The sequence below is a fragment of the Thamnophis sirtalis genome, unplaced genomic scaffold, assembly GCF_051295495.1.
Source record: "Thamnophis sirtalis isolate CommonGarterSnake01/CBP01778 unplaced genomic scaffold, rThaSir2_p1.2 scaffold_13, whole genome shotgun sequence".
NCBI lineage: Eukaryota > Metazoa > Chordata > Lepidosauria > Squamata > Natricidae > Thamnophis > Thamnophis sirtalis.
In genome coordinates, this window is record NW_028261393.1 from 9057780 (window position 1) to 9129452 (window position 71673).

General features: G+C 41.8%; 3 protein-coding genes and 2 long non-coding RNA genes across 6 annotated transcripts in view; all 5 read left to right on the forward strand.

Moving 5' to 3' along the window:
* Positions 1-6260: 6260 nt before the first annotated feature.
* On the forward strand, positions 6261-10142 carry LOC148043005 (uncharacterized). The gene is made up of 3 exons (XM_087727484.1): positions 6261-6584; positions 9069-9110; positions 9910-10142. The coding sequence occupies exons 1-3, from the start codon at positions 6295-6297 to the stop codon at positions 9929-9931; spliced, it is 354 nt and encodes a 117-aa protein (XP_087583610.1). The 5' UTR covers positions 6261-6294; the 3' UTR covers positions 9932-10142.
* A 6594-nt stretch (positions 10143-16736) lies between these two features.
* LOC148043006 (uncharacterized) lies at positions 16737-23141 on the forward strand. The gene is made up of 4 exons (XR_015698325.1): positions 16737-16785; positions 21417-21446; positions 22244-22270; positions 23118-23141. It is a non-coding gene; the product is annotated as an uncharacterized LOC148043006 (long non-coding RNA).
* A 1868-nt stretch (positions 23142-25009) lies between these two features.
* Positions 25010-30914, forward strand: LOC148043007 (uncharacterized). The gene is made up of 5 exons (XM_087727707.1): positions 25010-25048; positions 26592-27110; positions 28322-28489; positions 30104-30144; positions 30681-30914. The coding sequence occupies exons 1-5, from the start codon at positions 25044-25046 to the stop codon at positions 30752-30754; spliced, it is 807 nt and encodes a 268-aa protein (XP_087583833.1). The 5' UTR covers positions 25010-25043; the 3' UTR covers positions 30755-30914.
* Positions 30915-34062: 3148 nt separating this feature from the next.
* LOC148043008 (uncharacterized) lies at positions 34063-50495 on the forward strand. Of its 2 annotated transcripts, XM_087727143.1 has the most exons (11): positions 34063-34171; positions 35182-35238; positions 36651-36701; positions 37074-37136; positions 39274-39312; positions 40338-40418; positions 42201-42251; positions 42938-42982; positions 46478-46537; positions 48991-49017; positions 49860-50495. In XM_087727143.1, the coding sequence occupies exons 1-11, from the start codon at positions 34112-34114 to the stop codon at positions 49932-49934; spliced, it is 609 nt and encodes a 202-aa protein (XP_087583269.1). In that variant the 5' UTR covers positions 34063-34111; the 3' UTR covers positions 49935-50495. The 2 variants fall into 2 exon arrangements, with proteins under 2 accessions (XP_087583269.1, XP_087583270.1); XM_087727144.1 differs by lacking the exons at positions 42201-42251; positions 49860-50495 and having other exon boundaries at positions 48991-49372.
* A 20328-nt stretch (positions 50496-70823) lies between these two features.
* The window catches only part of LOC148043009 (uncharacterized), a 7772-nt gene continuing 6922 nt past the window's right edge, over positions 70824-71673 (forward strand). Inside the window, exon 1 of the long non-coding RNA XR_015698302.1 lies at positions 70824-70891. This is a non-coding gene — a long non-coding RNA (uncharacterized LOC148043009). The remainder of the gene's footprint in view (positions 70892-71673) is intronic.

Consider the following 71673-nt stretch of genomic DNA (forward strand, 5'->3'; position numbering starts at 1 on the left):
AAGACAGTATATCGTTAAAAACACAGCATTCATACAATTCGGGTGGGTTGAAGTCTTTAGTCCCAGGCCTGTCGGGACAGCCAGGTTTTGAGGGCTATGCGGAAGGTCTGGAGGGTGGTGAGGGTACGAATCTCCACGGGGAGATCGTTCCATAGGGTCGGAGCTGCCACCGAGAAGGCTCTCCTCCGTGTGGTTGCCAGTCGTCACTGACCGGCCGATGGAACTCGGAGGAGGCCTAATCTATGGGATCTGATTGGTCGAGAGGAGGTAATTGGCAGGAGGCGGTCTCTCAAGTACCCAGATCCACTACCATGAAGGGCTTTGTAGGTGACAAGTAGCACCTTGAAGTGTACCCGGAGATCGACAGGTAGCCAGTGCAGCTCGCGGAGGATAGGTGTTATGTGGGTGAAACAAGGTGCACCCACGATCGCTTGCGCGGCCGCATTCTGAACTAGCTGAAGTCGCCGGATACTCTTCAAGGGCAGCCCCATGTAGAGCACATTGCAGTACTCCAGCCTAGAGGTCACAAGGGCACGAGTGACTGTTGTGAGAGCCTCCCGGTTCAGGTAGGGGCACAACTGGTGTACCAGGCGAACCTGGGCAAATGCCCTCCTGGTCAGAGCTGACAAATGGTGTTCAAAAGTCAGCTGTGGGTCCAGGAGGACTCCCAAGTTGTGGACCCTGTCTGAGGGACGTAGTATTTGACCCCCCCAGCCTGAGAGATGGAACACTTGGCAAATTAGTGGGAGGGAAGCACAACCACCACTCGGTCTTATCTGGATTGAGCACAAGCTTGTTAACCCTCATCCAGTCTCTAACAGCCTCAAGGCCCTGGCTCATCACGTCCACCGCTTCATTGAGTTGGCACGGGGCGGACAGATACAACTGTGTATCGTCCGCATACTGGTGGTATTTTATCCCGTGCCGCCGAATGATCTCACCCAGCGGTTTCATGTAGATATTAAAAAGTAGGGGGGGACAGGACCGAACCCTGTGGCACCCCATATGTTAGGGGCCTAGGGGTCGATCTCTGCCCTCCAACTAACACTGACTGCAACCTGTCCGAGAGGTAAGAGGAGAACCACCGTAGAACAGTGCCTCCCACCCCCACCTCCCGCAGTCGTCGCAGAAGGATACCATGGTCGATGGTATCGAAAGCCGCTGAGAGGTCAAGGAGTACCAGGATGGAGGCATGGCCTCCATCCCTGGCTCTCCAGAGATCATCGGTCAATGCGACCAAAGCGGTTTCTGTGCTGTAGCCAGGCCTGAAGCCGGACTGGAATGGATCAAGATAGTTAGCTTCCTCCAAGGACCGTTGGAGCTGAAAGGCCACCACCTTCTCAACCATCTTCCCCACAAAGGGGAGGTTGGAGACTGGACGATAGTTGTTTAGTACGGCTGGATCCAAAGATGGTTTCTTCAGGAGGGGTCTCACCACCGCCACCTTAAGAGCGGGGGGAAAGACCCCCTCCCGGAGGGAGGCGGTAAGAACCGCCTGGATCCAGCCCCGTGTCACCTCCCTGCTGTTAACAACCAGCCAGGAGGGGCACGGGTCCAGTACACATGTGGAGGCACTTACAGCTCTCATGGCCTTGTCCACGTCCTCAGGGGCAACAGCCTGAAACTCAACCCAGCGATGGCCTACCAGATTATCCCTTAGTGCCTCGGCTGGTTCTGGAGAGTTGGAGTCCAAGTCCAGGAGGCCCCCTGGAGCTCTGTTTTTGCTGGCAGAAGGTTGCAGGAGTCTATCACAGCCGAAAGCGAAGCTCTGGAGCCCATTTTTGCTGGCAAAGTGCTTGGGCCACCACAGGCACTCCCAACATGAGTGACGTCGAGCTGGCCATACCCACCCCAGCCCACAGAGGTCAAACACAACCCTGATGCAGCCCTCAATGAAACCAAGTTTGACACCCCTGCATAGTTGCAGTCCTTGCCCAATCTAATTGGTATTGCCTGGAATAGGTATAAGATTCTGGGTAAAATGTTCATTTTAATTGTAGAGATTCTTCCTATCATTGATAGTTGCAGGTTTTCCCATTTCATCAAATCAGTCGCAATTTGCTGCTTCAGTCTAATATAATTGTCCTCCTTAAGAGTGCTGCATTTAGCTGACAGGTATATATATCCCCAAGTATTTAACCTTGTTTGTGACTTGAATCTGCAAAACGTCCGCCAACTCTTCCTTTTGTCTTAATGGTATGTTCTTTGTCAAAATCTTTGCTTATTTTCAAGCCTGCTATTTTTCCGTACTTCTCTATTCTTTCTAACAATTTGAATGCTGTCTCTAATGGGTCTTCAAGAATAAAAACCAAATCATCTGCAAACGCTTGTAGCTTTTATTCTTTTTTTAATTTTCATTCCTTTTACTCCTTCTTCTTCTCTAATCTTTCTGTTTAAAACTTCTAATGTTAAGACAAAAAATAACGGTGATAGTGGGCAGCCTTGTCTCGTACCTCTCTTTATTTCAATAGAGTCTGTCCATTCTCCATTTACCATTATCTTTGCTGTTTGTTTATGATATACCATTTGTATAGTTTGAATAAATTTCTTACCAAAAATGTTCCATTTTTTCCCCTGTTCTGTAGCAACAGTCAGACTATGGGACTTCACCTAACTCTGTCATGGAGAACTACCATGGTTCAGGTCACCCTGCACAATCTTTGTCTACACAACATTTGCCTGGTGACAGCAGACAAGTGGAATCTCTTCCCTCTGGTCTTCCTCATCCTCAACATTCTGCTAGCTCTATATTTCATTCCCCTCCAAAAACTGTTCCTGCTTCCTCTCCAAAACGTGGCCAACCTGACTCTGCAAAACGTGGCCATCCTCCTTCACCAAAACGTAGCCATCCTGCCTCTCCAAAACGTACTGGGCCCAATAACCCCATGGAAAAACGTTCTGAATCATCACGTGCCCAGGCTGTCTCTGCGCAATCTAATGGTGCCATGGCAAAAACTCTCGTTATCTCCCAGGTTTCACATGGCCGTAAAAATCTTAATGGCCTATATGCCTCAGGAGGAGGTAGGCGTGGTAACCGGCACCAAGCTTCCCAGGCAGCCTTGACACAACGTATTGATCCTGTACCTGCCAAAGACGCTTCTAGGATTCTGGCAAAACGTAACCGTGCTGTCTCTGTACAACATGTCTCTCAAGTTTCCATACAATCTGCCCTTCCTGCCTATGCACAACAAAAATCTTCTACGTTTGCACAATCTGACTCTTTTCGCAGGGCCTGGGGCCAAGGTTACAAAACACGTGTTAGCTCTGCACAATCTGCTCCTCCTGTCTCTGCACAACCTGCCCCTTCTGCCAGGGCCCGTAGCCGAGCTCCCTCTGCACAACGCGCCCTTCCTGTCACTGCAAAATCTGATCCTCCTGCATCTGCACAATCCGCCCCTCGTGTCTCTACACAATCTGGCCGTTCTGCCAAGGCCCGTGGCCGAGGTCCCTCTGCACAACATGCCCTTCCTGTCCCTGCAAAATCTGATCCTCCTGCATCTGCACAATCTGCCCCCCGTGTCTCTACACAATCTGGCCGTTCTGCTATGGCCCGTGGCCGAGCTCCCTCTGCACAACATGTCCTTTCTGTCACTGCAAAACCTGGTCCACCTGCATCTGCACAACACACCCCTCGTGTCTCTACACAATCTGCCACTTCTGGCAAGACCCGTAAGCAAGCTTTCTTGCCACAACTAGCCCATGCTAACTCGGCACAACCTTCCCCTCCTGTCTCTGCACAACCTGTCACTCCCATCTCTGCACAATCTGCCTCTTCCAGCAAAGCCCGTGACCACAAGACACGTGTTAGCTCTGCACAATCTGCCTCTTCCAGCAAAGCCCGTGACAACAAGACACGTGTTAGCTCTGCACAATCTGCCTCTTCCAGCAAAGCCCCTGACCACAAGACACGTGATAGCTCTGCACAATCTGCCTCTTCCAGCAAAGCCCGTGACAACAAGACACGTGTTAGCTCTGCACAATCTGCCTCTTCCAGCAAAGCCCGTGACAACAAGACACATGTTAGCTCTGCACAATCTGCCTCTTCCAGCAAAGCCCCTGACAACAAGACACATGTTAGCTCTGCACAATCTGCCTCTTCCAGCAAAGCCCGTGACAACAAGACACGTGTTAGCTCTGCACAATCTGCCTCTTCCAGCAAAGCCCGTGACAACAAGACACGTGTTAGCTCTGCACAATCTGCCTCTTCCAGCAAAGCCCGTGACAACAAGACACGTGTTAGCTCTGCACAATCTGCCTCTTCCAGCAAAGCCCGTGACAACAAGACACGTGTTAGCTCTGCACAATCTGCCTCTTCCAGCAAAGCCCGTGACAACAAGACACGTGTTAGCTCTGCACAATCTGCCTCTTCCAGCAAAGCCCCTGACAACAAGACACGTGTTAGCTCTGCACAATCTGCCTCTTCCAGCAAAGCCCCTGACAACAAGACACGTGTTAGCTCTGCACAATCTGCCTCTTCCAGCAAAGCCCCTGAAAACAAGACACGTGTTAGCTCTGCACAATCTGCCTCTTCCAGCAAAGCCCCTGAAAACAAGACACGTGTTAGCTCTGCACAATCTGCTCCTCCTGTCTCTACACAATCTGGCCCTTCTGCCAGGGCCCGTGGCCAAGCTCCCTCTGCACAACATGTCCTTTCTGTCACTGCAAAATCTGGATCTCCTGCATCTGCACAACACACCCCTCGTGTCTCTACACAATCTGCCACTTCTGGCAAGACCCATAACCAAGCTTTGTGGGAACAACTACCCCTTGCCTATTCTGCACAACCTGTTCCTCCTGTTTCTGCACAACCTTCCCCTTCTGCTAGGGCCCCTACCAATGGTGCCTCTGCACAACATACCCCTCCAGATTCTGCACAGCCTGCCCTTCCTGTCTCTCCACAGTCTGAGTCTGCAGTCTTTGCACAATCTGAACCTCCTGTCTCTGCACAACATGCCCGCACAGCCTTAGCACAACATGCCCATGCTGTCTCTGCACAACCTGAAACTGCTCTCTCTTCAGAATATGAACCCCCTGTCTCAGCGCAACATGCCCATGCTATCTCTGCGCAACCTGACCCTACTGTCTCTTCAAAACATGAACCCCCTGTCTCAGCACAACATGCCCATGCTGTCTCTGTGCAACCTGATCCTACTGTCTCTTCAAAACATGAACCTCCTGTCTCAGCACAACATGCCCATGCTGTCTCTGTGCAACCTGACCCTACTGTCTCTTCAGAACATGAACCTCCTGTCTCAGCACAACATGCCCATGCTGTCTCTGCACAACCTGATCCTACTGTCTCTTCAAAACATAGACCTCCTGTCTCAGCACAATATGCCCATGCTGTCTCTGCGCAACCTGACCCTACTGTCTCTTCAAAACATGAACCCCCTGTCTCAGCACAACATGCCCATGCTGTCTCTGCGCAACCTGACCCTACTGTCTCTTCAGAACATGAACCTCCTGTCTCAGCACAACATGCCCATGCTGTCTCTGCGCAACCTGATCCTACTGTCTCTTCAAAACATAGACCTCCTGTCTCAGCACAATATGCCCATGCTGTCTCTGCGCAACCTGACCCTACTGTCTCTTCAAAACATAGACCTCCTGTCTCAGCACAACATGCCCATGGTGTCTCTGCGCAACCTGACCCTACTGTCCCTTCAGAATATGAACACCCTGTCTTAGCACAACATGCCCATGCTGTCTCTGCGCAACCTGACCCTACTGCCTCTTCAGAACATGAACCTCCTGTCTCAGCACAACATGCCCATGCTGTCTCTGCGCAACCTGACCCTACTGTCTCTTCAGAACATGAACCTCCTGTCTCAGCACAACATGCCCATGCTGTCTCTGCGCAACCTGACCCTACTGTCTCTTCAAAACTTAGACCTCCTGTCTCAGCACAATATGCCCATGCTGTCTCTGCGCAACCTGACCCTACTGTCTCTTCAGAACATGAACCTCCTGTCTTAGCACAACATGCCCATGCTGTCTCTGCGCAACCTGACCCTACTGCCTCTTCAGAACATGAACCTCCTGTCTCAGCACAACATGCCCATGCTGTCTCTGCGCAACCTGACCCTACTGTCTCTTCAGAACATGAACCCCCTGTCTCTTCAGAACATGAACCTCCTGTCTTAGCACAACATGCCCATGCTGTCTCTGCGCAACCTGACCCTACTGTCCCTTCAGAATATGAACCCCCTGTCTTAGCACAACATGCCCATGCTGTGTCTACACAACCTGACCCTACTCTCTCTTCAGAATATGAACCCCCTGTCTTAGCACAACATGCCCATGCTGTCTCTGCGCAACCTGATCCTACTGTCTCTTCAAAACATACAACTCCTGTCTCAGCACAACATGCCCATGCTCTCTCTGCGAAATCTGGCCCTACTGTCTCTTCAGAACATGAACCCACTGTTGCCTTGTCACAACATGCACCTGCTATCTCTGCACGACCTGCCCCTACTACCTTTGTTTCCTCTGGCGATGCATCTGTATTGCTTGCCTCTGAAGAACCTGCTGCCTCTGGAACACCTCGTATCTCTGGGGAAAAGTCTTCTGCCTCCAAAGGCCAGGTAGGTATGAAATCGTGTGGATTTTTAAAGGGCTATTCCTTTGAAGTGGGAGAAGAAGATTCTGCTGGCACTAAAAATGAAAAAAAAAATACCTTTCCTAATGTTCATGTAGGACTGAGTTAGTAAAACAAATGTTTCACTTAGCAACAGAAATTTTGTGGTCTACGGAACATATATATCAGCCCTTAAGTAATTTGCAAATGGCTTGGGAATAGGATTTCTCAAATCTCAAATTCCCATCATAAATACAAGCATTGAAGCACAGTGCTGACAAGAGAGATGTCACATAAATGAGATGGGACATTCCCTCACCCAAGACACCACATCTAGGCATAGGTCAGAAAGATTGCAAGGCTAAAGGGAATATATGTGACATTTGGGTTGATCTTACTCCCAGGTTTTTATTTTTCCGTTTGGTCGGGGGGGTTCTCTGACACTGATCAAATGATAAAAAGGATTTATATGCATTCATAGTTTGCTGTATTGGATACATTTCTGGAATCAAATGCAGATATTCACTCCGACAGATAAGTTGTATTTTGTTGACTGATGTCTGGGTATCCATGGCTAGGCATTGAAAACATGCTATGATGCTGAAGCTTTGGCTACATATGCCAAACTCACCGTGTCACGTTTCTGTCATGTGACATTTCTTGATGTTTTTCCCATTTGTGGAGCTGGGGTGGGCATGGTCTGTGCAGGACGCATCCAGCCCAGAGGTTGCCCGTTTGACACTCCTGGGTTGTAACTTTTCCTAATATGGAAGATTTCTTCCTTTCTGACAATTCTTCATCAGGGAGAAAAGGTAGGGAACAAAGAGATAGTATCAGAGCAAATCCTTCAATAGAATGAGAGATACTGTCCAGCTGTGCAAAGGGAATTTTACCCACCTCGGAAGGATGGAAGGCTGAGTCAACCTTAAAGCCGGTCAGAACTGAACTGCCAATTTACAGTCAGCTGGCAGTCGGCAGAAGAAGCCTGCAGTACTGTACTCTCGCCACGCTAGTTGCTCAGTGGGTCATCAAGTGACCACCCTCAATTTTACGACCTCTCTCACTGTAGCTGTTAAGTGGCTGGGGCAGTCATAAAGTGAACTCTGTGATCGTTAAGTGAATGCCATGCTCATGAAGCGAACCGTGGTGGCGCAGTGATTAGAGTGCAGTACTGCAGGCTTTCTGCCTGCAATTTGGCAGTTCGAATCTCACCAGGCTCAAGCCTTCCATCCTTCTGAAGTGGGTAAAACGAGGACCCAAATTGTTGGGGGCAATAGGCTGACTCTGTAAATGGCTTAGAGAGGGCTTTAAAAGCACTAAAAAGCAGTATATTAGTGCTATTGCTATGCTATTGCTGCTAATAGGGTGTTGATGGGGTGTTTTTTTTGACAGAAACTGCAAGTAAATGCCAGTTTCTGGCAAAAGTCATAAATAACAGTAATGCAGGCCAGTTGCTGAGCACTGAAAATATGATCACATGGCAGTGGGAGAGGGCAGTCATTGGGATTTTGAATCTGGGTCAAAAGTATCATCTCTGAGATCCATCCCAATGCTGGTGGGAACTGTAATCCCGTGACCCGACAAAAGCGCGAACATCAAAAGCGCGCCGACAACAGCGCGCCGACAACAGCGCGCCAACAGAAGCGCGATTTAAGTTAATGTAAGGTTTAGGGTTAGGTTTAGGTTTAGGGTTAGGTTTAGGTTTAGGGTTAGGGTTAGGGTTAGGGTTAGGGTTAGGGTTAGGGTTAGGGTTAGGGTTAGGGTTAGGGTTAGGGTTAGGGTTAGGGTTAGGTTTAGGGTTAGGGTTAGGGTTAGGGTTAGGGTTAGGGTTAGGTTTAGGGTTAGGGTTAGGGTTAGGGTTAGGGTTAGGGTTAGGGTTAGGGTTAGGGTTAGGGTTAGGGTTAGGGTTAGGGTTAGGGTTAGGGTTAGGGTTAGGGTTAGGTTACAGCGCGCTTCTGTCAGCGCGCTATTGTCGGCGCGCTTCAGCGCTCATTCGTCAGCGCGGTTTTGTCAGCACAGTTTTGTCACCGCGGTTTAGTCAGGCGCGCTTTTGTCGTTCGCGCATTTGTGGTGGAACCCTGTAATCCACCACGGTAGGAGTGCAGAAAGAGACATGTCCTGGGATGTCATCCTTCTCTGCAGGACAGCCATTGGAAGGAGATACCCCAGTGGTGGGATTGTTTTGTTCCCCCCTTTCCCTTGTCTTTTGTGAGCCGCCCGGAGTCCTCCGGGAGTGGGCGGCATACAAGACAAATAAATAAATAAATAAATAAATAAATAAATGAATGAATGAATGAATGAATGAATGAATGAATGAATGAATGAATAAATAAATAAATAAATAAATAAATAAATAAATGACGTTAGAATCCCCAAAGATGCTATTACATGCCCATCACATCTATTGTAGGAATTATGCATTGTTTTTCCTAGTAATGTCCACAATAGAATTCATACTCCAAAATTCCTTTTCTGTTTTTATTCTTTCCAGGCAATTAAAATCAAAAGATCCCACTAGGAGAATGTATGCCCAGTGAGTATGGAAGATACTCTTTGCTTCAGTAGAGCTTTACATTGTGCAGATTTTTCCTAGGACTTTATGATAAGTTGCTTTCAAATGCATAGACAGCAACATTCTGAAATATTAGCAGCCTTCTATTATGGATGTGAAAAAAATGCAGAGTGCAGAGAAGAGCAACAAAGATGATCAGGGGCTAACATATATAAAGAACGGTTGCCGGAATTGGGAATGTCTAGTGTGATGAAAAGAAGGACTAGGGGTGAAATGATAGCAATGTTCCAATATCTCGGGGGTTGCCCCAAAGAAGAGGGAGTCAAACTATTCTCCAAAGCACCTGAGGGCAGGATAAGAAGCAATGGGTAAAAACTAATCAAGGAGAGAAGCAACTTAGAATTAGGGAGAAATTTCCTGACAGCTAGAACAATGAATCAGTGGAACCACTTGCCTCCAGAAGTTGTGAATGCTGCAACACTGGAGGTTTTTAAGAGGAGACTGGACTGAAATGCTATGGGGTTTTCTGCCTAAGCAGGGGGTTGGATTAGAAGACCTCCAAGGTCCCTTCCAACTCTGTTATTCTATTCTTAATCACTAGCCACTTGTATGTAAAATAAGAGCAAACTCCATTCCCCATTACCAATAATTATAATACCTAGCTTAATAATGAAGCATCTGCTAGAAAACAACTAAGCTCGGAGAGTACCAAAGAACCCGCAGTTCAACATTGAGCTACAAATATTCACTTCTATCAGCATAAGAGTCAGTTTCATATCCTTTTTTAATGCCAAATTTTCACTCTTGTTTTTTCCCCTAGACCCACTAACTACATTTGCTGAGAATAAAATCCAGAGCCACCTCCTACACTTTCTCTTCCTGGCTTCCATAATTTGTTCCTAATCAAGGATCAGAGGGAAAATGAAACTTTCTTCTGAGAAGGGTTGCAACCTTTAGAATTCTTTCTGCCGATTTGGGGTGATTTTCTGCTGATTGTTAGCATAGATTGTTAGGTTTATTCTACAAGAATGAACATTTGCAAATAAATAGATCCAGCATTATCACAGAGTGTTGTCTTTATCATTGTGTTCTGAAAATTCGCATTTTTCCCAATATCATGATGAAGTTCAGGTCAGAACAATATTTGGTTGATTCTGGTAAAAAAAAAAAAAGAGAAGTGAAATGAATGAAAATAAAAATCAATGGATGAAAACGAACCAAGGGGAGAAGCAACCTAGAGCTAAGGAGGAATTTCCTGATCGTAAGAGCAATCAATCAATGGAACAACTTGCCTCCAGAAGTTGTTGGTGCGCCATCACTAGGGACTTTTAAGAAGAGACTAAACAGCCTCTTTCTGAAATGGAACAGGGTCTCCTGTTTGAGCAGGAGGTTGGATTAGAAGACCTCCAAGCAGTGGTGGGATTCAAATAACGGTTCTCTGCCCTAATGATTTCTTCCAACATCTAATTCACCAAACAGCTCAGAAAGTTAACAACCGGTTCTCCCAAACTGGTGCGAACTGGAAGACAGCGTTTATATCTTTGATACCCAAAGAAGATCAAGATACTACCCAACCCAAAAATTATAGACCTATTTCATTACTTATTGTAGATTATAAAATCTTTACTAAAATATTAGCAAATAGGTTAATGCTGGTCACTCAACAATTGATACACACTGACCAAACAGGTTTTATGCAGGGGAGACAGATGAAAAGTACTGTCAGATTAATTATTAATGCATTAGAATATTTGGGAAAGAACAACCAGATCCCTGCTGCGTTTATATTCTTGGATGCTGAGAAGGCCTTTGATCGAGTTAACTGGCAATTTCTGTTGAAGATATTGCAAAAAATGCAGATAGGAGATAATTTTTTACAATCAATTAAAGCAATATACCAACAGCAAACAGCACAAATCATAGTCAATGGAAGTTTAACAGACTCTTTTCAAATTGGAAAAGGTACAAGACAGGGCTGTTCTTTGTCCCCATTATTGTTTATTATAACTTTGGAAGTATTGTTGAATAAAATACGGGGCTTGGATGGTCTAAAAGGGATCAAGATTAGGCAGCAAGAATACAGAGTGCACGCTTTTGCGGATGATTTGATCATAATATTGGAACAACTGCAGGAATCCAGTATGGTCTTAATGAATACAATTAATCAATATGGTCAAGTGTCTGGTTTTAAAATAAATTTAGGAAAAACAAAAATATTAGATATAAATATGAATACTAAACAAAAGGAAGAATTAGGAGTGATGCTAGGATGTGAGGTAGTTAAAAAAGTCAAATATCTTGGAGTTAACATCTTAACTTCAAATGGGAAATTATATAAGCATAATTATGAACCACTTTGGCATAGTATACAGACAGAGATGAAAAAATAGGAGAAATTGCACTTATCTTTGTTGGGTAGGATAGCGGCAGTGAAAATGAATATCTTACCAAAAATTTTATTTCTTTTTCAAATGTTACCTATACTTAAAAAAGATGTGAATCTTTTAGAATGGCAGAAGGGTATCAACAAATCTGTATGGGCAGGAAATAAGCCGAGGGTAAAGATGAAAATAATGCAAGATGTACGTGAGAGAGGAGGCTTGAAACTACCTAACTTAAAACTATATTATGATGCAGTGGCACTATCTGTAATTAGTGATTGGACTCATTTAACTAATGATAGAATATTGAATATTGAGGGACACGATCTGGTATATGCTTACCTGTTATTCAACAAAAAATTGGATAAGAATTTTAAAAGTCATATTTTAAGAAATGCTTTACTGCGGGTCTGGAAAAAATACCAATATAAATTAAATGACAAGATACCCATGTGGGCAATTCCTAGACACGCAATTGAAAATATGAATATAGCACAAAAACAGGATAGAATTACTTACAGACAGCTTCTTATCTCGGAAAGGGGGGTACTACAATTAAAATCTTTAGAGATATTAAAAGAGGAGAAGGTAGTTCAAACATGGTTCCAGTATGGGCAATTACAGGCTAGGTGGAAAATAGATCAAAAAATTGGTTTTATTCAAGTAGAGGATAATCTGTTTAAACAAATAAGAGATCAAAGCTTAATGCATATAAAGAGGATATATAATGTATTAATACAGATGGATTCGGAAACAGAATTAGTTAAAGATTGTATGATAAAGTGGGCTCAAAACATTGAAGAACCAATAATGCTGGATACATGGGAAAGAATCTGGGTAAGAAATGTGAAATTTACACAAGCTCAAAATCTGAGAGAAAATTTTTATAAGATGTTCTATAGATGGCATTTAGATCCTAAAAAGCTGGCTTCTATGTATGCGAACTTACAGCCTAAATGTTGGAGATGTGGCTCTCTCGATGTTACCTATTTTCATATATGGTGGACCTGCCAAAAGGTTAAGGCATTTTGGATAAAAATATGGTGGATTATGCAAAATATCTTTAAAAGAAGGATAAAGTTTACTCCTCAGTTATTCTTACTAGGTATATGTACTGACTTTACAATGATAGAGACTAACTTGATTCTGCATCTAATAACGGCAGCAAGACTGTTGGTGGCGCAATACTGGAAGAAGGAAGACTTGCCTACAACTCAAGAATGGACATTGAAAGTTACAAACTTAGCCGAGATGGCTAAAATATCGGCATATCTTAAAGATCACTCAAATGAGAGATATAAGCGAGACTGGAAAAAATGGATTGACTATATACAAAATAAATATGGGACCAAGAAATTCCAGTTAGCCTATGCTTAAGATCAGAAATGATTTAAATTGTTTAAAGTTGGTTCAGCAAGAAGAAGCTAAGGTCAATGTAGAATGTTATTAATTTTTTTTATTTCTTTTTTTTTTCTCAATAGATTTTAGACTGTGTTTGTTAGAAATCCATACTGTGTACAGGTTCTGGGAAGTCGGGGGGGGGGAGGTGGAGGGGGTTGGAGGAAAGGGTGGAGGGAGGGAGGGGTATATATTAGGCTAGACAAGAATTTGGTGGTAAACTAGAATTATTTTGATATACAAGAAATTGTACTTCGATGTCTTACTGATTGAGGAATGATGAAATGTTTGCCTTAAAAGAAATAAAACTTTTGAAACAGGAAAAAAAAGAAGGCCAAGCCAGTCCACTTTACATAATAAAGACTTCTCAACTTCAGCTACAGGAAAGCATGATAATATTGGCCCCAACTGACCACATGGTATCTGAGAACACAACCAAACCTGGATTCAAAACACAGCTTAGAGAGTTGTCCCTGCATGGCCCCATGGGAGTCTGACAACCAATCAGAATACATTTCTTATACAGGAATAGGAAACAGAGAGGTGGGACTGAACAGGGTATAAAAAGCCTAGCAAGCCCCTCCCTCGGCCCTTCTCTTCTTCTCCACCAACATTGAAGCCTATCATCACCTTTTCTGTTCAGGGCTCAAGCCATGTGGTCCTGTCCACCAATAAACCATCTTTCCAAGCAGCCTCCATGTCTCCAGTGTCTTTTTCCCCACTTGGAGCCAAACCCAGAAGGACATTTCTTTCATCAGTAGAAAGGAAAAGAAAAAGAAAATAATTGATAATCAATATATGCCAGTTTCCAAGTGGCTGAATTTTCATCATGTGACCATGGGATTAGGATTACTTTATTTATATGCCGCCCTTTTCCCTGGGGGGACTCAGGGCGGCTCACAATCCAAGGGGGAGGGGAGTACAAGACAAAAAATACACACATAAAACAGTACATCGTTAAAAAACGCAACAGTCATACTATTCGGGTGGGGTTGAAATCTTAGCCCCAGGCTTGTCGGGACAGCCAGGTTTTAAGGGCTATGGGGATGCTGCGATGGTCACAAGTGTGAAAATAGCCATAAATAACATAAGAATTCCCTAGGGTTGAAGTCCACAAGACTTAAAGATCCCAAGTTTGGACACCGCTGGTCTAAATCAATCAAACTAAGAAAGATAATCAAAAGAGGACTAAGAGAAGATAATGTTCAGTCAAATCCAGGAAAAAAAGATTTTAAACAACAAATGGCCTTTCAGAAACACTCCATTATCCTCATGGAAATTTCAGGTGGCATTTTCATCATTATTTTCTTTTAAGTCAAGGTCATTCTCAAAATAATAATGATAATAATATAGAGGGTGGAGGAATGTTTTGGTTGGCACCAGATCTTTCTTTGTGAATGTGTCCTTGTAACCTTTCTCAAGAGGTAATTTGAAGGCCTTATCAATTGCTCCTTTCAGTTTGGGCAGTCCGGCTTATCTTGATACATCACTAGAGATCCATCCTTAATCCACCCATTCCTACTTAGGACACTTTCTCATTTGGGGAAGGAAACCACAAGCTGAGAAAAATGAAGCTCTTCTTCATGGGTGCTGCTTTGTTGATTTCTGTGCTCAGCACAGATGCCCAGGTGAGATGAAACATGCATTTTAGAAAGGGTGACTCAAACCCTGTGGGTTAAACACGGACTAAATTGGCTGCACTCAAGTCCTACTGAAATCTCAGACATAACAAATGGGGATTTTGTAAAGTTTCAATGAGAGGATCCAGGTTAAGGACTATTCAAACGCATGTCTAAATAAAATCATTTTTCTGAATTGAATGGGACAGTCCAATTGGACCCCACACTTTTAAAAGTGGTTTCAAGTATTTACTTAGACTGATTGCCTCAATTCAAATCAATGACTCTATTCCAATTGGAAGCTTGTTTTTTTGCATTAATTAATAATGGGTTTTATAGCTTGCAACAACATTAATTAGTCACAGATTGTGTTCAAATGTGTTTTTTCTGGTTTTGGCTTCCGATCCACTCTAAAGCCAGTCAATGATTACCAGGAATAGTGTTCGGTGTCTTTGTTAAGGTTTAGTGAGTTTAAAAATTTCCATCTCTTGTTTTCATTCCATCAATAGATATATTGCAGTGTGACTGAACATGTCATGCTAAAACAGGATTAAATAATTGGTGATTATTGTTTTTCCCTTACAGAATTATATTCCAAATCCTCCTCCTCCACCCCCAGTAAGTAGAAGGGTTTCTTGTTTTGATACACTTTGATATTTCTGACTGCTGCCAGGAATCTGGATAAGATGGAAAATGAGATTACACATTCACAAACGGGGCACTTGGTTGGCCAAATTGTATCCCTCTTCCAACATGGCAGAGCCAAGCTTCGCACCTTGCTCACCCAAAGGGCCATCGTTGTTGGAACTGACCCCACAGAAAATCATGAGTTTCATTCACAGGACATGTCTCATCCATGCATTGGGCATTTTAGGAGAAACACAGCTGGCCAGAGGTTCAGAACTTTACTCTCTCATACAAATGACATTGAGGGGAACCATATATGGGCCTCCTCTGAATCCCCTCCCTGACACTTCCCTCTCTTTGTTGGAGAAAGAGCAGGTGTATAAATGTTCGTTTGTTTTTTGCATTTCTATAGGAGTACTTTGCAAACTATAATCCACAGGTCCCTGAAGCTGTAAGTACAGTATGATCTTTTCCTTTTCCTTTTGTTCCTTATTTATCCTATTTAAAAGTTGTCTGCTGGTGGAACTGTTTACTTTATTTGTGTTAAGTTAAAATTTCCCTGTCTTTTGATGCTTGGGTGTAAATTATTAGAACATTTTGGGGAATAAACATAGATGTAGGGTTTTCAAGTGCAAGGTTTTTGTATATCTTTTTATTCCTTTAAATGTTTATATGCATAAAATTATATGCATGTGTAAATGAATGAATAAACATCTAAAAGATAAGTGCCTGTGGATGGGTGGATGGATGGATGGATGGAAAGATAGAATAAATAGATAGATAGATAGATAGATAGATAGATAGATAGATAGATAGATAGATGGGTGGGTGGGTGGGTGGGTGGGTGGGTGGGTGGGTGGGTGGCTAGGTAGGTAGGTAGATAGATATAGATAGATAGATAGATAGATAGATAGATAGATAGATAGATAGATAGATAGATAGATAGATAGATAGATTCTTTTTGTAAGCCGCCTGGAGTCCTTCAGGATTGAATAAACATCTAAAAGATAAGTGCCTGTGGATGGATGGATGGATGGATGGATGGATGGATGGATGGATGGAAAGATAGAATAGATAGATAGATAGATAGATAGATAGATAGATAGATAGATAGATAGATAGATAGATAGATAGATAGATAGATATAGATAGATTGATTCTTTTTGTAAGCCGCCTGGAGTCCTTCGGGATTGGGCGGCATATAAATTTTATAAATAAATAAATAAATAAATAAATAAATAAATAAATAAATAAATAAATAAAGATAGATAGATAGATAGATAGATAGATAGATATAGAGATACATGATAGATAGATAGATAGATAGATAGATAGATAGATAGATAGATAGATAGATAGATAGATAGTAGGTAGAAGGTAGATAGATAAATAGATAGATAGTAGGTAGGTAGGTAGGTAGGTAGGTAGGTAGGTAGGTAGGTAGGTAGGTAGGTAGGTAGGATAGACAATCTATGATTTCAAAAATAGGAAAAACATTGGGATTTTTATTTTTACATTTATCTGTGTTTCATAGTTTGGGTGGATTTGATACAGAATTGCAACTTATGCATACCCCAAAAAATTAAATCAAGAAAAAAGTTCACATTTTTCTTTCTGCAGAGGCCTCAAAGGTTCCCTGGCTCTCCCCAAGCCAGCTATTCTGGGCCACAAGTGAGTATAACCTTTGTATTCTCCTAAGAGACCCACCTGAAAGAACCACAAGAAACTATCTGAGCCATTTGTTTGTCTCTTTGTGTTTGTCTCTCTATATTAAGGTGACCACATGTCCCAATTTTGGCGGGACAGTCACAATTTTGCACAATTTGTCCCGCGTCCCACCACTTTCTTAAAAAGTCCCGATTTTTTTTAAAAAAAAATATTTTTACCAACGTAAAGAGGCTGCAAGGCCGTGGCAGATAGGGGGTTTTACTGATTTTCTAGGACACATGCAAGTTGCCTACTACGTCCTCCATATTTGGGGAGAGACATTCGCTCCCGCGCAGCACGATCACACCGCAGGTTTTCAAAGCCACGCTCTTGATTGGCTCGCAAACGTCACGAGAGGAGGAGGACAAAAAGCACTGTAGCTTTGCCTAAAGAATAGCTGTCTCTGTAGGAACGAGAATGTCACTCATCCCAATCTGTTGAGACAAATATTTAATCTCTCAGTTCGATGCTTTTGGAAAGCAGAAAGCCTAGATATTCAAGGGAAGACTTATCCTACTCGCGATAGCATCAGGATTCTGCACTATAGCTTACAACATTGCTATGCAGTAGTAAATTGAAAAGATATAATACAGAAAAACCGATGTCATTAAGCTGTAAGTCCTGAACTAATATATTAAGGAGTAAGCCTTACTGAATTGCACATGGTTTTCTTGCCGCCTCGCTTAGAACTACTTGCCAGAAACAAAGCAGTCTTGCACCCCCCCCCAGCGGCCCCTTTGCTCGCGGGGTGCAACAGCCCACCCTTTGACTCACTGTTTCCTTCCAGGTGGCTGGAGAGCCGCTTGTGACAAGGTGCGCCGCCTCAAGCTACCTGCAGCGGTGCTTCCCTCCCTCTGCGCCTTGCCTGCCTGCCTGCCTGCTGGCACCGACGCTCCAGGCGTCTTCTTTACCAGGCAAGCCCTCCGCAGGGCAAGGGAGTGTGACCAGGCAAGGTGGAGTCAGTGGGGAGGGGGGCAGACAAACTCCATGCCCGCCTCTTTCTTCCAGCAGGTCCGAGAATCACTGGTGGCAAAGAGTTCAGCAGCTTCGCCCGGCTGGAGGGGAGGGCGTGGGGTGTGGGAGACGAGCCTCCAGGACGGCCCTGTAAGCTCGCCTCTCCGGACGGCCCTGTAAGCCCCAGACCCTCCCTCCAGCTCGCTCCGTCCCATCTGCCAGAACTTCTCCCATGTGCAGTAGATCTCTGTAGATCTGCCTCTGAGGAGCTTCCTGCCTTCCTTCCTTCCTTCCTTCCTTCCTTTCTTCCTTCCTTCCTTCCTTTCTCTGTCTCCTCCTCCTTCTCATCTTGTTCTTTCTCTTCCTTCCCTCTTTCCTTCTTATTCCTATCACCTTCCTTCTTTCCTTAATTTCTTGCCTCCTTTCCAATCTCCATCCCTCTCTCGATCTCCTTTTCCTCCCTCCTTCCTTCCTTCCTTTCTCTGTCTCCTCCTCCTTCTCATCTTGTTCTTTCCTTTCCTTCCCTCTTTCCTTCTTATTCCTATCACCTTCCTTTTTTCCTTAATTTCTTGCCTCCTTTCCTATCTCCATCCCTCTCTCGATCTCCTTTTCCTCCCCCTTCCTTCCTTCCTTTCTCTGTCTCCTCCTCCTTCTCATCTTGTTCTTTCCTTTCCTTCCCTCTTTCCTTCTTATTCCTATCACCTTTCTTCTTTCCTTAATTTCTTGCCTCCTTTCCTATCTCCATCCCTCTCTTGATCTCCTTCTCCTCCCTCTTTCCTTCCTTCCTTTCTCAGGAGGGGACGAGTGGGGGGGCGAAAGGGTGACAGGCTGTGGGTGGCCAGGGACCCCTCCCCTTCAGACACAAGACGAGAGACCATGAGGAGAGCCCAGGACGAGGGGAGGGCAAGAGGTTGGCAGAACCACGAGCAGCAGTGGTTGTCCCAAGCAGGGGCATGGTGGAGGTGGTGTGGGTAAAAGGGAACTGGCGAGGGCTGCAGGCCCAACAGGGATCGGGCAATGGAGGTGGCCAAACTCCATGCCTGCCTCTTTCTTCCAGCAGCACTGAGAATCGCTGGTGGCAAAGAGCTCGGCGGCGTCAGTCGGCTGGAGGGGAGGGCGTGGGGTGTGGGAGACCAGCCTCCGGGAAGCTCGCTTCTCCAGACGGCCCTGTAAGCCCCACACACACCCTCCGGCTCACTCCGTCCCATCTGCCAGAACTTCTCCCATACAGTATGCACAACTCTGCAGAGCATAATTGGATCCTACAGTAAATACATTCAGTAGTATCAATGCATTTTCCAAGCTGGCAGAATGGAGACTACAGCGCCCAGAATTCCTAAACAACAGGTTTAAATGCCTGTGTGAGAATTTTGGGAATTGAAGTCTCAGTTCAGAGGTGCAGATCTTGAGCGAATTGGCTTGAAGGAGGCTAGAAGACAACAGGAGCCTCACTGAATTTAATAATACTTGTTGCTGAATCAAGCTGACATGCTTCTGCTGATTAAACTATTCCAGTGTTTTCCCTATAATTCCTTTTACAAGATATAATCTTCCTTGAGTCTAGCTCAGTTCCTGGAGAAACCATAAACATATTCAAAAACTACCAGATTATTTTTGAAACTGTTGTTTTTCCCATTTAGCTTTCAATTTGTAGGGATGTAACCTAGCTGTTTTTGCCTGCTCTCAAAAAGATGAGCAGGGTTGAACTTGGCTAATAATTGGAGGGGAACCCACCTGGGAATCTCAGTACTGTATATTTAATAGAAAAATATTAAAAATTGTCCAAAAGCAACAATGACAATTTCCATACTACTGCTAAGAAAATTACGACACATCAATAAAATTATAGGAGCTGAGTTTAACTCAAGAGAAACTTTTCTAAAGGTAGACAGTTATATAACAATTCCACAATTCTGAAAGAACAAGCTTGTTCTATATGAAATTTAATGCTACAGCAGAATGAAGTAACACTGAAGATAAGTGCAGCTAGTCCTCAATGCACGACCACAATTAAGCCCAAAATTTATGTTGTTAAGTGAGAAATTTATTGAGTTTTGCCCCATTTTACATTTTTTCTTGCCACATTTGTTAAGTGAATCATTGCAGTTAAATTAGTATCATGGTTGTTGAGTGAATCTGCTTTCCCCATTCTTTGCTTGTCAGAGGGCCGCGAACGGGAATCACATGACTCCGGAAAACTGCAACTGTCATAAATCTATGTCAGTTGCCAAGCATCCAAATGTAAATCTTGTGACCATGGAGATGCTGCAATGGTCATAAGTGTGAAAAACAGTAGAAGTCCTTTTTCTGTGCCGTTGTAACTTTGAACTGTCACTAAATGAACTGTTGTATATTGAGGACTGCCTATATTACATTTAATTTTTTAAAAATAGCCAATAATTTATATCCTTGAATAAGACTGCATTTAATTCATATAATTATATTTTATGACTATTTACAGGAAGGTTCTTGGAATGGGGCTGAAAAGTCCCAATTTTTTTTAAAAAAAATTAATCACTCCCCCCCCCCAGGTCAATGGTGTCCCTCTTTACCAATGTTAAAATCTGGTCACCTTACTCTATATGCATATTTATTCTTCTGTTTAATAAATTTATATGCTGCCCATCTCACTCGTAAATGCTACTCTTGGCTTATATGTTGTTGCAATATAATTTACACAGAGATGTATGTCTATGCTTATACGGGAGAAAAAAAATGCACATTTCTGTTTTATACTATATAACTGCCTATTAACATTATTTCACAAAGGAAGACATCCACATTTTTCTGCTTTCGACAGTGGTTTTCTAGCAACTTTGGCTCAGCAATGAGTAAAATATTCATACGATACCCATTTGAGAGGACCCAAGAAGCTAGCTGGCCCAAAATATTTATATATAAATTTAAAAATAACTTGACTTAAAAAGAAAGAAAGAAACTAGCTGGCCCTGAAAATTATAGTGCCCCTGAAAATTATAGTGCCCCATGCAGGAGTAAATGCTTCAAAATCTGGGGTAGGCATATTGTGAAAAGCAGCCCTCTGGGATTGTGTTGAAAGATGGAGATGAAGATGCTTCAGAAACAGAGGGGGAAGGCAGACATATGAGCTATCTCCCTTGTTACTGCAGGATCTTACAATCAAGAAATGTAATATATTGTATAACAAGATAAAAATTAGTACCGATCGTCCTCACTCAATGACTGCCATTAATGACTGGAGTCATTAAGCAAAGCAGTTGCTAAATGAAAAATCACATGACTGTGACCATGCTTATCATCTGACACATGGGACAATGCGATGTTGTGGTTGTAAATCCTAGCAATAGTTGCAAAGTTATTTTTTCATTATTGTTGTAATCCATTGTCTGAGGGAGTTGCTGAGTAATAAGGATAATTAGGATTGCCGGTAGCCTCTTTTCTTACAGTTGCTGCAAGGATGATATTAGGCAAGATCCTAGTGTGTGCCAAACACAGGTTTCAGAGAAAATACAGCATTTAAACATTATTTATCACTAATATCTGAGGTCTTTGTAAGCTTCACCTAGGAAGGATAGGTCATGTGTGGATTTAGCGAATTTAAACTCTTCCTTGTCTTTGTTGCGGAAATAATTGGTTTGTAATATATCTTTGAATTTCTGCAGGAATTCCCTAATTCACCAAACCCTCTACCTGTAAGTATGATCTTCTCCTTTGCCTGAAATTATTAATGTTTGTTGAGGAATCTTTGTTAAGACTTTCTGCTTAGAGCCCAAGGTTCCCAAATTCTGTGTGAATTATGTCACAAAATTGGTGGATGGATGGATGGATGGATGGATGGATGGATGGAGGGAGGGAGGGAGGGAGGGAGGGATGATAGGTGGATGGATAGATGATAGATAGATAGATAGATAGATAGATAGATAAGGTAGATGATAGATAGATAGATAGATAGATAGATAGATAGATAGATAGATAGATAGATAGATAGATAGATAGATAGATAGATAGATAGGCAGGCAGGCAGGCAGGCAGGCAGGCAGGCAGGCAGGCAGGCAGGCAGGCAGGCAGGCAGGCAGGCAGGCAGGCAGGCAGGCAGGCAGGCAGGCAGGCAGGCAGGCAGGCAGGCAGACAGACAGACAGACAGATATCAAAATAGAGCTGGAAGGGACTTTGAAGGTCTTCTAGTCCCACCCCCTGCCCAAGCAGGAGACTCTATACCATTTCAGATAGGTGGTTGTCCAGTCTTTTCTTAAAACCTGTCAGTAATGAACAACACACAAACACACACACACACACACATATGTATATTTGTGTGTATATATGTATGTGTGTATGTGTGTGTATGTATGTATACATATGTGAATATATATGAATATTTGAGTCGTTAACATTATGCACACATGTTTATATATATGAAAGATATTGCAGGATTTCATTTTATACCAATTAAATCTCTGTCTAAAAAAACCCCGATTTCTTCTTTCTACAGTGGTTTCCTAGGGACTTTGGTTCAGCAGTGAGTATAACCTTTGCCTGCTTGTTTGAGAGACATTTCCCCCCCCCAAAAAAAAAATATATATCTGGCTTTGAAAATCATATTGTACCATTTGGTCTCATTCCCAAATCTGGAAATGTGAGGAGTAGCCCTGGATTGCCTGGGGAGTGGATTGAGAATAGACAAAGGCTTTTGATAGACAAATAGACAAGAGAAGGCAGAAATATTGGATAACTCTCCATTACAAAAGATTGAAGGGCCCTTTGAAAAACAAATAGTATTGGGAGGTTTTTTGGCAGCATCATGCTAGGAGGTGGAAATATTATTTTTCATCTGTTTCTACTCTTGTGAGTCCGATGCTCGCAGGCTGCAATTAATAAGTCATTTTAGTTGCCTTTTTCCCAATAGAGGCAAAAGTTCTCCTGCAAATGTGTGCTAGTAGTTTATGGCTCTAGGGATGGTGCTCATCTCCATTTTTAAGCCAAAGAGCCAGCGCTGTCTGGAGACATCTCCGAAGATGTCATGTGACCGGCATGACTAAATGCCGATGGCGCACCGAGTGCCGTTACCTTCCCACCAAAGGTGGTCCCTATTTTTCTACTTGCTTTTTTTACGTGCTTTCAAACTGCTAGATCGGCAGAAGCTGGGATAAGTAACGGGAGCTCACCCCGTTACACAGCGCTAGGGATTCAAACTGCTGAACTGCTGATCGACAAGCTCAGTGACTTAGCCACTGAGCCACCGCTTCCTTGTTAGGGGATTACAATCTTCATTTTCCAGTTTTGTTTCACATTTTATGGGGAAGATGAAAGAAAAATACACTTGTTCTCTAACTCTATGTCTTGGTGCATGTGTTGTTCGTCCATAGGATCATTTTAGGCCTGAGAAGCTGGTAAGTACCTTACCTTCTTTTTAATGTAGTTTTAGAAGTTTGCCTTTGATTGCTGTGGAATCTCAGATGTGACGCATTGCAAAAGCTCAGCAAGCTTTCTTTTGAAGTAGAAGCTAAATCCAAGGCCGCAATTTTCCTGGACCGTTCTCATATCAATATAGGAGGCTATTGCTTCTTCCTTTATTGTTTGGCCATGTTCCCAACGATGTTGGGCACATGACAATATGCCAAAGAGTAAAATAATAATATAAAAGGTGCCTGAGCTTGGCACCTTCAGACCAATCAAGATAACCCATGTTTCTCCAAGATTATAAGCCCAGGTGACTGGCTCAGGTATCAGTGCCCCGATCAAGAAAGATTGTTGATGTTGGATGCCAAGAAGAAAGGGTGGATTGGCTTTCCATTCAAAGCAATAGTCAATGTTATAGCATGGGATTGGAGACGGCGCCAGGAAATTGTAGTCTTGTGACGGCCCTGGTTTATATACTATACACATTTTTGTGTGTGTTTGTGTGTAGTGACTTGTATTCAACGGATTAGCAAAGCAAAATTAGATCAGAGACCAGATTTTATATACAGTATTTGCAGACACGTGAGCAATTAACATTAGGTGTCAAACTCAAGGCCTGGGGCTCGGATCCGGTCCATGGGATGCTTAGATCTGCTCTGCAGGGCTGCCCTGGAAACAGCAAAGGACCAGCCCATGGTGCTCCTTCCAGTGAAAATGGAGCTCAGGAGGCCCCCTGGAGCTCTGTTTTTGCTGGCAGAGGGTTGCAGGAGTCTATCACAGCCGAAAATGGAGCTCTGGAGCCCATTTTTGCTGGCAAAGTGCTTGGGCCACCATAGGCACTCCCAACAGAGCCAAGGTAGCGCAGTGGTTAAATGCAGCACTGCAGGCTACTTCAGCTGACTGCAGTTCTGCAGTTCGGCTGTTTAAATCTCACCGGCTCAAGGTTGACTCAGCCTTCCATCCTTCCGAGGTGGGTAAAATGAGGACCCGGATTGTTGTTGGGGGCAATATGCTGACTCTGTAAATCACTTAGAGTGGGCTGAAAGCCCTATGAAGCGGTATATAAGTCGAACTGCTATTGCTATTGCTAACATGAGTGACATCAAGCTGGCCATACCCACCCTGGCCACACCCACTCCAGCCCACAGAGGTCAAGCACAACCCTGATGTGGCCCTCAATGAAATCGAGTTTGACACCCCTGCTGTGGAGCAAAGAAATTTGAAATAAAATTGTAAGCATAGTTGCAATCACATTTTATGTGACCGAGTTGCCGTACTCAGTTGTGGTTGCTGAACCAGGACTCCCTGTTAAGAAATATGAAGTGTGTTAAAAAGATTGAGAAAGCAGGATTCTGAAAAAAAAATACTTTCAGCTTATAGAAAAGGAAATGCAATTAAAAAGAGTGAAAGCACCTTTCCGAATGTTATGTATGTGTTTTTTTTTTTGTAGATGCAACTCTTCTTTGTAAGTATATGGAAATATGATTTTTTTAAAAATTTGCTTTCAATCCCAGATGGCAACATTGGTGCAGAGAGATCCAGCTCAAATCTTTAATTAGCCTGAAATTTCCTTTTTTTCCTCTCTTCGTCTAAGAAAAATGACACTCGTTTGCATATTAAAAAGAATTGCTACGTGAATTACAGTAGTCAATTTGTTAAAGTAATTGATGGAAATTCTAAATGCCTATTGTTGTTGGATGTAGCTAAATTAGATAAACATAGATAAATTATTAATAATTCTGACTTATGTTAAGCATGCTAGGTAATAGAAATAATGGCTTCATTTCTCTTATTTAAAGGAGAGTTGGAGGAAAATGCAATGCAAAGTGACTCTTAACTCTTTCTTTCTTTATATTAGAAATTCCTCAAAAAACTAGGTAAACGGAAGAAGCATGGGGTAAGCTTCATGAGGAAAAAAAATGTGGATATATTCCAATGGTTGGTTTGCTTAGAGGAATACTAATGGGATTTTTAGTGAAGAAGAATAATTAACAACAACATTAATGAACTTAGAAGACATGTTTTGAGCATTCGTCTCAGAAAGGAAAAAAGGCATTTTTGGGAACACTCAAAATTGGCTGGTCTTAAAAGAAATGTAAGAGTAACTGAAGGAAGTTAGCACCCACCCCACCACTAGAAAAATGAAATATCCTAGGAAATATTAAAAAGACAGAATATTATATTTCCCTGGATGAGAAATGGAGAAACACATTTTTAGGCAGGAAACAGGCTCACTCTTAATAGCCCCCCCTTTGTCAATGGGCCATTAAGGCCTGAGCCAGTGTATTCTACATAATAAAGATCTACCTCCTTCAGGCAGAGCCATTTCATTGCTCTTCATTGCACCACCCACCAAGTTTCAATCAAACTTGGCACACAGACAGTATAACCAAAGCTAGCTATGACTTCTGACAGCAAGCAATCAGGATACTCTTCCTGTGCCCCAGGAAGTTCAAAGTCCTGAGAGGGCATAAAATCCAGGGTCTCTCAGCGTCTCTTCCCTTCCTTTTCACCCAAGAGTTCCAAGGCATGTGATCCTGTCCATCATTAAACCATCTTTCCAGTGTCTTTTTCCCTACTTGGGAGTGAACCCAGAAGGCCATTTCTTTCAATGTAGCCATTCAGCAATATCCAGAGTCAAGAGGGTATCACAATGCCCTTTCTCTCCACCTCCCCTCTCCTCCCCCAAAACCTTTGGATCTGCTGCTTGCTAAGAGGGATGGAATTGGCACTGCCATTGTTAGGGTGAAGAAGACTCCATAGGGGAGTGAACCAGGAAAGGCAGAGAATGGCCTTCGCTTCCTATCTCCTGAAGAGCTACTTCACATCATCAAAAATGAGAAGCTCTTTGAGCCATATAGAATAATTAAAGATATTTTTTTTATTTCTCAACATAAGTGCAGGGGAATTTTGAGTACCTGTATGCTGGAAGATAGTTGGGGAAGGCTGGAAGTCCATATCTGTTTTGCTCAACAGCCCCCAAATCCAGATGATTTAATTTTCCCAAATCTTCAATGCACTCAGATCCCTGCCCTCAAATTAGTTCAAGTTCATCCAAGTTAGCACTCAAGTACGTTACTCTCTAAGAGAGTCTGTTACTCTCTAAGATTATACTTAGTCATTTATTGTTTACAGAAACCCAGAAAGAAACTGGGAATAATCCCAACTCTTAGAATATGTTGTGAAAGTCAGTTGTTATATCTGATAAATGTTCAGGGTGCAAATTCCAGGCAGGGATCCAGGATATAATGCTAATAGTAATCCACCACAGTGGGAGGGCAGAAAGTAGGACAGGGGAAAACCCATGTCATCTATCTCTGTCGGGCAGCCACTGGAAGCATCCATGGGCTTCAATATGGCTGTTGGGTTCCTTTTAATGAGGATGGTGGAAAATAATTCAGATTTGTGGCTGTTTTGATTTTTCTGTTCTGATTCTGCAGTGTCGTCGTCACCGGCACCGTGGTGGTCCCCGAAGCTACTCTTTTGATCCCTCAAACAACCCTGGTTCACCCCAAGACTCCTATGGTCCCCATCAAGGTTTTTTTGGTCCCCCCAAAGGCTTCTCTGGTCCTCCTCAAGGCTTCTTTGGTCCTCCCCAAGGCTTCTCTGGTCCTCCTCAAGGCTATGCTGGTCCTCCCAAAGGCTTCTTTGGTCCTCCTCAAGGCTATGCTGGTCCTCCCAAAGGCTTCTCTAGTCCTCCCCAAGACTTATCTGGTCCTCCTCAAGACCATACTGGTCCTCCCCGAGGCTCCTCTGATCCTCCAAAAGGCTTATCTGATTCTCCCCAAGTCTACGTTGATCTTCCCCAAGGTTTCTTTAGTCCCCACCAAAATTACTTTGGTCCCCCCGAAGGTTACTTTGGTCTCCCCCAAGGCTACCCTGTTGCAGGGTCTACTCAAGAATCTTGGCCTTTCCCTGATCAGCCATCTGGGTCTGTTGTCCCATCCACTTCTGGCACAGTGAGTATGAGATCGTAACAGGTTCCTTTGAAGGTCTACTCATTTAGAGGTGGGAGAAGGTTCTGCTGGCCCTGAAATTTCAAAAAAATATTCCTTCCCTAAATTTATAAGGGCAAAAATGGCAAAACCTGGAATTGTTTCCAGTTGTTATAGACATGTCCCCAATAATGGAATTTGGATTCACAGTCATAAATTGTGCTTTGTTAACTCTTAGAATTTATTTAAGTGGATTGTTAAGTGGGTCAAGAAGCTTGATTCTAATTACCTTTTTTGTGGTGGTCATTAACTAAATACAACATTATAAAGAAAATGTTAAGTGGGCATAAAGCAAATCTATCGTCTTCAATCAGCTTTTTTAAATTTTTTATCAGAAACTGGAAACAAATCACGGACATGTGACTCCGCGATTTTGTAAACAGATGTAAGAGAAAACGGTTGTGAGAGCTTGTTTGGTTAAGGCAGAAGGATAGAGAGCAAGAGGCGGTGGGTTCAAGTCCCACTTCACTCATGAACGGCATCTGGGTGACTTTGGGCCAGTCACTCTCTCTCAGCCCAAGCCACTTCACAGGGTTGTTTGCTGGGAGGAAAATAGGAGGAGGAAAATGGGTTGGATACGTTCACTGAACTCAACACACCTTATTATTTGTTGAGTTGTTGGTAAAAGTAAAGAAGGCAGGACACAAATAAATAAATAAAATTAGGATTAAATCAATGCAGGCCAATTGATGAGTGCCTATCGTGTGACGGGGCAGCTACTAGTACTTCAAATTGGGATCCTAAGAACTTTGGGGGGCTGGCGGGAATCACAGCTAGAGGGCAGAAAGAGACGTCCCGGGATAGTGGAAAAACTCATGTCACCTGCCTCTGCAAGTCAGCCAATGGAAGGAGACAATAGCAATAGCAGTAGACTTATATACCGCTTCATAGGGCTTTCAGCCCTCTCTAAGCGGTTTACAGAGAGTCAGCATATTGCCCCCCAACAATCTGGGTCCTCATTTTACCCACCTCGGAAGGATGGAAGGCTGAGTCAACCCTGAGCCGGTGAGATTTGAACCGCTGACCTGCTGATCTAGCAGTAGCCTGCAGTGCTGCTTTTAACCACTGCGCCACCTTGGCTCTGAGACAGACCCATTGGCTTCCATATGTTTGGTGGATATCTTTTAATGAGGAATGTGGAAACAAGTGACTGTATCTGCTCTCTGCCTACACAGACCTCTGCTGCCCGTAGACAAAATGAGTCTGTACCCACTGCTCTGGCCAGTGATCAATATGCTCCTGCCTCTGTTTCCTCTGGTGTTAAACTCCCTGGTAATTCCACATCACCTGCCTCTGGAGAACCTGGTAACTCTGGTGGGAAGACTTCTGCCTCTAAAGGTTAGGTAAGTATCCAAGTGGAGTGCAATTTTGTTTTACTACCAGTTCTGTAGGCATGGTTTGGTGGGCGTGGTGTGATTTGGTGAGCGTGGCGTGGTTTGGTGGGTGTGGCAGGGGAAGGTTACTGCAAAATCCCCATTGCCTCCCGATCAGCTGGGACTCGGGAGGCAGAGAATAGATGGGGTTTGGCCAGTCAGAGGTGGAATTTGCCGGTTCTCCGAACTACTCAAAATTTCCGCTACCAGTTCTCCAAAACTGATCTGAACCTGCTGAATACCAGCTCTGCAAGTGTGCCAATTCTTGGAGGCCTATTCCTCTGAAGGTGGGAAGAAGATTTTGCTGGGGGAGTTATATGCAGATCAGTAATGGTATTCTATTCTCTTCATTACCAGTTCAGTAGTGGGAGTGTGCCAGTGGTGGGTTTCAAAATTGTTCAAACCTACTCTGTGGGTGTGGCCTCCTTTGTGGGAGTGGCTTGCCACCCATGTGACCGGGTAGGAGTGGCTTGCTGCCCATATGACTGGATATGAAGATGCCGACGACACTTGTCAGAACCACCTTAAATTACCTCACACACAGCACCGGCATGCATAAGAATATGATGTAAACTTGTTTTTTTAAAAGGCATCTTTGGTCTGCGTTAAAACAACTTCAACACACGCAATGTTCTGATTGCACCACAAATGCAGTAGTCATCCTTACCTTTCACAGAGGCACTGAGTTTTATAAATAGGAGCATGATAGTGTAGAATAATCATATCCAAGGACCAGTGGTGGGTTTCAAAAAAATTTGGAACCTCTTCTGTAGGTGTGGCCTGCTTTCCGGGTCCACTGGTGGAACCTCTTCTAACCGGTTTGGTAGATTTGACGAACCGGTTCTACTGAATAGGTGCGAACTGGTAGGAACCCACCTCTGGAGTGTGCGCGCAGAAGGTCCAGGATGACATCAGGGTGGGTGGGCAGAGCCTCGTGCCACCGCCACTATCAGTTCGCCCAAACCGATGTGAACCGCCAGCATAGCATCTCTGATGCAGACGATGCATATATCTCCAAATACCTTCGTACATTATTGCAAAGAGAACAGTTAGAAATCAATTATTCTAAAATTAAAACCATAGCTTTTCCAAGTTGCTCTAAAAATTGTACCTGGATTATTTTTAAAAAAACCCATTCCTTCAAACAGGTGCGATGCTTTCAATATCTGGGGGTAATCTTTCAAGCTATTGGATGTAAAAGACTTAGAGAACTACACTTCACAAAATGCACCTAGGAATGCAGTAGCTATTTTAAGATTGTATTATACCAGAGGTATAACATATACTTGCATCCATCAAGCTTTTTGAAGCGAAGTTTCTAGCCCAGTGTTTATGTGGTACACAAATTGGACCCCTTCCAATCTCAAATCATTAGGATTTCCATTCTAGTGCTTTCAAACAGTACAAGGATGTTCTGTTTTTAAAGAGCTAAATGCCAAATTCAGCAATACTTTTCCTAGTAATATCCATAATAGAATGAAAAATCCAGTTCTCTTCTCTTCTCTTCTCTTCTCTTCTCTTCTCTTCTCTTCTCTTCCCTTCCCTTCCCGTCCCTTCACTTCTCTTGTTCTCTTGTTTTTCCAGGAAATCAGAATCAAAGCATCTCAGTAGGAAAATGTATGCCAGTGAGTATGAAATATACTTTTTGCTGTGATAGAGATTACTATTATTCAGATTCCTCCCAGGACTTTATGAGAACTTGATTTCAAATTATGAACAGCAGATTATTGGGGGTCTTTGACATCAAGAGTAAGGGGAGTTTGTAAACAAAAAGAAGAAGAAGCTAGGATCTTGGTAAAAAATTAATGTCTTCGTAAACGGATTCAGCTCGCATTAAAATAAAATAAATCAAAACTTTGAACTGAGTGGGAGAGATCTTACTTTGTGCTGCGCAAGGCAGTTTGAAGTTCCCAGCACGGACGCCGTTCTGCCTTGGGCTGGCCCCCCTCTCTCTGCAGACACAAAAGCTGCAAAAATCGAAGGGCATTTGCCAGCAAAACTATATCTTCTTCCCTCCTTGCCTGAAGGATAAGAAACCTGTTAGATGTCAGGTAGATGATCATCTAAACAGATACGTGACCAGGAAGATATGCATGGCAGTCAGTTGCATGCTCTTTTATGACAAATATTTCATTGTAACTTTGCTTTTTTTCCCCCCTAGCTCCAACCAGAATAAAATTGCCAAGAATAAAATCCAGAGCATCCTCCCACACTTTCGCTTTCTGGCTTCCATAATTTCTTCCTAATCAAGGACCAAAGGCGATATGGAAGTTTCTTCTGAGAAAGATTCCAGCAATCCTATTTTTTTTTCTGTTGATTTGGAGGCATTGTCTCTTAATTGTGAACACTGGTTACTCTGCAAAAATAAACATTTACAAATAAATATATGCAGCATTATCATGGAGTATTGTCTTTATCATAGTGTTCTGAAAATTATTATTATTATTTTCCAATATTATAGTTAGTAAGTAAGTAAGTAAGTAAGTAAGTAAGTAAGTAAGTAAGTAAGTAAGTAAGTAAAATCTTTATTATGGTCAAAGACCAGCAATACACATTAGTTTTTACACTATGTTAAAAAATACTAACATTAAAATATAATTAAAAAAGTATTGACATTAAAAGTGGATAATAACATAGTGGTCCAAAGATTGTTAGAGGTATGTCCAGATAATTGGTACAAGATGGTACAATACTTCTGTAGCCAATTTGTTTCTTATGGACATTGCAGCAGCACAGAACTTTGCCACTGCATACGTGGTAACCGGGTTCATGTCCTGGAGGAGAAAGCCTAGATAAAAATGGTCTGCCCTCCCTGGCAATCTCTCTAATAAGGGGAGAAAATGTGCAGACCTACAAGCTCTGTATAGCTCGCAGTGTAATAGAACATGTGAATTATCTTCCACTTCTCCTTTACCAATTATATACAAGCGCGTTCTGCTATAGGTGTTCTCTTATACCTGCCCTGGAGGAGTGCTGAAGGAAGAATGTTAAATCTGGCTCTGAAGAAAGCTATTCTTTGTTTTGGGGAGATCAAGTCATTTAGATATCTTGCCGATTCCCACACACCTTGTTTGATTCTGTCCCTACTATGGAGAGGCAACCTATTTAGTTCTTCCTGGAATTCCATGTCCCTCATTCTATTAATTACTACTTGCTTTGCTTGCTCAAAGCCTAGGGACATTAATGGTGAGAGCCCATAAGAGCCCAGCTTGTGATCAATTGCCTGTTTCCAGGGGGATGGGAAATTGTCAGTCAACACTAGTGGGGACAGTCCCAATATTATAGTGAAGTTCAATGTTTGCTTTATTCTGATATATGGAAATGTGATTACAAGCCCATCATCTAAACCAAGGGGCAGCAACCCACGGCTCTGGAGCTGCAAGTGGCTCTTTTATCTCTCTGCTGTGGCTCCCTGTCACTGGTTGGTAAAAGGACAAAGGATGATGCACTAGGAGGACACTCTATGGTGGGGGAACCAGACTTACGGTCGGCTCTAGAACTGAACAGGGGGGTTCCAGTGGCTCTTTGAGTGTTTAAGGTTGCCGACTCATGACCTAAGCATACTTTGATCTTAATGACATAAGCATATTTATCCCATTACACTTCCATTACTTTAGAGACCACAGTGCTTAATAAATGTTTAGCAATGTTCCCAATGTTACCTTGAATTCCTTAAGAAGTTCCAAATTATAAATTGCTTTTGCCTCCTTTGAACGCAGAGATAAATAATTACACTCTTATTCTATGTCCGGAAGACAATTGCTCTTCCCTGATTCATAGATGAAGAAAATCCTATGTACCATACCGGCAATAGGAAATGGGGCAACATCTTGAATTGAGTATTGTCTCTTTTCCTTAACTAATTGGATCATTCAGGGTTTATTAATCTGTCTCCAGTTTTCATTGAAATGTTGCCTCCACTTTGCACACTCATTGCCAATCATTTATGATTGGCATTAAGAGGTAATGCTCTGATTCTGACACACACACACACACCCAAACCCTAAAGTGAAAACTTTTTGTCTTCAACACATGGTATAACATCAGAGGCCAAACCTTTAACTTGATTAGAGAGCCGTGGTGGTGCAGTGGTTAGAATGTGGTACTGCAAGCTACTTCTGCTGACTGCCGGTTGCCAGCCGTTTGAGCCTCCCTGACTCAAGGTTGACTCAGCCTTCCAGCATTCTGAGGTGGGTAAAATGAGGACTCAGATTGTTGGGAGCAGCAGGCTGACTTTGTAAACCATTTAGAGAGGGCTGTAAAGCACTGTGAAACAGTATATAAGTCTAAGTGCTAGTGCTATTAAGTATGCTGTGTAAATTGATGTGTCTATACAGGGTCATTTTCTGTGTATCAGTTTTTGCATCTGGAGTGGGTGGGGTGGGGGTCCTTTGAAAAATTTCCTTTAGAGTTCTGTGTGCTATGTGCCACGTCTCAATAGTCTTGATTTCAATCCATTTTTCCTAGCCAAGACAAACAATATTTGATATGTTGTACTGCTCATCAAGGTTCAGGCAAAAATCAATTTCTGTACTTGCTTTTCCTTTCCCACTTATAGATTTAATAAATTTCACTAGGATGCAAGCACCATTGCATACACTCCCTTCAAGAAACTGAATGGAATAAAACAACATTGCCTAATAATTTCACAGGGTCATAGTCAAAAACAAAATAAAGGGCAAAAATGAGAAGTGAAAATATTAGGCAGCTAGTATCAGTTAGTAACTCTGTAGAGTGACTTCGTTCTGGTATCAGAATAAGTCATGGACTATTTTTAATTTTAAAATCCTGTCCTTTAAACCATTTCACTTTTATTTCCCTGCCAGCATCATTTCCCTTTTGAACTTTATTTGTTCAAGAAGTTTTCTCTGTGTATTTTATAACCCAGAAGCCATTTTTGCATCCTGTCTCAAACAAAGTAGATAAGGAGAAAAATAAAATCCATTTAGCATTGATGAGGTCCACATTATAAGACTTGAAGGACCAGGTTAGGGACAAAACTCCTGGAGGAGCCTATATATGTACATATGTGGCTTCTTGATGGCACATAATCAATCAGATTTTTGAAACAGTATAGCTAGTCTTTTCATAACCTTTTAAAATGTTTTTAAATTTCAGATTGTAGTTCAGCTATTTAAAAGATGCCATCACACTCCCTTCAAACCCTTCAACTCAATGAGAAGGAAAACAAATCAAAGATAAGATAATCAAATTACGTAAGGTAATTGAAAGATGTCAAAACAGGGAAAAGGTTTTAAATCTTAAGTGACCTTTCAGAAACTTTCCATCCCACTTGCCATTAGATAAATTAGCGGGTTATCTTTCGTCAATCTGTTCTTGCAAGTCACGTTGTTCTCAGAAAAATGATTTGGAGGGCAGGAGAATGTTTAATTTGGCTGTAGATCCATCCATGTGGTGAACCAATCCTAACCTTTCCCAACTGATAAGGTAATTGGAAGACATCATCAATGGCTTCTTTCAATTTGGGCAGTCTGGCTTGTGCTGACACTTCAATAAAGACCCATCCTCAGCTCACCCATTCCTACTTAGGACACTTTCTCAGTGAGTGAAGGAAACCTCAAGCTGAGAAAAATGAAGCCCTCCTTTGTGGCTGCGGTCTTGCTGATTTCTGTGCTCAGCGCAGATGCCCAGGTGAGATGAAACTTGCGTTTTAAGAAAGCTAAATTGTGGGGTGGAAGAGACAGCTCTGTGGCTCAAACCCTGTGGATTAATTTTGAGACTAAACTGTTCACTCTTGGGTCCTACTAAAATCTTAGACATAATAAATAGGGATTTGATAAAGTTTTACTGAAGAGATCCAGTTTAACCCTATTCAAAGGCATATCTAAATTCATTTCTCTGAATCAAATTGGACAGTCCACGTGATTTCAAGTAATTAATTAGACGGATTATCTGAATTCAAATCAAGGATTCTATTCGGATGGGAAACTTTTTTTTTTTGCAAACGTTAATAAGGAGTTTTGTAGCTTGCAACAAAATTGGTTAGTCACACATTGTGTACAAATGTGTTTTGTCTGGTTTTTGTCTGGAAAGCCAGGCCACAATTTCCTCTAATAGTTTTCAGGCACATTTTTTAATCTTTTAGCGAGGTTAAATGTTTCCATCTCTTGGTTTCCTTCCATCAATAGCTTCATTGCCCTGTGACTGTGTGTATCAGGCTAAAACAGGACTGAGTAATTTAGTGGTTATTGTTTTTCCCTTACAGAATCATCTTCTTAATCCGCCACCTCCACTAAGTAAAAGAGTTTCTTGTTTTAATGCACTTTGATATTTCTGATCACTGTCAGAAATCTAGACAAACTGGCAAAGAAGATCACAGAGTTATAAAAGAAGCAGCTGATTGGTCAAATGTTATCCATTTTCCAATATGGCATAACCAAGCTTCACACCTTGTTCACCCACCACTGTTAGAACTGACCCCACAGGAAATCATGACTTTCATTCATGTCTCACCCATGCATTGAGCATTTTAGGAGAAACACAACTGCCCAGAGGTTCAGAACTTTACTCTCTCATACAAATGACATTAAGGGGAACCATATGTGGGCCTCCTCTGGATCCCCTCCCAAGCACTTCCCTCTCTTTGTTGGAGAAAGAACAGGTGTATAAATGTTTGTTTGTTTTTTTTTGCATTTCTATAGGGGTACGCTGGCTTTCAAGAATACAACAATGTCTATAAGGCACAGGTCCCTGATCTTGTAAGTATAGTATGATCTTTTCATTTCCCCTTCATTCCTTTTATTTCCCCTTCATGGGGGGGAGGGGGGAGAAGAATAGCTGGTTTTAAGAATAGGAGGACTTAATCCCAGACTAAGTTGGTCACGCTTGTGTCTTAATAACTCTTAGACTTAACAAATATGGCTTAGTAAAACTTCACTGGGGAGATCCAGTCTTACGCTATTCAAATCCATTTCTAAATGGAATCATTTTTCTGAATCTAATTGTTCAACCTCATGGAAGGCTACAATTTTCCAAAGGGATTTCAAATATTATGGCAATTAGACCTTTTTTTTACTTTTACTTTGCCTTTATTTGTATGCCGCCCATTTCCCTAAGGGGACTCAGGGCGGCTCACAATTCAAAAGGGAGGGGGAGACAACAAACAATAAACAATACAGCATGTTCAAAAAGAAAAACGCAACAATCACACAATTTGAGTGGGGCTATAATCTTAACCCCAGGCCAGTCGGGACAGCCAGATCTTTACAGCAGCGCGGAAGGATTGGAGGGTGGTGAGGGTCCGAATCTCCACGGGGAGTTCATTCCAAAGGGACGGAGCAGTCACCGAGAAGGCTCTCCTCCGGGTAGTTGCCAGTTTGCACTGGCTAGAAGACCGATGATCTAAATCAAGTCAATGATTCTATTCTGACCAGAATTTTTGCATACTCTTAATAACAAATTTGAGTTTGGTAGCTTGCAACAAAATATATGTATGCCGCCCACTCCCAGGGGACTCTGGGCGGCTCACAACAAAGTAAAAACATTTAAAATATTTAAAAAATACAATATTAAAATTAATACAACACCCATTCCATCAAGTGGGGCTGGAAATTAATCAACAACCCCAGGCCTGCCGGAACAGCCAGGTCTTGGTCACTTTACGGAAGGCCAGGAGAGTGGTGAGGGTCCGGATCCCTGCGGGTAGCTCGTTCCACAAGGCCGATGCAGCTACAGAGAAGGCCCTCCCTCAGGCCTTCTCTGTAGCTGCATCGTCCGGTCGACGGCACCCGCAGGAGGCCCAGCCTATGTGATCTTATTGGTCGTTGGGAGGTGAATGGCAGGAGGCGGTCTCTCAGGTAGCCAGGTCCAATATCATGTAGGGCTTTAAAAGTAACGACTAGCACCTTGAAGCAGGTCCGGAGACCAATGGTTTTGGCTTCCAATCAAATGGAAATCCAGGCCAACAACAGTTTTCAAGTCCTTTGGTTACATTTAGCGAAGTTAAATGTTTCCATCCCTTGGTTTCACTCCATCAATAGATTTACTGCAGTGTGAGTTTTTATCGGGCTAAAACAGCTAAACCAATTTCGTTGTATTTATTTTGTACAGTGACAATAAAGACTATACTAACAGGATTAATTCATTGGTGATTATTGTTTTTCTCTTACAGAATCAAATTCCAAATCTTTCACCTCCACCTCCACCTCCACCTCCACCTCCAGTAAGTAAAAGTATTCTTGTTTTAATGCACTTTGATATATGTCGGAAATCTGGACACATGAGATTACACACTCACAAAGAGAGTGGTCAAATTCTATCCACCTGGCAAAGTGGCACAACCAAGCCTCAAATCTTGCTCACCCAAAGGCCCATCACTGTTGGAATTGACCCTGCAGGAAATCTTTATTCACAGGGCAGATCTCACCCATGCATTGAGCATTTTAGGAGAAACACAGCTGCCCAGAGGTTCAGAACTATACAAATGACATTGAGGGGAACCATATGTGGGCCTCCTCTGAATCCCCTCCCTGACACTTCCCTTTCTTGGTTGGAGAAAGAACAGGTGTATAAATGTATTTTTGCATTTCTATAGGCTTATACCGGCTCCCAGGACTACAATGCTCCCACAAATTATAATCCACAGCTCCCTGAAACTGTAAGTACAGTATTATTTTTTCTTTACCTTTTTTAAAAAAAAGAATTTGTTGTTGTTAGTCACAAAGTCGTGTCTGACCCATTGCGACCCCATGGACAATGTTGCTCCAGGCCTTCCTGTCCTCTACCATCCCCCCGAGTCCATTTAAGCTCACACCATCTGCTTCAGTGACTCCATCCAGCCACCTCATTCTCTGTTGTCCCCTTCTTCTTTTGCCCATAATTGTTCCCAACATGAGGCTCTTCTCCAGGGAGTCCTTCCTTCTCATTAGGTGGCCAAAGTATTTGAGTTTCATCTTCAGGATCTGGCCTTCTATAGAGCAGTCAGGGTTGACCTCCTCTAGGACTGAGCTGGTTTGATCGCCTTGAAGTCCAAGGGACTTGCAGGAGTTTTCTCCATCACTATAGTTCAAAGGCCTCAATTTTTTGGCACTCAGCCTTTCTTACGGTCCAGCTTTCACAGCCATACATTGCAACTGGGAAAACCATCCCCTTGACTATGCACACTTTTATTGGCATGGTTATATCTCTGCTTTTTAGTATGCTGTTTTTGAAGAATAGGAGGTTTCAAATATTTGTCACCTATGAGGGTTCCTGGGTTAAGACAGCAGCTAGAAAAATGGATCAGAATTCCTTCCATTGTGTCTGAAAGAGACAGTGATCAAATGGATGACCCCAAACAGTTCTTTCATCCACTGCTAGTCCCCATTTTATTTACTGAGGAAGTATATTTATTTAAGGCATACTATATAGTTAGAAAGTGTATCATATTCTGAAAATAAACAATATCTTTTGAGATTATAAGAAAGGAATCGACTCCAGGGTTATTTGCTATTTCACTCAGATATCTAAGAGAGCCTAGGTTTACGCAAACTTGATTTTGAAAGTCCTTCCTCTTATAAAGCTTGAACCTTAATGTCTTTTTCCTAAAAAAAAAATGCTCCTTGTCAGAATATTTTATGGGAATAAATATTACGCACATAGGTATATCTGGGGTTGTGGAATGCAGGTTTTGTGTATCTACTCATAATTTCAAATAGTTATACATATTTAGTAATTTGAAAGATTTATATGGCTGCCCACTCTAGGCCCATTGATAAAACCAAATCTTCAGGACCTTATGAAAGAGTGTCAAAGTGAGGGCCAATCTAATTTCTGAAGGGGTGGTATTCCAAAGAGAGAGGGAGAGCCACCACGGACAAGGTCCTTCTTCTGGGTTCCGACAGATTTACCTACTTAGGGGACAAGACTCACAATATTCCTTGCTTCCTTGTTCTAGTGGATTGGATGGATGTAACTGGCAAAAGACAGTGCCTCAGATAACCCAGTCCCAAACAATGATTTAGTTATTCATTTATATGTTATAAATAAACATCTAAAAGTGTTAACAGATATGAGATGATGGATGGATGGATGGATGGATGGATGGATGGATGGATGGACGGACGGACAGACAGACAGACAGACAGACAGATAGATGATAGCTGATAGCTGATAAATAGATAGATAGATAGATAGATAGATAGATAGATAGATGGATGGATGGATGGATGGATGGATGGATGGATGGATGGATGGATGGATGGATGGATGGATGGATGGATAGATAGATAGATAGATAGATAGATAGATAGATAGATAGATAGATAGATAGATAGATAGCTGATAGCTGATAGCTGATAGCTGATAGCTGATAGCTGATAGCTGATAGCTGATAGCTGATAGCTGATAGCTGATAGCTGATAGCTGATAGCTGATAGCTGATAAATAGATGGATGGATGGATGGATGGATGGATGGATGGATAGATAGATAGATGATAGATAGCTGATAGCTGATAGCTGATAGCTGATAGATAGATGGATGGATGGATGGATGGATGGATGGATGGATGGACGGACGGACAGACAGACAGACAGACACACACAGACACAGACAGACACAGACACAGAGACAGACCAACCAACCAACCAACCAACCAACCAACCAACCAACCGGCCGGCCATCATTTCCAGATATAGAAATGTCTTTTACATACATCTTTGTTTCCTGGTTTGGCTGATCTTAATCCAAAACTGCACCTGACACATACTCCAAAGAGTTAAATCAAGTAAAAAGTAATGTTTTTTTTTTTTGCAGAGGTCATATTTACCTTCTGTCAACTTTAATGCCCAACGAGTGAGTATATAATTTACCTGCTCATATGGTACCCATTTTGAGAGGAATCCCTCTTCCTTCATTGGGGATTTCTCAGCCATGCATTGATCATTTTAGGAGAAGCACAGCTGTCCGGATTTTCAGAATTTTAGACTCCAGCATTCAGGAGTGGTTTTCCCAAATCTTTGATAGATATACTGTGAACAGCAGCCCTGTGGGATTGGGGTGAAGGCAGGAAGACAGATACTCCTTGGGGACAGAAAGGGAAGGCAGAGCTACATGTGATATCTTCACTTCACTCCTTGCTGCTGCCGGATTTAAAAAAAGCCACTTGTAAAAACAAATTTTGAAAATTAGCACAGGTGTATTCCATTTGAAATTTGTAAATGCAGGTGTTTGAGGAAGTCCTTAAAAATGGATTGTCTGCAGCAACATGTCTTAAAGTTATTGTAAGGATAAAAAAAGAGACATGGCAGCTCAGTGGCTAAGATGCTGAGCTTGTCGATCAGAAAGGTCGGCAGGTTGGCGGTTCGAATCCCTAGCGCCGCGTAACGGAATGAGCTCCCATTACTTGTCCCAGCTTCTGCCAACCTCACAGTTCAAAAGCATGTAAAAAAATGCAAGTAGAAAAATAGGAACCACCTTTGGTGGGAAGGTCACAGCGTTCTGTGCACCTTCGACATTTAGTCATGCCAACCACCTGACTACGGAGATGTCTTCAGACAGCGCTGGCTCTTTGGCTTTGAAACGGAGATGAGCACCGCCCCCTAAAGTCGGAAACAACCAGCACATATGTGCAAGGGGAACCTTTACCTTTACCTTAAGGATAAAATTAGACAAGACCCCAACTTTCAGAGAAATTGCAGGATCTAAAAATTTTTTATGAATATTATCTGGGATATGCAAGAGCCTTGCATGAGAAGGATGCTGAGGTCATCCATATGTGTGGATTTAATTGTGGGTCTCTTTATAATCATTTCTCAGATTCTTCTCTTCTTGTTGTTGCCAAATGTTCTTGTTTCTAATGTATCTTTTAATTTCTGTAGGGGAACACTGACCCCAGAGCTGGCGTGGATTTAGGAAACTCTAATTTACAATATGCTCAAACTCAACCTCAATCTCCACCTGTAAGTATAGCTTTCTCCCCTGCCTAATATTCTTTGTCTTTGTTAAGGAATAGGCATCATTCTTACAGTCTGAGGTTTTCAAATTCTTTTTCAATTACAATCAATTACAGTTTCAGGGGTTCGAATCCCTAGTGCTGCACAATGGGGTAAGCTCCCACTACTTGTCCCAGCTTCTGCCAACCTATCAGTTCAAAAGCATGTAAAAATGCAAGTAGAAAAATAGGAACGACCTTTGGTGGGAAGGTAACAGCGTTCCAGGCACCTTCAGCATTTAGTCATGCCGGCCACATGACCACGGAGATGTCTTCGGACAGCGCTGGCTCTTCGGCTTTGAAATGGAGATGAGCACCACCCCTTAGAGTCAGGAACAACTAGCACATATGTGCGAGGGGAATTTTTACCTTTACCTTTAGTCATCCAACTTCAACTTTGCCAATGGAAAGTTGACATCACTTCAACTATGGCTGGATGCTACTATGTTGAGATTTTAAGTCACTTATGGCCAATGGCATTTTTTGAATGGCATTTAAGAACCTGGAAAAATGTATGGACCCCAAGTTGTTAGTTGAGCTGATGATGACTGCCGCCTACTCTCTTAAGAAAGCTACACACACACACACACACACACACACACACACACACACACACACTGACAGCTACATTACGTCAACCATGGCTTGAAAAGGTTATAGGTCACTGGTGGGAAAATGGTCTTTCTTACATATCTGTCCATCACATAACAGATTACTTTCCTGTGCCGCCTTCTCAGAAATTTGTTAAATTAAATCGCTCATTTTAACATATGTTATTCTGTATTATATTTGGATGGTTAATGCATTTACATTTTAAAATAATCTGAAAGGACACTCACAGAATCAATTTATTTATCAGGCTGGTGCACCTTCTGCTTACAATGGGCCTTATCCTGTTGCCAGCAGCCAGCTGAGTTCCATGGGGTTTGATATTCTTCTTCCTTAGTATCTTCCTTTGAAGGGCAAGTTCAGGCTATTTAGTGATACTGGGGGAAAATCTGTGTATTTCAAGATGGCAATTGAGCTCTTGATTGATCCTTGAGGATTAATCTCCAAGAAACAGGGCATAAAAGGAATATCTCAATAGGGCAATATATACAGACCTCCTAAACTACTGTCCTATTCTGGCATCTTGGTGTTATTTTTAAACTTGAGTGACATACAGCATCTTCTAGACCAGGGGCGTCAAAATCAAAGCCCCGGGGCCAAATCTGGCTGCCAGGTGCTTAGATCTGCCATGCAGGGCCACCCTGGAAACAGTGAAAGCCTGGCTTGCAGTACCTCTGCCAGTGAAAACAGAGCTCATGAGGGCTGTGTGCAGCCCTCCTAAGGTCTGTTTTTGCTGGCAGAGGGTTGCAGGAGGCCATCGTAGCCGAAAGCAGAGCCTGGGAACCCATTTTCTCTAGCAGGGCATTCAGGTCACCACCGGCACCCCCAACATGAGTGACATCGAGCTGGCCATGCCCAGCTTGCCCCCCCTCCCCCGCCGGCTCAAGGTCAAACATAACCCTGGGGCAGCCCTCAATGAAATCAGCTTTGACAGCCCTTGTTCTAGACTCAGCCAACCTAGCTTTGAAGAGGAAGTCAAGATTAATTCTCAAAGGTTAAGTTGCTCTCATTCACATAAGTGACATAGTAATATGTCTTGATACGTAAGGCATGAATAGACCCAAGAGTTTGGCTCCCATGAGATTTAAATTTGGAAATAATCTGACGGGACATTGATAGGATTTATTTACTTTATTATTAGTATGCTACCAACTATAATCAGAATAATGGTCCTCCTGCTGCCAGCCAACCGGTGAGTTCTATAAGACTGGATTTTCTTCTTTCCTATAATCTTCTTTTGGAGGGGAAGTCAAGATTAATTCCTGGAACTGGGGAAGATCTGTTGATTCCCAAGATGTCAATTGTGCTCATGCTAACTGCCTTGAGAATCAGTGTCCCAGAAGAAGGGCATAAAAAAAAATGTTTCAGTAGGTCAATATATACAGAAACTATGATTACTGTCTCAAGCTGGTATCTTGGTGCCCTGCTCAAACTTTGGTGACTTATAGCATCTTCCAGAGTCATCCCACCCCAGCTCTGTCAAAGGAAAGAGATATGTAAAATGACTTCACATCACTTTAAGAATAATTTAATGCTCCTGTGGAGTGGTTCTATGTCACTGGTTGGGAAATGACATTTCTTACATGTCTCTCCATTATGTAATATTCTTCTTTCTTGCTCCTTCTCCCCACAAATTTGTTTAGCGATAGCAATAGCACTTAGACTTATATACCGCTTCATAGTGCTTTCCAACCCGCTCTAAGCGGTTTACAGCATCAGCATAGAGCAAAGGTTAAGTTTCTCTCATTCACATAAGTGACATAGTAATATGTCTTGATACGTAAGGCATGGATAGACCCAAGAGTTTGGCTCCCATGAGATTTAAATTTGGAAATAATCTGACGGGACATTGATAGGATTTATTTACTTTATTATTAGGTTCTTACCACCTATTATCAGAACAACCCTCGTCCTGGCTATCTGGTGAGTTCTATAAGACTGGATTTTCTTCTTTCCTATAATCTTTCTTTGGAGGGGAAGTCAAGATTAATTCCTGGAACTGGGGAAGATCTGTTGATTCCCAAGATGTCAATTGTGCTCATGCTAACTGCCTTGAGAATCAGTGTCCCAGAAGAAGGGCATAAAAGAAATGAATCAGTAGGTCAATATATACAGAAACTATGATTACTGTCTCACGCTGGTATCTTGGTGCCCTGTTCAAACTTTGGTGACTTATAGCATCTTCCAGAGTCATCCAACCCCAGCTCTGTCATAGGAAAGAAATATGTAAAATGACTTCACATCACTTTAAGAATAATTTAATGCTCCTGTGGAGTGGTTCTATGTCACTGGTTGGGAGATGGCATTTCTTACATGTCTCTCCATTATGTAATATTCTTCTTTCTTGCTCCTTCTCCCCACAAATTTGTTTAGCGATAGCAATAGCACTTAGACTTATATACCGCTTCATAGTGCTTTACAACCCGCTCTAAGCGGTTTACAGCGTCAGCATAGAGTAAAGGTTAAGTTGCTCTCATTCACATAAGTTACATAGTAATATGTCTTGATACGTAAGGCATGGATAGACCCAAGAGTTTGGCTCCCATGAGATTTAAATTTGGAAACAATCTGATGGGACATTGATAGGATTTATTTACTTTATTATTATGCTACCACCTATCATCAGAATAATGGTCCTCCTGCTGCCAGCCAACAGATGAGTTCTATTACACTGGATTTTCTTCTTTCCTATAATCTTCTTTTGGAGGGGAAGTCAAGATTAATTCCTAGAACTGGGGAAGATCTGTTGATTCCCAAGATGTCAATTGTGCTCATGCTAACTGCCTTGAGAATCAGTGTCCCAGAAGAAGGGCATGAAAGGGACCAGTCTTCAAAGCAGGAGCTAAAAGAAATACCTCAATAAGGCCACACATAGCAATCATTCCAAAAGAGATCTCCTTGCACCCATATTTTAAAAGTGTAAATGAGCTGGAGGAAATAATGAAGACCTTCCAAGAACTTTCATCCCCCCCACCCCAACATAGAGATACTTCTTTCTTTGTATTGTGTGTTCCCATCTCACCAATCTATGCACCTTCCACAAAGTCAGGATTCAATTCTCATACTTTCTGCAATTGCCTTGCTAGCTGGCACTGGCTGTACTCGAAATGGACCGATGTATTTCAGCAAGTGGACAGTTTTGAGATATATTTCTCTACTTTGCCCTCCCTTTCCTTTCACAAAATATGAAAATAGACATTTTCTATAAGAACGCCCATCATCTAATGTTTATATATAATGATTTTTGTGTTGCTGCTCCTTCTTTGGACTGCAACTCAAAGCTTAATCTCCGATACTGGCAAAATGCATGGACTCCAATTTGTCAGTTGAACTGAGGATGACTGCTTTGAGAATCTGTTTCTCTCAATAAGGGTGTCAAAATAAAATGCATTAGGTCAATATCACTGGTGGGATTCAGCCAGTTCGCACCTATTTGGGAGAACCAGTTCTTAACTTTCTAAGAGGTTCAGAGAACCGGTTGGTAGAAGAAATCTTTTGGGTTTTTTCCGCTTTACAGAGCTAATCCTGTAAGGAAGGCAGGAATGAAACATTCTGGTGTTGTTTCTAGTTTAATCCTTATTGCCCTGCTTACAGAAACTGCCTCTCCAGTTAACCCTTATTACACTGTAACAGCTAAGGAAAAGTGCCCATCGACCTGAGTAATGTTGAGTTGGCCACGCCCACATGGTCACATCACCACTACGCCCCACCTACCCACCTGGTCATTAGGACAGAGAACCAGTTGTTAAATTACTTGAATCCCAACATTGGTCAATATACACAGAAACCTTGACTACTGCTCTACTCAGGTATCTTGGTGCCATTTGAAAAATCTGGTGACTTACACCATCATCCAAAATCATCCCAGCTTTGCCAAAGGAACATTAATGTTGACAGCTGTTACGTAACTTCAACGATGGCTTGGAGAAGTTATATGTCACTGGTGGGAAAATGGCCTTTCTTACATCTTTCCTCCATCACACAGCAGACATCTTTCTTGCTCCTCCTTCTCAGAAAATTCTTTAGAGGAAAAATTGTTTATTTTAACATGTAGGTTATTATGTAATATGTCTGGATGGTTAATGCATTTGCAGACACTAAAACTTGGCATCTATGAGGTTTATTTTTTAAAATAATCTGAAAGGACATTCACAGGATCTAGTTACTTATTTATTAGGTTGTTGGTCCCACTGCTCCTTTCAATGTACCTTTTTCAGCTGCTGCTAAAAGTAGCCAGATGACTTCCATAAAACCGCATTTTCTTCTTCTCTGGGTTTGTTGTTGGTTTTTTTTTGGTGGGGAGGGCAGCAAATCAAGATTAATTCCTGGGGCTTAGGAAATTTTGTTAATTCCAAGATACCAATTGCCCCCTTTATGATTGATTTGAGGATCAGTTTTTCAGAAGCATGGCATAACAGTAACACCTCTACAGGACAATGTATATAAACCAGAGGTTGCTTCCTACCCAGGGGTAGGTTACTACCGGTAGCTCAGTGCAAAAAAAGTTTTGCGTCCGTGTGGATTTGCACCAAGAAAGAAAAGTGAAAAAAAATTACGTTTCTGCAATGGAGATTGTTCTGCGCATGTGCAGAACCAAAAATAAAGATGGCGCTGTCAACAATAGAACCGGTTCGGGTGCAAGGGCGGCCGAGTTACTATCTACTCAGCCGAACCGGGCCTAACTGGTAGGAACCCACCTCTGTTCCTACCAGTTTGGACAACTTCAGCCGAACCCCTAGTAGTATAGCGGCCTGGGTCGCTGGAACTAGCAGTGACCCAGGCCTGCCACACCCTGAACTTGTTCCCTGGTTGCCACCACCCCCACCTTGCCGCCATCTTGTTTTTTAGTTCTGTGCATGCGCAGAACAATTTTAATTGAATTGTGCATACGCACGCAGCACAAGCACAAGCGAACCAGCAGGAAAGCCAGCCAGAACCCACCCCTCATGCAAACACCTTGTCTCCTGTCCTACTCTGGAATCTTGGTGTCATTTTTAAACTTACTGCGTCATCCAACCTTAGCTTTACCAAAGGAACAAAATTGTGGACAGATTTTAAATCACTTCAACAATAGTTTGAATATACTATGGGAAATTATACATAATTGCTTGTCCACAAATGTGGACAGATTTTAATTCACTTCAAGAATAGTTGAATGCTGCTATGGAGACATTATATATCGCTCGTGGGAAATGGCCTTTCCTATATATATCTTTCCATCACATCATAGATTTCTTTCTTTTTCCTTTTCCCCGCGAAGTTGTTTAGGGAAAGATTAACTTGCTGTCGTTCATACATATTATTATTTGATATGTCTTGATGTTTAATGCATGCATTGTCCCAAGCACTTGGCTTCTATGGGGTTAATTTTTTAAAAATAATCTGCACATTCATAGGGTCTATTTACTTATTTATTAGGTTGCTGCTCCCGCCAATGTCTACTATGTTCCTCCCCGGCCGAACTCAGCCAGGAGCCAGGTGAGTTCCATAACACTGGATTGTCTTCTTCCTTGGAATCTTTTCTTTTTTTGGACAGCAAATCAAGACTGATTCCCAGTACTTAGGAAAATGTGTTAATTCCAAGACGTCAGTGGTCCTCCTGATGACCGACGTGAGGATCAGTCTCTCAGAAGGAAGCCATACAAAAACATATATTAAGAGGTCAATATATAGAGACACATCATTTGCCCATTTATAAACTCTGATAACTTACAGCAGGGGTCCTCAAACTTTTTATGCAGGGAGCCAATTCATGTTCCCTCAGTCTGTTGGGGTGGGCGGACCGGCTGGGTGGGCGTGGCTAGGCAGTCATGTGACTGGGTGGGTGTGACCTGCCCCTCCCCTACTCACCCACAGGCCCTGGGTCACATGGCTTTGAAAAACATCCCGAAGGCCTGTTTTTAAAGCAGCTTAAAAGCGTTTTTAAAGACTTTTAAAGCACTACTTTGCAAGCTGGCCACAGAGTTGCTTTTCAAACCAGCAGCAGCCCCTCCTCTACTCCCCCACCAGCACTGGCAAGACCACCCCTCAGTCAGCTGGTCCTCTCCAGAACCCTTTGGCAGCAGCGGCTTGATCAGAAGTGCAGCTCAACTGATGAAGCACAGCTGGGAGTGGATGCTCGCTGGAAGATAAAGCCAATGGGGAGGACTTTGCTTCTGCTTTGAAGCAGAATATTGTCCTCATCTTTCTCATGGTAATCGACACGCAAGGAAGAACTTGCTAATGTTGGCTGATTTGTGACTCACTATTTATTCCAGCCAAAATAGTGGGCCATGTGGTAAGTCACATGGTTTTCTTGGTACTTGTTAGTTTTAGTCAGGGTGGGTTCCTGCCAGTTCTAACCTATAGAAGAGGTTCCCCAAATCTCCAGTGCCATTTAGAACCGGTTCCAGTTCCCTCCCCCGCCCGTCTGCACATCATCAAGATAAAAAGCGAGAGGAGGAATTCTGGGAGTTGAAGTCCACAAGTCTTAAAGTTGTCAAGTTTGAACACCCCTGGTTTTTTTTTTCTAAAGGGTTAGGGGTGCAAGGGTCTTGTAACTTGACATCTTTAAGACTTGCACACTTCAATGCCAGAATTTCTGAGCCAACATGACTGGAGGAGGAATTCTGGGAGTTGAAGTCACCACATTTTACAAGTTGGCCACACCCACCCAGTCACATGACTGCCCAGCCACTCCCACTCGGTCACATGGCTAGCAAGCCACTCCCACCCAGTCACATGGCCGGCTGGGTGTAGTATTCACTACATCTCCCAGAACTAATTACTAATGCGCACCAAGATATTTCCAACTTAAAGGGATGTGGGCTAAGACAGCTGCTAGCAAAAGTGATCAGTGGTTGGTCACTCATATATATGGGTGGTGGGTTTCAAAATTTTATGGAACTCCTCTGTAGGTGTGGTCTGCTTTGTGGGAGTGGCTTGCCAGCCATGTGACTGAGTGGGAGTGGCTTGGCAGTCATGTGACTGGGTGGGCGCGGCCAACCTGTAAAATGTGGTGAAACTCACTTAACAAAGCTCTTGCTTAGCAACCAAAATGTTAGCTCAGAAACTCTGGCATTTGAAGCACTCAAGTCTTAAAGCTGTCAAGTTACAAGACCCTTGCACCCTTTGCCCTTTAGAAAAAAATCCCCAGGGGTGTTCATACTTGACAGCTTTAAGACTTGTGGACTTCAACTCCCAGAATCTCTCCCCTCTCTCTTCATCTTGATGATGTGCAGATGGGCGGTGGGGGGGGGGGGAGCTGGAACCATTTTTGATATGGCAGTGTGGATTTGTTGAACCTCTTCTATAGAAGAGGTTAGAACTGGCAAGAACCCACTCCTGATACATACATACATACATACATACATACATACATACATACATACATACACACACACACACACACACACACACACACACACACACACACACACACACACACTTTGTGGACAGTACATTGAGTGGGTCAAGTCTGTTTTAAACAACATTATCAATAGTGATACAAATAAATATGTATAATTCTAATCTTCCAAGTTCAACAATATTGGTCTCTTTCCATAATCCTTTATCATTTTTCCAATAATTTATTTAAACATAAGTAACATTTCTTTGTGCCCTATATTTATTATCCTCTGCTGAGTACTATCACTTAATATTTGTGGTTGGTCACTCTTAAAAGTATCCACAAAGCATAGTTAAAAAAAGATGTAGATGGAGACCATGATGGTGTGATCAAATCCTTGCTTGCTTCTTAATGTACATTATGTTAGAATTCTCTTAACATAGATATATATGAATATAACTGAAATGTAATAAAGATTTGAGTGCACACAGAATCATATATATGCTTAGATGAGAGAGAATGCAAGTTTGCAGTTTATACTATTTAAATGTCTGTTAAAACTATCTCAAAAAAACCCCCAACCATGTTTGTCTTGTTTCTGCAGGGGTTTCTCGATAATTTTATGGGGATGGTGAGTATGACTTTGCCTACTTATATTATGTCCATTTGCGAGAACGCCAAAAAATTATCTGGCCCTAAAAATCATAGAGTCCCATGTAACGCCGCTCCCAAATCTGGGGTTGGTATTCTATGAAGAGAAGTTCTTGAGAGTTGGGGAGACTAAGATTTTTTGGGGGCGAGGGGCATACAGAGTAGGCAGAGGTATAGGTAAATTGCATTACAAACTATGGAATAATTCTTTCAAACTGAAATGGTAGCATTGGGGATATGTGTGGTTTTTCTTTCAGCATTATACTCTTCAGTGGTGGGTTGCCAATATTTTTACTACCGGTTCAGGCATGTGCGCAATGCTTCTGCACATGTGGGCAAGTTAGCCATGGCAAGTTAGCCAAGGTAAGTTGGCCAAGGCAAATTAGCCATGGAAAGTTGGCCATGGAAAGTTAGCCAAGGAAAGTTACTCAAGGCAAGTTGGTCATGGCAAGCTAGCCAAGGAAACTTAACCATTGCAAGTTAGTCAATGCAAGTTAGCCATAGCAAGTTAGCCATGGCAAGTTAGCCATGGCAAGTTGGCCATGGCAAGTTAGCCATGGCAAGTTAGCCAAAGCAATTTAGCCATGGCAAGTTAGCCATGGAGAATTGTCATAGAACTGTGGAGTGGATCCCAATTGACTGAAAGTGGGTGGAGGTTTGATTCTTGTTGTCTTTCTTTGGAAGAAGCAGCTTTGATGATTCCAGGCACAGAGTGGGACATATTATGTAGTTGCTTAATCTGAAAGCAGCAACATAACTGGCATTGAATAAGTAAATTGGATTGGAATTTATTTTGATTAATCACTGTCTTGTCTTTCATAGGCTGCTACATTTGGAAAGCCATTCGTAAGTGAAAAAGAAAGTTTTTTCTTTTCCGAATTCAGTGTCCAGTACTGAGGCAAGAGGTTACAGAAATAATTAAAGGGCTACATGTCTTCCTCCAGGGTACAACTGATACAGTGAATAAATATCAATGAATGAACAGTACAAAATCAGATCAGAGTGCAGTTTTAATCTCTTTTTCAATTAAATGATTTCCCTGCAAGGTAGATAATGTTAACATTTGGGGATCTGGTAGAATATTTTAAGATTAAAGGGTTAAAAGCTAGTTTTGGAGAGAAAGGACCATGATCCATAATTGCCATTAACAGAAAGGGGACGGAAACTAATTTTTGAGCCAATATTTCCAAATCTACCAAAAACTGTCAAGATACCTGCTGATCAATGTTGGATTTTACCCATTTTATATCTCCTGTTTTCAGAAAGAATATCAATTCTGTTCTTTGATTTCTAAACCAGTAGGCATGCTAAATTATAATAATAAAAACAAACAATTTGGAAAATGTTTATTTCATTCAGTTTTATGATAAAAATAGATACCCTAGAGTTATTGATTTCTCCAAAACTTTTTTTAAAATTTCTGTATTTGAATTCTAAAGGGCAACATGTTTCTAAAATTTGTGTTTATTAAAAAAAAAAGACCAAGACTAATAAACAAAAACTGCTAGGTGTAAAATCACACGAAATACTTTATCCTAAAGCTTATAATTTTCAAATTTAAAAGATATCTGGTTTATTCCCTTAAATCAATTAATGCAAAGACTTTAATTGTAAAAGAATGCAGACTCTGCATTTAAAGAGCCCCTTTTTCAAAAAAATGCTTGAAATATTTAGATGGATCCAATTATTTTCTTTCATGGCAGGTAAAATAAAAAGATAATTTAATATAATGTAATGTAATTAATAATATGATATGATATATTTAATATAATATAATATAATATAATATAATTAATATAACATAGCATAGCATAGCATAACATAATATAATATACTGTAGATTAATGTATTTTTATCAAAGAAAAGCTTGTGATTTATCATTTGAAAAAGAAAAAGATAGAAGTTTTCTTCCTAGACATTGTAATAAATATGGATTGTGTCCTCTGCCACCACTTGAGCTGTATGTATCATTCATGGCATTGTGAGGGAACTTTGCCCTGAAACAATAACCTGATTGTCACCACATTAATACAGCTTATCCCCAGCTTTCTAGAAGAATTCATGTATCAGTTTTGGGTAGATGATGGAAAAAAATGAAGAGGCCAAGAAGCATTGAATAAGTCAGTGCATCCTGTTCAAGATTTAACTGAACAATTGCTCTGCTTGATTTACAACTTTATATGGTGCTTCCATCAATTATATGTGTGTGTGTGTGTGTGTGTGTGTGTGTGTGTGTGTGTATGTGTATGTATATGATGCTTTCTATCATTTATTCCATATTTTCTTCTATATGTGTAAAATAATATTAAAGAGAATAGGCCACCCTTTTTGTTTCATATCATTTCTGAAGAATCAGGACTTTTTCAGATCTCATTCCTGAAATTAACTACCTAAGAAGAATTACTTAAATGCATTGAATGTCGCTCAATTTAGACAAGTCTATACAAGTAAACATTATTTAGCAGCTGTTTCAGACAAAAATATGAAACATGTTAAAAAGATTGGGAATGCTGCATCTTTAAAAAGTTATTTTTAGCTTGTAATTCAGCAATTAAAGAAGAATGAAAAATCATTTCTAAATACTATGTTTGTTTGTTTTCTGGTAGGCCACTCTTGCACAGGTAAGAATGTGGATATATTTATTATCATTTACTGATTTCTCTACCAGACCACAAACTTGGTGCAGAAATACCCAGTTCAAATCTTATTGTATAATTTTCCTATTGGTGCTATGTGATGCTTTCTTTATTTTAGTCTGGCTTATTTTAACACTGCTGCATTTTATCTACTATAGTTTTCATTCATTCATTTTTTCCATTCATTCGTTCTGTCAGAGCGGATGTCAAAACAGCAACAGATGAGGTGGAAATCTAAATAATTCCTCCTCTTAACCTATATTACCAACGAAAAATGCAAGCAGAACATTTGAAATGATATACCATGTTTCGCCAAAAAAGATGACCCACCTTAAAAAGAAGGCCAATGACATTTTTGAGCACATGCGATCAAATTAAGCTCCACCCACAAAATTAGCCCTCAGTGGTGGGGCGTGGCACACAGGTAAAAAAGAATAAGCTGGGGTGCGGATGGGGGTGTGGAGCTGCCCTACTTATTACACTTTGCACACCCCAACACCTGCCTCACCTTCTTCTGAGGCCTCTTCTTCTGAAGCTCCTTGTTGCAGGATGGGTTCCGGTAGTCAATATTGCCATTTTGCTCGTGGGCACATCGAGCGCACATGTGCAGTACAATTCTGCATCCGCAGAAACAAAAAACAAGATGGTGGTTACTATGGCGCTGCCCAGAACACCAATTCAGGGGCGTAGCAGGCCTGAGTCGCTGCAGGTTCCAGCGACCCAGACCACCAAACCACTACCGGTTTGGCTGACCTGAAGGCATCTGAAGGAAAAAACTTCCAGCAGGCATCTGAAGGTGAAACAGAGGACAGGGCAATGAGTGCGAGTGGCAGCAAGTGGCTGCAGAAGAAGTGGGCCAGTAGCGGGCTCCTGCTGGGCGGGGCTGCTGATGCCACTGCTGTGAGGTGGGTCAATACTGTATTTTTTGGAGTATAAGATGCACTGGGGTATAAGACGCACCAAGGTTTTGAAGAGGCAATTTTTTTTAAAAAAGGGTTTTGCATTCTGCAAACTTCCCCAAAACAGCCCATTTTTCGTGAAAACAGACCCGTCCCCCCCCCAAAGGCATTAATGGTCTTTAAGGGGCTTGCAGAGTACTCGAGGGGGGGGGGTGCCCCCTCCAATATGAGCAAAAAACGGGCCTATTTTTGCCACAAAAATGCATGCATAACCTTTAGGAGGTTTATAGAGTACTCCTGGGGGCTGGAGGGGGAAATTGAGCAAAAAATTGCCCGTTTTCACTCATTTCTGCCATCCCCAGCCCCCAGGAGCTCTCTGAAAGCTTTCTACAGGCTCTGCATGGCCACTTTGGTGAAGGGGGTGAGGCTTCAGGAGGCAAAAAATGCTGTATTCATTGTATAAGATACATCCAGATTTTCAGCCTCTTTTTTGAGGGAAAAAGGTGTGTCTTATACTCCAAAAAATAGGGTATTTAGAACCCTCCAAAAAGAAGGCCTAGCCATTTTTTTCGAGGGTCAAAAGAAAATAAGATCTGACCTTCTTTTTGGAGAAACATGGTATTCCTAAACAGAAGCATTAAGGTTAATTCCAATATGTTAATTCCCCATATTGAAGAGACATTGGTCTGATTCACAGATACCACTAAGCTGTAATGCAGCTGGTGTGGAGAGCTCTCTTGGCTTTGTATTGCACAGATATAAAACCCACAAGAACTTCAAATAATAACCATATTAAGCTAAGCAGGCTTGGCCTAGGTTAGAATTTGGATGAGGGAGTAACAGGGAATATCAGGAATCCATGGTAGGCTTGGAAATCTGTCCCTTAATACTTCCGAGCAAAGTTATCTCCCTGTAGTTCTTTCCCTGAAGAACAGGTTCAGTTTTTATTGGTTCCTGGAGACATAAGGGAGGTGGGTAATAGAAATAGTTGCTTCATTTCTCTTGTTTGAAGGAGAGGCCGAGGAAAATACAGTTCCCAATAAGTCTTGAAATTTTTCTTTCTTACATTAGGGAGCTACGGAGTTGGTCAGTAACACGGTAAGTCTCAGGGGAAATTTTGAATATACTGCAATGGTTGGTTTGTTCAGATGAACGCTGAAGGGCTTTTTAGTGAAGAAGAACTATTAGCAACTAAATTAATGAACTTAATTTAATTTAAGTTTCTCGATAATGTGAGGGAGGGGGTGAGTATGACTTTGCCTACTTATATTATGTCCATTTGCAAGAACGCCAAAAAATTATCTGGCCCTAAAAATCATAGAGTCCCATGTAACGCCGCTCCCAAATCTGGGGTTGGTATTCTATGAAGAGTAGTTCTTGAGAGTTGGGGAGACCAAGATTTTTTGGGGGCAGGGGGCATACAGAGTAGGCAGAGGTATAGGTAAATTGCATTACAAACTATGCAATAATTCTTTCAAACTGAAATGGTAGCATTGGGGATATGTGTGGTTTTTCTTTCAGCATTATACTCTTCAGTGGTGGGTTGCCAATTTTTTTTTACTACCAGTTCAGGCATGTGCGCAATGCTTCTGCACATGTGGGCAAATTAGCCATGGCAGGTTAGCCATGGCTAGTTAGCCAAGGTAAGTTGGCCAAGGCAAATTAACCATGGAAAGTTGGCCATGGAAAGTTAGCCAAGGAAAGTTAGTCAAGGCAAGTTGGTCATGGCAAGTTGGCCAAGGAAACTTAGCCATTGCAAGTTAGTCAATGCAAGTTAGCGAAGGCGAGTTAGCCAAAGCAATTTAGCCATGGCAAGTTAGCCATGGAGAATTGTCATAGAACTGTGGAGTGGATCCCAATTGACTGAAAGTGGGTGGAGGTTTGATTCTTGTTGTCTTTCTTTGGAAGAAGCAGCTTTGATGATTCCAGGCACAGAGTGGGACATATTATGTAGTTGCTTAATCTGAAAGCAGCAACATAACTGGCATTGAATAAGTAAATTGGATTGGAATTTATTTTCATTAATCACTGACTTGTCTTTCATAGGCTGCTTCATTTAGAGAGCCAATCATAAGTGAAAAAGAAAGTTTTTCTTTTCCGAATTCAGTGTCCAGTACTGAGGCAAGAGGTTACAGAAATAATTAAAGGGCCACATGTCTTCCTCCAGGGTACAACTGATACAGTGAATAAATATCAATGAATGAACAGTACAAAATCAGATCAGAGTGCAGTTTTTATCTCTTTTTCAATTAAATGATTTCCCTGCAAGGTAGATAATGTTAACATTTGGGGATCTGGTAGAATATTTTAAGATTAAAGGGTTAAAAGCTAGTTTTGGAGAGAAAGGACCAAGATCCATGATTGCCATTAACAGAAAGGGGACGGAAACTAATTTTTGAGCCAATATTTCCAAATCTACCCAAAACTGTCAAGATACCTGCTAATCAATGTGGGATTTTACCCATTTTATATCTCCTGTTTTCAGAAAGGATATCAATTCTGTTCTTTGATTTCTAAACCAGTAGGCATGCTAAATTATAATAATAAAAACAAACAATTTGGAAAATGTTTATTTCATTCAGTTTTATGATAAAAATAGATACCCTAGAGATATTGATTTCTCCAAAACTTTTTTTTTAATTTCCGTATTTGAATTCTAAAGGGCAACATGTTTCTAAAATTTGTGTTTATTAAAAAAAAAAAAGACCAAGACTAATAAACAAAAACTGCTAGGTGTAAAATCACACAAAATACTTTATCCTAAAGCTTATACTTTTCAAATTTAAAAGATATCTGGTTTATTCCCTTAAATCAATTAATGCAAAGACTTTAATTGTAAAAGAATGCAGACTCTGCATTTAAAGAGCCCCTTTTTCAAAAAAATGCTTGAAATATTTAGATGGATCCAATTATTTTCTTTCATGGCAGGTAAAATAAAAAGATAATTTAATATAATGTAATGTAATTAATAATAATATGATATGATATGATATGATATATTTAATATAATAATATATTATAATATATTATAATATATTATAATATATTATAATATAATATAATATAATAATATAATATTATAATATAATATAATATAATATAATATAATATAATATAATAATATAATATAATATAATATAATATAATATAATATAATATAATATAATATAATATAATATAATATAATATAATATAATATAATATAATATAATATAATATAATATAATATAATTAATATAATATAATATAATTAATATAATATAATATAATATAATATAATATAATATAATATAATATAATATAATATAATATAATATAATATAATATAATATAATATAATATAATATAATATAATATAATATAATATAATATAATAATATAATATAATATAATATAATATAATATAATATAATATAATAATATAATATAATATAATATAATATAATTAATATAACATAGCATAGCATAACATAATATAATATACTGTAGATTAATGTATTTTTATCAAAGAAAAGCTTGTGATTTATCATTTGAAAAAGAAAAAAGATAGAAGTTCTCTTCCTAGACATTGTAATAAATATGGATTGTGTCCTCTGCCACCACTTGAGCTGTATGTATCATTCATGGCATTGTGAGGGAACTTTGCCCTGAAACAATAACCTGATTGTCACCACATTAATACAGCTTATCCCCAGCTTTCTAGAAGAATTCATGTATCAGTTTTGGGTAGATGATGGAAAAAAATGAAGAGGCCAAGAAGTATTGAATAAGTCAGTGCATCCTGTTCAAGATTTAACTGAACAATTGCTCTGCTTGATTTACAACTTTATATGGTGCTTCCATCAATTATATATATATATATATATATATATATATATATATATGTATGTATGTATGTATGTATGTATGTATGTATGTATGTATGTATGTATGTATGTGTATATGATGCTTTCTCATCATTTCTTCCATATTTTCTTCTATATGTGTAAAATAATATTAAAGATAATAGGCCATCCTTTTTGTTTCATATCATTTCTGAGGAATCAGGACTTTTTCAGATCTCATTCCTGAAATTAACTACCTAAGAAGAATTACTTAAATGCATTGAATGTTGCTCAATTTAGACAAGTCTATACAAGTAAACATTATTTAGCAGCTGTTTCAGACAAAAATATGAAACATGTTAAAAAGATTGGGAATGCTGCATCTTTAAAAAGTTATTTTTAGCTTGTAATTCAGCAATTAAAGAAGAATGAAAAATCATTTCTAAATACTATTTTGTTTGTTTTCTGGTAGGCCTCTGCTCTGCAGGTAAGAATGTGGATATATTTATTATCATTTACTGATTTCTCTACCAGACCACAAACTTGGTGCAGAAGTACCCAGTTCAAATCTTATTGTATAATTTTCCTATTGGTGCTATGTGATGCTTTCTTTATTTTAGTCTGGCTTATTTTAACACTGATGCATTTTATCTACTATAGTTTTCATTCATTCATTTTTTCCATTCATTCGTTCTGTCAGAGCGGATGTCAAAACAGCAACAGATGAAGTGGAAATCTAAATAATTCCTCCTCTTAACCTATATTAACAACGACAAATGCAAGCAGAACATTTGAAATAATATACCATGTTTCGCCAAAAAAGATGACCCACCTTAAAAAAAAAGGCCAATGACATTTTTGAGCACATGCGATCAAATTAAGCTCCACCCACAAAATTAGCCCTCAGTGGTGGGGCGAGGCACACAGGTAAAAAAGAATAAGCTGGGGTGCGGATGGGGGTGTGGAGCTGCCCTACTTATTACACTTTGCACACCCCGACACCTGCCTCACCTTCTTCTGAGGCCTCTTCTTCTGAAGCTCCTTGTTGCAGGATGGGTTCCGGTAGTCAATACTGCCATTTTGCTCGTGGGCACATCGAGCGCACATGTGCAGTACAATTCTACATCCGCAGAAACAAAAAACAAGATGGTGGTTACTATGGTGCTGCCCAGAACACCAGTTCAGGGGCGTGGCAGGCCTGGGTAGCTGCGGGTTCCAGCGACCCAGACCACCAAACCACTACCGGTTTGGCTGACGTGAAGGCATCTGAAGGAAAAAACCTCCAGCAGTCATCTGAAGGCGAAACAGAGGCCAGGGCAATGAGTGCGAGTGGCAGCAAGTGGCTGCAGAAGAAGTGGGCCAGTAGCGGGCTCCTGCTGGGTGGGGCTGTTGATGCCACTGCTGTGAGGTGGGTCAATACTGTATTTTTTGGAGTATAAGATGCACTGGGGTATAAGACGCACCAAGGTTTTGAAGAGGCAATTTTTTTTAAAACAAAAGGGGTTTGCACTCTGCAAACTTCCCAAAAACATTTTTCGTGAAAACAGACCCGTCCCCCCACAAAAGGCATTAATGGTCTTTAAGGGGCTTGCAGAGTGTTCGGGGGAGGGTGCCCTCTCCAATATGAGCAAAAAATGGCCCATTTTTTGCAAAAATGGGCCTATTTTTGCCACAAAAATGCATGCATAACCTTTAGGAGGTTTATAGAGTACTCCTGGGGGCTGGAGGGGGAAAATTGAGTGAAAAATTGCCCATTTTCACTCATTTCTGCCCTCCCCAGCCCCCAGGAGCTCTCTGAAAGCTTTCTACAGGCTCTGCATGGCCACTTTGGTGAAGGGGGTGAGGCTTCAGGAGGCAAAAAATGCTGTATTCATTGTATAAGATTCATCCAGATTTTCAGCCTCTTTTTTGAGGGAAAAAGGTGTGTCTTATACTCCAAAAATAGGGTATTTAGAAGGCCTAGCCATTTTTTCAAGGGTCAAAAGAAAATAAGATCTGACCTTCTTTTTGGAGAAACATGGTATTCCTAAACAGAAGCATTAAGGTTAATTCCAATATGTTAATTCCCCATATTGAAGAGACATTGGTCTGATTCACAGATACCACTAAGCTATAATGCAGCTGGTGTGGAGAGCTCTCTTGGCTTTGTATTGCACAGATATAAAACCCACAAGAACTTCAAATAATAACCATATTAAGCTAAGCAGGCTTGGCCTAGGTTAGAATTTGGATGAGGGAGTAACAGGGAATATCAGGAATCCATGGTAGGCTTGGAAATCTGTCCCTTAATACTTCCGAGCAAAGTTATCTCCCTGTAGTTCTTTCCCTGAAGAACAGCTTCAGTTTTTATTGGTTCCTGGAGACATAAGGGAGTGTTAGGTGGGTAATAGAAATAGTTGCTTCATTTCTCTTGTTTGAAGGAGAGGCCGAGGAAAATACAGTTCCCAATAAGTCTTGAAATTTTTCTTTCTTACATTAGGGAGCTACGGAGATGGTCAGCAACATGGTAAGTCTCAGGGGAAATTTTGAATATACTGCAGTGGTTGGTTTGTTCAGATGAATGCTGAAGGGCTTTTTAGTGAAGAAGAACTATTAGCAACTAAATTAATGAACTTAGTTGGTTTTTTTTTAATGTCAATAAAAAGTAGTTCTGGGAACAGCCATTAGGGCTGGACTGCTAAGAGGAATTTTAGAGCACTTGTTAAGCAATGTCCTGGGGCAAGAGGGTATACATGGAATCACAATGCCCTTTTTCTCCCTGTTCACACTCCCCCAACACCTTTGTATCTTCCGCCCTAAAAGGAATGTCACTGTTAAGATGACGGGGGGGGGGGGCTAAACGAGGAAAGGCAGAGAATGGCATTCACTTTCTGCCTCCTGAAAGAGCTGCGTCACTTCACCAAAAGTGAGAAACTCCCCAAGTCATATAGAATAGTTAAAATGCAGTTTGTATGGCTCTAACATCTCAATTACAGAGGTTACAGTGGTTTTAATTACAGCTCCTTTCTTCCATATTGATTTCAACCATTAGGTTTCACCTCATTAGACTGCAATCTAGGTTTTCTGTAGAATCTAGAACCACATGGATCCCAATTTATATTTAGCCCAATACAGCTAATCATTCACAACAGCCTTTCCTGACGATTCAGATTGCTGAAGGATAGATGGGGGGAAGGTTGAAAATGCAGATGTCTCCTTTGATAGGCCCCAAATCAGAGGTTGGTTGTTCCCGGTGAACTGGTAGTAGCGGAGGGGGAGGATCTTTGTTAAGTTTATCTCTAGCACATTGAATTGAATTGAATTGATTATATTTCTATGCTGCCCTTTTCCCCGAGGGGACTTAGGGCGGCTCACAACTCAAGTTCCGGGGGGGGGGTAGGGTATACAAATAGGGCGAAAAAGACATGGATTGACAATACCACAATTTAAAAGCAACTCAACAGACACACCATTTGAGGGGGGACAAAAGTTCATTAGCCCCCGGCCTGTCGGAACAGCCAGGTTTTGAGGGCTTTGCAGAAAGCCTGGAGGTTGGTGAGGGTCCGAATCTCCACGGGGAGCTCATTCCAGAGGGCCAGAGCAGCCACAGAGAAGGCTCTCCTCCGGGTGGTCGCCAATCGGCATTGGCCAGTGGATGGAATTCGGAGGAGGCCTAATCTGTGGGATCTAATCGGTCTATTGGAGGTAATTGGCAGGGATCTAGATAATCGGCTTCCGCCGGAGCTGAGAGGCCACCACTTTCTCAACAACCTTCCCCACAAAGGGGAGGTTGGAGACTGGGCGATAGTTATTTAAAATGGCTGGATCCAAAGATGGCTTCTTCAGGAGGGGTCTCACCACCGCCGCCTTTAAAGCGGGGGGAAAGAACCCCTCCCGAAGGGAGGCGATAACAACCGCTTGGATCCAGCCCCGTGTCACCTCCCTGCTGTTAGCGACCAGCCAGGAGAAGCACGGGTCCAGCACACATGTGGAGGCACTTACAGCTCCCATGACCTTGTCCACTTCCTCAGGGGTAACTTGAAAATCAATCCAGAGTCCAGACATTATGGACTTCTTTCTTGCTTCCATATAAAAGAAGCAGTTTGGCAATTTAGACAACAGATTTACACTATAATATGCCTTCCTCCTTTTTGCATTCATGGAGCCAAGTGCTTGGTATCCACAAGGTTTAAATTTTAAAATAATCTGAAGTGACATTCAAACTACCTGTTTACTTTTTATTAGGTTAATGATATGAATAACAGACCTCGTCCTTACCCTCCCAACCACCAGGTGAGTTGCATAAGACTGATTTTTTGGGGGTCCTCTCCTACGGGTTATCTTCCTTTGAATAAGAAGAAATTAAGACTAATTCTTGGGACTGGGAAAAATCTGTTGATTCAAAGATGCTAGTTGAGCTCCTGATGAATGCCTTTAAGACCAGTCTTTCAAAAGCAGGGCATACAAACAATATCTCAAGAGTTCAATATATACAGGGACCTTAATTACTGCCATACTCTTGTATCTTAGTGTGATTTTTAAACTCTGGTGACCATTGCACCTTCTTACAGTCCTCCAAAGGAACATGGTGGCTCAGTGGCTAAGACACTGAGCTTGTCCATCAGAAAGGGCGGCAGTTCAGTGGTTCGAATCCCTAGTGCTGAGTAATGGAGTAAGCTCCCACTACTTGCCCCAGCTTCTGCCAATTTATCAGTTCGAAAGCATGTAAAAATGCAAGTAGAAAAATAGGAACGACCTTTGGTGGGAAGGTAACAGCATTCCATGCACCTTCAGCGTTTAGTCATGCCGGCCACATGACCACGGAGATGTCTTTGGACAGCGCTGGCTCTTTGGCTTTGAAACGGAGATGAGCACCGCCCCCTAAAGTCGGGAACAACCAGCTCATATGTGCACGGTGAATTGCAGGATCTAAAAATTATTTATGAATATTATCTGGGATATGCAAGAGCCTTGTATGAGAAGGATACTAAGGTCATCCATATGTGTGGATTTAATTGTGGGTCTCTTTATAATCATTTCCCAGATTCTTCTCTTCTTGTTGTTGCCAAATGTTCTTGTTTCTAATGTATCTTTTAATTTCTGTGGAGAACACTGGCCACAGAGCTGATGCATATTTAGGAAACTCTAATTTACATATGTTACGTTGTAATATGTCTTGATACGTAAGGCATGAATAGACCTAAGAGTTTGGCTCCCATGAGATTTAAATTTGGAAATAATCTGACGGGACATTGATAGGATTTATTTACTTTATTATTAGTATGCTACCACCTATCATCAGATTAGTGGTCCTCCTGCTGCCAGCCAACAGGTGAGTTCTATTACACTGGATTTTCTTCTTTCCTATAATCTTCTTTTGGAGGGGAAGTCAAGATTAATTCCTGGAACTGGGGAAGATCTGTTGATTCCCAAGATGTCAATTGTGCTCATGCTAACTGCCTTGGGAATCAGTGTTCCAGAAGAAGGGCATAAAAGAAATGAATCAGTAGGTCAATATATACAGAAACTATGCTTACTGTCTCACGCTGGTATCTTGGTGCCCTGTTCAAACTTTGGTGTCTTATAGCATCTTCCAGAGTCATCCCACCCCAGCTCTGTCAAAGGAAAGAGATATGTAAAATGACTTCACATCACTTTAAGAATAATTTAATGCTCCTATGGAGTGGTTCTATGTCACTGGTTGGGAAATGACATTTCTTACATGTCTCTCCATTATGTAATATTCTTCTTTCTTGCTCCTTCTCCCAACAAATTTGTTTAGCGATAGCAATAGCACTTAGACTTATATACCGCTTCATAGTGCTTTACAACCCGCTCTAAGCGGTTTACAGCGTCAGCATAGAGCAAAGGTTAAGTTGCTCTCATTCACATAAGTTACATAGTAATATGTCTTGATACGTAAGGTATGAATAGACCCAAGAGTTTGGCTCCCATGAGATTTAAATTTGGAAACAATCTGACGGGACATTGATAGGATTTATTTACTTTATTATTAGGTTCTTACCACCTATCCTCAGAACAACGGTCCTCCTGTCAGCTATCAGGTGAGTTCTATAAGACTGGATTTTCTTCTTTCCTATAATCTTCCTTTGGAGAGGAAGTCAAGATTAATTCCTAGAACTGGGGAATATCTGTTGATTCCCAAGATGTCATTAGGACAGAGAACCAGTTGTTAAATTACTTGAATCCCAACATTGGTCAATATACACAGAAACCTTGACTACTGCTCGACTCAGGTATCTTGGTGCCATTTGAAAAATCTGGTGACTTACACCATCATCCAAAATCATCCCAGCTTTGCCAAAGGAACATTAATGTTGACAGCTGTTACGTAACTTCAACGATGGCTTGGAGAAGTTATATGTCACTGGTGGGAAAATGGCCTTTCTTACATCTTTCCTCCATCACACAGCAGACATCTTTCTTGCTCCTCCTTCTCAGAAAATTATTTAGAGGAAAAATTGTTTATTTTAACATGTAGGTTATTATGTAATATGTCTGGATGGTTAATGTATTTGCAGACACTAAAACTTGGCATCTATGAGGTTTATTTTTTAAAATAATCTGAAAGGACATTCACAGGATCTAGTTACTTATTTATTAGGTTGTTGGTCCCCCTGCTCCTTTCAATGTACCTTTTTCAGCTGCTGCTGAAAGTAGCCAGATGAGTTCCATAAAACTGCATTTTCTTCTTCTCTGGGTTAATTTTTTTTTGGGGGGGGGAGGGCAGCAAATCAAGACTAATTCCTGGTGCTTAGGAAAATTTGTTAATTCCAAGATACCAATTGCCCCCTTTATGATTGATTTGAGGATCAGTCTTTCAGAAGCATGGCATAACAGTAACACCTCCATAGGAGAATGTATATAAACAAGAGGTTGCTTCCTATCCAGGGGTAGGTTACTACCGGTAGCTCAGTGCAAAAAAAGTTTTGCGTCCGTGTGGATTTGCACCAAGAAAGAAAAGTGAAAAAGAAATTCCGTTTCTGCAATGGAGATTGTTCTGCGCATGCGCAGAACCAAAAATAAAGATGGCGCTGCCAACAATAGAACCGGTTCGGGTGCATGGGCGGCCGAGTTACTATGTACTCAGCCGAACTGGGCCTAACTGGTAGGAACCCACCTCTGTTCCTACCAGTTTGGACAACTTCAGCCGAACCCATAGTAGTATAGCGGCCTGGGTCACTGGAACTAGCAGTGACCCAGGCCTGCCACACCCTGAACTTGTTCCCTGGTTGCCACCACCCCCACCTCGCCGCCATCTTGTTTTTTACTTCTGTGCATGCGCAGAACAATTTTAATTGAATTGTGCATGCTCACGCAGCACAAGCACAAGCGAACCAGCAGGAAAGCCAGCCAGAACCCACCCCTCATGCAAACACCTTGTCTCCTGTCCTACTCTGGAATCTTGGTGTCATTTTTAAACTTACTGCGTCAACCAACCTTAGCTTTACCAAAGGAACAAAATTGTGGACAGATTTTAAATCACTTCAACAATAGTTTGAATATACTATGGGGAAATTATACATAATTGGTTGGGAAGTGGCCTTTCTTATACGTATAACTCTTGCGCACATAACAGATTTCTTTCTTGCGCCTTCTTCCCATAAATTTATTTAGGCTGCAAATTAGGCTGTTGTTCTCATATGTTATTCTAGGTTAACAATCTCTTGATAGTAAATCCATGCATTGTAGCAACAGCATGGCTCCTACGAAGGTTTAATTTTGAAAATAATATGAAGTGACATTCACAGGATCTATTTACTTCTTTATTAGGCTGTTGTTTCGCCTGCTTATTTCAACGCACCACCTCTTTCTGCTACTGAGTTCCATAAAACTGGATGTTAGTTGCACTCTTCATGATTGACTTGAGAATCACTCTCGGAAAAGCATGGCATAGCTGTAGGAGTTTTGAGTGTAGCTCAGAATCTGAAAATGAGGCAACTGATAATCAGGGGTTTTTTTAAAATAGATTTTTATTGTTTTTCCCATCTATAACAACTTTCAATCATCACATTGATCAAAAAGGAAAACTGGGTGACCTTTTAATCTCCCACCTTATACCGAGCAGGCAGAGAGAAAAAAAGCAAAAGCCACGCAAGAAAACTTTCTCGAACAACTTCTAGTTTACAAAGCTTGCGCAGATCATCATAGCGTTAGAAACATAATTTCATAACCATTAGTTCATGCAAACCTCATGATTTTCTCAGCGCTCTGAAAACAAAGGACTTCAGAAGGGGAAAAAAGATATTTTCCAGCGCACAGCCCACCCAGAGATTTGTTAGCGGGTGCTATAACACATTATGTTACAGCAAGCAGACAGAATTCACATTTTGCCTTTCACAATAAGTTACATAGTTAGGCTACTTGGCAGCTTAGAGGTTTTATCTATGCAAATAGAGGCATTAGGTCACAATGGAGCTTCTCTCAGCAGCAAGGAATATCAAAAGTTGAGTTAGGTACACTCTGTACATGCTCTAATCCCATTATGGTGAACCTATGGCGCGCATGCTGGAAGTGGCACTCAAATCCATCTTTCTGGACATGCCAGCCATCGCCTGTTGTTCTTCTGAGTTCTATCATAGACATGTGCGCTGGCCAGCTAGTCTTTGCCCGTGGGGGAGTGCCGGGAAGCTGAACCTCCAGTTTCCAGTGCATGCATGCGCCAACCAGCTGGTCTTTGTGCACACATGCACACTAGAAACCAGAAGGCCAGGTGATTGGTGTGCATGCACATGCCCGAAACTGGAAGTTCATCTTTCTACCACATGCATGCACACCTGGTGACTGCTCTTCCGGTTTCCTTGACTACTGTCCTACTCTGGTATCTTGGTGTCATTTTTAAACTCTGGTGACTTACAGCGTCTTTCAGAGTCATCCAGCTGCAGCTTCGCCAAAGATATACGAATGTGGGCAGATCTTAAATCACTAAAAGAATAGCTGGAAGCTAGTATGGAGAAATTAGACATCACCAGTAAGGGAGTGGCCTTTCCTACACATAACAGATTTCTTTGTTACTCGCTCCTACTTCTCGCAAAGTCGTTTGGGGCAAATATTAAGTTTATCCTGTTTACCTGTTACTCTGTGATACGTTTTCATGCTTACCGCATTGGCAGAGCCAAGAGCTTGGCTTCTAGGAGGCTTAGTTTTTAAACTAATCTGAAGGGACATTCACAGGATCTATGTCCTTATTCATTGGGCTGGTGCTGCCTCCACTTATTACAATGGGCGTCCTCCTCCTGCCAACATCCAGGGGAGTTCCATTAGATATGATATTGCCTTGGATTGCAAGTCCATATGAATTACTGATACTGGGGGAAATCTGTGGATTCCAAGATGGTGGTTTAGGAGCTGATGACTGTCTTGAGTATCAGTGTTAAGGAAACAGGACATGAAAGAAATATCTCAATAGATCGGTGTTCTGACCCCCCCACCTCCGTAGGCCAAGGCACTCTGACATAAAGATTACTGCTAGACAATTTATTCACAGTAAATTAACACACTGACAAGACTTTGGCAGCAATCCAGACTTCCAAGATTAGAAATACCCACAAGAGCTTCTCCAGCGTTGGTATATAAGTTGAATCCTGCAAACAGCCTCCTCCCAAAATCTCTCCTTATATACTCTCTTGGGAGGAGCCTAAATTACAACCACCTGGGTCCAATTATCTTCTATATCTGCGCAGTTGCTCCCTGTGTTTATCTGCCCGCCTTTGCCTGGAGTTCTGGACCAACTCCCTTAGCTCCTCCCCACTGCTCCAGGGCCTGACGTCATGGGCACACTCCCATTAGTTTTCTCCGCTGCTCCATGCCTCAGGCGCCTCCTGGTGGCCAACCAGCCTCTCTGGTCCCTGGTCGGAGTTGGAACCCTGTCCAGGGCCCTCTACATCTTCCAGAGCTGACTCATAGGGCCCCTCACTATCGGAGTCTGTTTGCAGCTCCAACAGCTCCTGCTGGGCCACAACAGGTCGGTATATAAAGAGACATCAACTGCTGCCCTACTGAGATATCATGTTGTCATTTTTAAACTCCGACGACTTATAGCCTCTTTGAGAGTCATCTAACCCCAGCTTTACCACAAATGTGGACAGATTTTAATTCACTTCAAGAATAGTTGAATGCTGCTATGGAGACATTATATATCGCTCGTGGGAAATGGCCTTTCCTATATATATATTTCCATCACATCATAGACTTCTTTCTTGTTCCTTTTCGCCGCGAAGTTGTTTAGGGAAAGATTAACTTGCTGTCGTTCATACATATTATTGTGTGATATATTGATTTTTAATGCATGCATTGTCCCAAGCACTTGGCTTCTATGGGGTTAATTTTTTAAAAAATAATCTGCACATTCATAGGGTCTATTTACTTATTTATTAGGTTGGTGCTCCCGCCAATGTCTACTATGTTCCTCCCCAGCAGACCTCAGCCAGCATCCAGGTGAGTTCCATAACACTGGATTGTCTTCCTCCCTGGAATCTTTTCTTTTTTTGGACAGCAAATCAAGACTGATTCCCAGTACTTAGGAAAATGTGTTAATTCCAAGACGTCAGTTGTCCTCCTGATGACCGACGTGAGGATCAGTCTCTCAGAAGGAAGCCATACAAAAACATATATTAAGAGGTCAATATATAGAGACACATCATCTGCCCATTTATAAACTCTGATAACTTACAGCAGGAGTCCTCAAACTTTTTATGCAGGGAGCCAATTCATGTTCCCTCAGTCTGTTGGGGTGGGCGGACCGGCTGGGTGGGGGTGGCTAGGCAGTCATGTGACTGGGTGGGTGTGACCTGCCCCTCCCCTACTCACCCACCGGCCCTGGCTTTGAAAAATATCCCGAACGCCTGTTTTTAAAGCAGCTTAAAAGCGTTTTTTTTTTTTTTTTTTTTTTAAAAAGCGTTTTTATAGACTTTTAAAGCAGTACTTTGCAAGCCAGCCACAGAGTTGCTTTTCAAGCCACCAGCAGCCCCTCCTCTACTCCCCCACCAGCACTGCAAGACCACCCCTCAGTCAGCTGGTCCTCTACAGAACCCTTCGGCAGCAGCGGCTTGATCAGAAGTGCAGCTCAACTGGTGAAGCGCAGCTGGGAGTGGATGCTCGCTGGAAGATAAAGCCAATCGGGAGGACCATGGCTGAATCTCACCTCTCCATGCGCCAGATACTTTACATTGACTGGCCTTATCCGGCCTGCGGGCCATAGTTTGAGGATCGGTGACTTACAGCATCTCCTAAAGTCATCCTACCTCAGTTTTGCCAAAAGTACACAATTGTGTATAGATCTTAAGTCGCTGCAACAATGGCAATGGTACTATGGAGAAGGTATACATCGTTGGTGGGGAAATGATCTTTCTTACATATCTTTGCATCACATATTTTCCTTGTTCCTTCTTCCCACAAATTTGATTAGAGAAAATTAACTCACTGTTGTTCCCTCGAGTTACTCTGTGGCATGCCTTGATGCTTAATGCATGCATTGTCCTATGGGCTTGGCTTCTATGAAGTTTTAATTTTGAAAATAATCTGAAGGGCATCCTCCTCCTGCCAACATCCAGGGGAGTTCCATTAGATACGATATTGCCTTGGATTGCAAGTCCATATGAATTACTGATACTGGGGGAAATATGTGGATTCCAAGATGGTGGTTTAGGAGCTGATGATTGTCTTGAGTATCAGTGTTAAGGAAACAGGACATGAAAGAAATATCTCAATAGGTCGGTGTTCTGACCACCCCCCTCTGTAGGCCAAGGCACTCCGACACAAAGATTACTGCTAGACAATTTATTCACAGTAAATTAATATACTGACAAGACTTTGGCAGCAATCCAGACTTCCAAGATAAGAAATACCCACAAGAGCTTTCCCAGCGTTGGTATATAAGTTGAATCCTACAAACAGCCTCCTCCCAAAGTCTCTCCTTATATACTCTCTTGGGAGGAGCCTAATTGCAACCACCTGGGTCCAATTATCTTCTGTATCTACGCAGTTGCTCTCTGTGTTTATCTGCCTGCCTTTGCCTGGAGTTCGGGACCAACTCCCTTAGCTCCTACCCACTGCTCCAGGGCCTGACGTCATGGGCACACTCCCTTTAGCTTTCTCCGCTGCTCCATGCCTCAGGCGCCTCCTGGTGGCCAACCAGCCTCTCTGGTTCCTGGTCAGAGTTGGAACCCTGTCCGGGGTCCTCCACATCTTCCAGAGCCGACTCATAGGGCCCCTCACTATCGCAGTCTGTTTGCAGCTCCAACGGCTCCTGCTGGGCCACAACAGGTCGGTATATAAAGAGACATCAATTGCTGCCCTACTGCGATATCTTGTTGTCATTTTAAAACTCCGACGACTTATAGCCTCTTTGAGAGTCATCTAACCCCAGCTTTACCACAAAGGTGGACAGATTTTAATTCACTTCAAGAATAGTTGAATGCTGCTATGAAGACATTATATATCGCTCGTGGGAAATGGCCTTTCCTATATATATCTTTCCATCACATCATAGACTTCTTTCTTGTTCCTTTTCCCCGCGAAGTTGTTTAGGGAAAGATTAACTTGCTGTCGTTCATACATATTATTGTGTGATATGTCTTGATGTTTAATGCATGCATTGTCCCAAGCACTTGGCTTCTATGGGGTTAATTTTTAAAAAAATAATCTGCACATTCATAGGGTCTATTTACTTATTTATTAGGTTGCTGCTCCCCCCAATCTCTACTATGGTCCTCCCCAGCAGACCTCAGCCAGCAGCCAGGTGAGTTCCATAACACTGGATTGTCTTCTTCCCTGGAATCTTTTCTTTTTTGGGACATCAAATCAAGACTGATTCCCAGTACTTAGGAAAATGTGTTAATTCCAAGACGTCAGTTGTCCTCCTGATGACCGACGTGAGGATCAGTCTCTCAGAAGGAAGCCATACAAAAACATATATTAAGAGGTCAATATATAGAGACACATCATCTGCCCATTTATAAACTCTGATAACTTACAGCAGGGGTCCTCAAACCTTTTATGCAGGGAGCCAATTCACGTTCCCTCAGTCTGTTGGGGTGGGCGGACCGGCTGGGTGGGTGTGGCTAGGCAGTCATGTGACTGGGTGGGTGTGACCTGCCCCTCCCCTACTCACCCACCGGCCCTGGGTCACATGGCTTTGAAAAACATCCCGGAGGCCTGTTTTTAAAGCAGCTTAAAAGCGTTTTTAAAGACTTTTAAAGCACTACTTTGCAAGCCGGCCACAGAGTTGCTTTTCAAGCCACCAGCAGCCCCTCCTCTACTACCCACCAGCACTGGCAAGACCACCCCTCAGTCAGCTGGTCCTCTCCAGAACCCTTCGGCAGCAGCGGCTTGATCAGAAGTGCAGCTCAACTGGTGAAGCGCAGCTGGGAGTGGATGCTCGCTGGAAGATAAAGCCAATGGGGAGGACCATGGCTGAATCTCACCTCTCCATGCGCCAGATACTTTACATTGACTGGCCATATCCGGCCTGCGGGCCATAGTTTGAGGATCGGTGACTTACAGCATCTTCTAGACTAAAGTCATCCAACCTCAGTTTTGCCAAAAGTACACAATTGTGTATAGATCTTAAGTCGCTGCAACAATGGCAATGGTACTATGGAGAAGGTATACATCGTTGGTGGGGAAATGACCTTTCTTACATATCTTTGCATCGCATATTTTCCTTGTTCCTTCTTCCCACAAATTTGATTAGAGAAAATTAACTCACTGTTGTTCCCTCGAGTTACTCTGTGGCATGCCTTGATGCTTAATGCATGCATTGTCCTATGGGCTTGGCTTCTATGAAGTTTTAATTTTTAAACTAATCTGGAGGGACATTCACAGGATCTATGTCCTTATTCATTGGGCTGGTGCTCCCTCCACTTATTACAATGGGCATCCTCCTCCTGCCAACATCCAGGGGAGTTCCATTAGATATGATATTGCCTTGGATTGCAAGTCCATATGAATTACTGATACTGGGGGAAATCTGTGGATTCCAAGATGGTGGTTTAGGAGCTGATGACTGTTTTGAGTATCAGTGTTAAGGAAACAGGACATGAAAGAAATATCTCAATAGGTCGGTGTTCTGACCCCCCCCCCCCGCCACCTCCGTAGTCATCCAACCTCAGTTTTGCCAACTGTACACAATTGTGTATAGATCTTAAGTCGCTGCAACAATGGCAATGGTACTATGGAGAAGGTATACATCGGTGGTGGGGAAATGACCTTTCTTACATATCTTTGCATCGCATATTTTCCTTGTTCCTTCTTCCCACAAATTTGATTAGAGAAAATTAACTCACTGTTGTTCCCTCGAGTTACTCTGTGGCATGCCTTGATGCTTAATGCATGCATTGTCCTATGGGCTTGGCTTCTATGAAGTTTTAATTTTGAAAATAATCTGAAGGGACATTCACAGGATCTATTTACTTATATATTAGGTTGGTGTGCCCCTTGGTTCTCCCAATGGACCTTCCAATGCACCTCCTCCTGTTGGTCCTGTCAGTAACCAGGTGAGTTCCATAAAACTGGATTTTCATTTTTTTTACAGCAAATAAAGTCTAAGGAAAATTTGTTAATTCCAAAATGTCAGTTGCGCTCCTCATGATTGATTTAAGAATCAGTTCCTCAAAAGCACAGCATAATAGAAAAATCTCTATAGGTCAATATACACAGATAGCTTAATTTCTGCCCTACTCTGGTATTTTAGTGTCATTTTTAAACTCTGGTGACTTACAGCGTCTTCCAGAGTCATCCAGCTGCAGCTTCGCCAAAGATATACGAATGTGGGCAGATCTTAAATCACTAAAAGAATAGCTGGAAACTAGTATGGAGAAATTAGACATCACCAGTAAGGGAGTGGCCTTTCCTACACATAACAGATTTCTCTGTTGCTCGCTCCTACTTCTCGCAAAGTCGTTTGGGGCAAATATTAAGTTTATCCTGTTTACCTGTTACTCTGTGATACGTTTTCATGCTTACCGCATTCGCAGAGCCAAGAGCTTGGCTTCTAGGAGGCTTAGTTTTTAAAGTAATCTGAAGGGACATTCACAGGATCTATGTCCTTATTCATTGGGCTGGTGCTCCCTCCACTTATTACAATGGGCAAGAATAGTTGAATGCTGCTATGGAGACATTATATATCGCTCGTGGGAAATGGCCTTTCCTATATATATCTTTCTTGTTCCTTTTCCCCGCGAAGTTCTTTAGGGAAAGATTAACTTGCTGTCGTTCATACATATTATTGTATGATATGTCTTGATGTTTAATGCAGGCATTGTCCCAAGCACTTGGC

Coding starts and splice junctions, on each gene's coding strand:
- LOC148043005 (XM_087727484.1), top strand. CDS start 6,295: ATGCCCATGCTGTCTCTGCGCAACCTGATCCTACTGTCTCTTCAAAAC. Junction 6,585..9,068: donor CTTCTGCCTCCAAAGGCCAG/GTAGGTATGAAA, acceptor TATTCTTTCCAG/GCAATTAAAATCAAAAGATC. Junction 9,111..9,909: donor ACTAGGAGAATGTATGCCCA/GTGAGTATGGAA, acceptor TTTTTCCCCTAG/ACCCACTAACTACATTTGCT.
- LOC148043007 (XM_087727707.1), top strand. Junction 28,490..30,103: donor CTTCTGCCTCTAAAGGTTAG/GTAAGTATCCAA, acceptor TTGTTTTTCCAG/GAAATCAGAATCAAAGCATC. Junction 30,145..30,680: donor CAGTAGGAAAATGTATGCCA/GTGAGTATGAAA, acceptor TTTCCCCCCTAG/CTCCAACCAGAATAAAATTG.
- LOC148043008 (XM_087727143.1), top strand. CDS start 34,112: ATGAAGCCCTCCTTTGTGGCTGCGGTCTTGCTGATTTCTGTGCTCAGC. Junction 34,172..35,181: donor TGCTCAGCGCAGATGCCCAG/GTGAGATGAAAC, acceptor GCATTTCTATAG/GGGTACGCTGGCTTTCAAGA. Junction 42,983..46,477: donor ACCCTCGTCCTGGCTATCTG/GTGAGTTCTATA, acceptor CTTATTTATTAG/GTTGCTGCTCCCGCCAATGT.